The following is a 72,089-nucleotide window of genomic DNA, read 5'->3' on the forward strand; positions in this document are numbered from 1 at the left end:
CCCAGAAATCATTAAGGACAGTTTGGGGGTTAAAGACAAGATGGGGGTTGGTTAGATCAGATCTCTTTCACTGACATAAATTTCTCACTGCCTAAGTTTTGCAAAGGCAGTTTCAAAACTACTCAGCAATACAATAAATTAACTAATGATTCATGCCGCAACATTCTAAACTCTGTTTTTAATTATTTTTTGTGTGTGTGAGACGGAGCTTTGCTCTTGTCGCCCAGGCTATAGTGCAATGGCAGCATCTCAGCTCACTGCAACCTCTGCCTCCCGGGTTCAAGCAATTCTCCTGCCTCAGCCTCCCAAGTAGCTGAGATTACAGGCATGTGCCACCACACCTGGCTAATTTTGTATTTTTAGTAGAGACGTTGTTTCTCCATGTTGGTCAGGCTGGCCTCAAACTCCCAACCTTAGGTTATCCGCCCACCTTGGCCTCCCAAAGTGCTGGGATTACAGGCATGAGCCACGGTGGCAGGCAACATCCTACAATCTTAAAAACATTATGCTAAGCAAAAAGGACAGACACAAAAAAACACAACGTGTGATTCCATTTACAGAAAAAGAAACTGGATCAATGCATCAGGGCCTGGGGAAAGGGACAAAATACAAAGGAACAGAGAGAACTTTCTGGAGTGATGAGAATATTCTATATATCTTGATTACGGTAGTGGTTACGGGTCTATATATATTGGTCAAAACTTTTAAAAAAGCAAATTAACCTAAAATGTATAAATTTATACCTCAGCGAAACCAGCTTCAAAACTTTTAAACAAAAGGTAGGAGGGAAATAGCATTAACACATTCTCAGATTCTACTGTTGTAGGAGGTCAAGGTTTTTATTAAGATTTTAAGTCTAGTAAGCATTAGATATTTAAAGACAACTAGCATATGATTAGAAATATAATGTATCGCTTCCAAAACCATAGAGGGGAAAGAAGGAATACAGAAAATATAATTAATCTAATAGAAAGCAAGAAAGGAGAAAAAAGAAAGCATAAACAAGGATTGTGATATTGTAATTTATAGTAAGAAATATATATTTGGGGCTGGGCACAGTGACTCACACTCCCAGCACTTTGGGAGGCTGAGGCGGCTGGATCACGAGGTCAGGAGATTGAGACCATCCTGGCCAACATGGTGAAACCCTGCCTCTAAAATACAAAAAATTAGCTGGGCATGGTGGCACGTGCCTGTAGTCCCAGCTACTCGGGAGGCTGAGGCAGGGAAACTGCTTGAACCCAGGAGGCAGAAGTTGCGGTGAGCTGAGATTGTGCCACTACACTCCAGCCTGATGACAGAGCAAGTCTCCACCTCAAAAAAAAAAAAAAAAAGAATGAATGAAAAGAAGTATGTATTTGGTTTTCACCCCATCCTGTTTCTTGACACACAGCTCCAAAAACCCTTGGAATCTCTGAAGTAGTATTTTTCTATGGTAAGGCTGATGAATTGGGGTGCTGGTTGCCAGGGGAAGCCAACTATGTGATTAGAGAGTTGGGACTTTCAGCCTCAACTTCCCAACCTCCAGGGAGACGAGAAGGAATGAGGGTTGAGTTCATAACCAATGGCCAAATGACATAATTAATCATGCCTACTTAATAAGCCCTTAATAAAAACCCAAAAGGATGGTGTTTGCAGAGCTTCCAAATTGTTGACCAAGTGGAGGTTCCTGAGTGTGGTGCGCCTGGAGAGGGCATGGAAGCTCTCTACCCCTTCCCACATACCATTGCCTATTCATCTCTTCCATCTGGCTGTTCATTTGTATCTTTTAAAATACCCTTTGTAGTAAATGGGTAAATATAAGTAAAGTGTTACCCTCTGTTCCAGGAGCAACTCTAGCAAATTAAACCCAGAAAGAGGGTCATAAAAACCCCAGTTTGTAGCCAGTTGGTCACTGATTGGCATCTGCAATGGCAGTGTGTGGAACGAAGACTTTAACCTGAGGCTATCTCCTGGTAGATGATATCAGAACTGAATTATAGGACACTCAGCTGGTGTCTGCTGAAGAGCTGCTTGGTGTGGGGAGAAGCCACTCTCCCACATTTTGCTCACAGAACTGTTCTGTGTTGTGTGTGTAGTAGCAGAAAAACTTGTTTATTCTTTTCCTACATCAAACAAGGATTGGCTGCGCACAGTGGCTCACTCCTGTAATCCTAGCACTTTGGGAGGCCAAGGCGGGCATATCACCTGAGGTCAGGAATTCAAGACCAGCCTGGATAACATGGCGACACACCGTCTCTACTAAAAATACAAAAATTGGCCGGGAGTGGCGGCTCACGCCTGTAATCCCAGCACGTTGGGAGGCCGAGGCGGGCGGATCCTCACCTGAGGTCAGGAGATCGAGACCATCTTGGACAACATGGTAAAACCCCGTCTCTATAAAAAATACACATATACATACATACAAACAAAAATTAGCCGGGAGTGGTGGCGGGCGTCTATAATCCCAGCTCCTCGGAAAGCTGAGGCAGGAGAATCACTTGAACCTGAGGGGTGAAGGTTGCAGTAAGCCGAGATCGGGCCACTTCACTCCATCGTGGGCAAAATAGCAAGACTCTGTCTCAGAAAAAAAAAAAAAAAAAACAAGGATAAAGAGCACAAATTAAGTAAATGAAAACATCAGTAATCACGATAAAGGCAAATAGATTAAACTCACCTTAAAAGAAAAAGAGTCTCAGATTGGAGAAATTAAAAACATCTAAACATAGGTTGTTGACACATCTAAAACATACGGGTGTAAAAAACTTCAAAGAAAAAGGATGGGAAAAAAATAACAAGCAAATATTAACTAAAAGAAATTACACATGTATTTTGAGACAGTATATTGGTATTCTGAGATAATTATTTTAGTATCAGACAAAATATATTTTTAAGAAAAAAATTCTTATTATGGACAAAGAAAGGTACAACATGAAGATGAAAATAATTCATTAGACAGATAAAACAATCTTTACATAATTTTTTCTTTTTACATTTTATAAAACTTACGAATATGTAAAAGTAGAAAAAAAAACAGTACAGTAAACACCTAAAAATCAACAGCTTTGGTAGAATACACCTTTTTCCAGATGTGTGAAGTATTTTGGTGTGAAATGTCGTAATGTGTAAAACTTACTTTGAAACAGTTCAACCACAATTATAAAAAACAAAATATAGATGGATAAATCATGAAGCTATTATGACAAACTGTTAACAATGGATGACTTGAATTATCACTTCAACACATAAAAATAGCTCCATAATTTGATCTCACGGTCATTCTATAAATTTCCCCATTGTCCCCAAAAATGTCATTTGTAGCACACCTTTTTTCATAGCACTATCCAATCAATGATCATCTGTTGCATTCCATTGTTTTATCTTTTATAAAGAAGATCATTTTTTCTCATTAATATACATGTAGATTTTTAAATTTCCTACAACAAAATAATAGCAAATTGACCCTAGTAAAATATAAAAGGAATAATACAAACATTTTCTACCAAGTTCAGTTTTTTCCAGGAAGGCAAAATTGGCTTAATATCAATCAATGCAATTCACCATATTAAGAGAATAAAGAAAAACAATGCAAACGGACAGTAACATGGACTAGGAATCAAAAGCCCATTATAACCAGATGCCTGAGAGTAAAATAAATCTACAATACAAGCAAAAACAAAAACAAGACAAAAGCCACATCATTATTGACAGAGAAATAGGTAGCAATTGGTTTTGAATTTTCCCAAGAGATGAGTCATCTCTGGGCTAGATCTTTCTTTTTTTGAGACGGAGTTTCGCTCTTGTTGCCCATGCTGGAGTGCAATGGTTCGATTTCAGCTCACTACAACCTCCACCTCCCAGGTTCAAGTGGTTCTCCTGCCTCAGTCTCCCAAGTAGCTGGGATTACAGGCATACACCACCATGCCCGGCTAATTTTTTTTGTATTTTTAGTAGAGATGGGGTTTCACCACATTGGTCAGGCTGGTCAAGAACTTCTAACCTCAGCTGATCCACCCACCTCAGCCTCCCAAAGTGCTGGGATTACAGGCATAAGCCACCTCGACTGGCCACTTTCTTTATAATACAATTAACAAACAAGTTTTGGGACACCAAAAGACAGTGACTGATCAAAAAGTCATTCTACTAGTCCCTTTATTCTCTGTTTTAAAAACAATATTTTGCATTTCTCTGATGGAAGGAGGTATTATGACCCTTCTATTACCTTTTACTTAGCCCGGGAATGGGGGAATATGGAGACATCCAATCAATGGGAACGTAAAATGGCACAAACACTTTTGGGAAAGATCATTTGGAAAAAAGCACAATTCTTTTCTTTTTTTTTTTTTTTGAGACTGAGTCTCCCTCTGCTGTTCAGGCCAGAGTGCAGTGCTGCATCCCAGTATTTGGAATTACAGGTGGCCGCCACCACGCCAGGCTAATTTTTGTATTCTTTTAAGAGACGGGGTTTCACCATGTTGGCCAGGATGGTCTCCACCTCCTGACCTGGTGGATCCACCTGCCTCAGCCTCCCAAAGTGCTGGGATTTTACAGGCATGAGCTACGGCGCCCGGCCAAAAAAAGTGTATTTTTTAATGCAATTATCCTATGATCCAGTAACTTCACTCCTACATATTTATCCAAAAGAGATGAAAGCTTAAATTCACAAGACTTCTTTTAGAATGTTCATAGCAGCTTTATTTATGATAGCCAAACACTAGAAATAGCCCAGGTGTTCATCAATAGGAGAATGGATATGTAAACTATGTCAGATTCATACAACAAAATACAACTCAGCAATACATAAATTACTGATGCAACAACGTGAATGAATACCAAAAACTGATGAATGAAAGCTGCTAGACGTAAGAATACATGTTTTTATGACAGCATTTATGTGAAATTCTAAAATAGGCAAAACAAATCTATGGTGGAAAATTTTGCCTTGTGCGTAGAGAGGTGAGAATTGAGTAGGAAGAGTATGAGGGGCCTTTTCGGTGTGACGGTAATGTTCTTTATCTATAGGAGTTTGAGTAGCAGGTAAATGCATTTGTCAAAATTCAGGTAGTGCATACTTAAAATTTGTGCATTTTATTGTATGTAACTTTTACATCAAAAGAAGAAAACCCTAAACAAATACCAAATTTGCTAATGATTTACATGCTAAAGTATTTATGGGGAAGTGTACTGATGTCTATAATTTGTTTTGAAAAGCATTAAAAAATAAAATGGATTAATAGCTATGGTGGAGTATAATTTAAAAATTAGCACTTTGGGAGGCTGAGGCAGGCAGATCACATAAAGGTCAGGAGTTTGAGACCAACCTGGCCAATACGGTGAAACTCCGTCTCTACTAAAAATCCAAAAAATTAGCTGGGTGTCGTGGCGAGCACCTATAATCTCAGCTACTAGGGAGGCTGAGGCAGGAGAATCTCTTGAACCTGGGAGGCGGAGGTTGCGGTGAGTTGAAATCGCACCATTGCACTCCAGCCTGGGCAACAAGAGCAAAACTCTGCCTCAAAAAAAAAAAAATACAAAAATTAACCTACTTTTCCCCATTGTGCTTCTCTATATTCTCATTGTTTCTCCTGGTTTGTTGTTGTTGTTATTGTTTTGAGGCTGTTGTTCTGTTGCCCAGGCTGGAGTGCAGTGGTGCGATCATGGCTGACTGCAGCCTCTACTTTACAGGGTCAAGCAGTCCTCCTGCCTCAGCCCCTGAGTAACTGAGACTACATGAGCAATACCAGTCCCCTAAACAAAAGTTCTTAAGAATCATTCGGGGCTTTCAATTATGGGAGAAAAATGTTTCAATTAACTACATTTTTTTTTTTTTTGGTCTGTTTCATTACGTCATGCTCCCTTTTCAGGTAGATACTTCTAAAAGAGAAGGGGAAAAAATGGTAACTATATTAATAGCTACTCAGCTCAAAAGTGTTTGGTTAAAAACAGAACACTGTTTACATTTAAACCAAAACCGTGAGAGGTTCCTATGAATGCTGCTAACACTGTAGGCTTCCAAGGCATAACTAAATGAGATGAGACAGATTTCTATAAATTCAAAAGAATATGGTCACTAAAAAGGCAAACTTGAGTCTTTACAGTCTATATAACTCCAGAGTCAAAATCATGTTTCTTGAACACTAATGAGACCCAAGTATCATTAACTACATGAAATAATGTTTAAATTGCTTTTTAATTCATATATTTGCTTAAAGTAAACCCAAAGACACTCTGATACACGTTTGCAAGTTTTTAGTACCTTTAGTGATGCCCTCTGTGCTAATGTCCAAATTAACTAAGATTAACTGTGAAGTCTTAGTATTTATACCTTCAGTTAATCTTAGTTAATTTGGACATTAGCACAGAGGGCATCACTTGAAAATCAACAGTGATTTTTAAGAAGTCAAGCCTCAGTTCTTCACTCTATCTCTGCATCAGACTCTCCTACCCTAGGTATCAAATAAGAGGTACTATAGGGTAACCTTCAATTTTTCTCTTTTGAAAAAGTTATCAGGAATTCAAACAAACGAAAATTTTCTTAAGACTCCTTTTAACCATTTATCATTTATTAAATGCACAACCAACATGAAAGAAAAAAGCCTGTAATGTTTTTTAATTAGAAATAATATATTTTATTTCATCCCTGAAAAAAAAACAAAAACAAAAATGTCCACATCTAATAGGAGAGACTAAACAATTATTCCAAACTCCTACCTGGCAATGGTATATAATTAATTTCTTCACATAAACGTAGAGAGTACAGAGAAGAGAACAGAGATCTGGAAATCTTTCATGAAACAATATTTTCACGTATTTATTTTAATAAAATATTATAATTATTGCTACATGTGGTAGCATATCGTAATAATGAACAATACAATATCTAAAACTAAATTCTATACAGTCTAAATCAAGAAGCTAGCTGCACTTTTAAGCAGTTATTATAGAGAATAAATACTATGAAATATAGGGCACCATATGGCAATTAGATTTGCTACAAGGGAAATTTAAATAAAAGTATAATTTGTTTTATACTAGAATTACCAAGATTAGGATTTCCTGTGCTATATACAGTAGCTTTTTTCCTGAAAAGACAGTCAACCTTCATAGTTTATATTTTAAACGTTCTTAATTATTTTAAGTGTCCATTATATAAAATGAATATATAATGTATCTGTTATACAAATTCAAAATTTCTTAAAGCAGGATACTCTTATACAATATAATGTTAACATTTTCCAAGCAATTTAATGCAGCACTAAAGTACTTTTAATATATACATCTGGCTAAAGTCCTCAAGAGTTCCAGTCTCCCAAGTCCCTTCCTCCCGGACCAATATAATAAAAGCAAAATTAACCCAAATATGGAAATAATGTGCTTTCCTGATAGCATAGACACGCAAAGCGTTAAACTTTTAAATGAACATTCATGTATGTGAAAAATCATTAATACTTTAGTTACTGTTAATCTCACCATAAAAATATTTCATTCTTCAGAATATATATATGAGACAAATTTAAGTATGAGATTAGAGTTTACAACTATTTTAATGCTGTTATTAAATTGCCCCAATGTTAACGAAAGGTAATGGACAGTGGCTGCTACCCATTTCAAAATTATGCTCTTATAAATGTAATTTTAAAAAATATACAGTAATTAACCTTCGGTTATTTCAAAGGATAGTGCAAATGAATACATTCTTTGGGTCATGATTTCAAAACATTATTTTCAACATTATATTTCCTTTCTCTGCTCATAATTGGAATAACAAAATATAGTACTAGAAGGAAGGACATTTTCAAATAGCCTTAGTTTAACAGTTACATCTATTGAGAACAAATGACAGAATGATTAAATATTCTCCACTTGTCCAAAAAACGTTATATACTTAAATAAATATGTTATAGAAATGAATCCATGTCTTTCAGTGTTTTTGTTTTAGCTTGATTTCAAACACAAAAGATTTTTCTATACAAAACTCACCTACCTGCTTACTACATCAACCAAGGTACCAAATTCCCTTTAAGGACATAGTACAGCATTGAAGAGACTTGCCTGAAAACAAACAAATAACTTTAAAATTTTTATGTACAGAATTAGAGTTCCATGAATCCAGCATACTCCTTGAAAATGTGTAGAGATTTTATTGTAAAATATTACTCTGTCCTAGCCAGCGATTATAAAGCTTTTCTGCCATAGGATATAATCCACAGTGGATGGAGCAGCACAAGGTGATCTTCAACTGCTATCTGATGCTGCCTGAGGCATTCGTTCTTTTATTTGTGGTTACTGGCACCAAATTCCCACTAGTACCATTGGTGGTGTTGGTTGCTGAGCCGTTCACAACAATATAGTCAACTTTGTTCTCCAGCTTCACCAATCGTTGCAAAATGTCATCCAGAAGGACAGCAATTGTTCTTTTCAGATCCGCTAGGGGAAAAAAATCAGAATAAAATAAACATAAAGAGAGCTCTTAATTATGGTGCTTTTATAGTTTGAAGGGAAAAAGTGAACAACCACTGAGTCATTGGAGAGAAAATGTACTAGAGAGAACACACTCACACTACGAATAGGAAAAGCCTAAATTTTTTTTTTTTTTTGAGAGGGAGTCTTCCTCTGTGTCCCAAGCAGGAGGGCAGTGGCATGATCTCAGTTCACTGCAGCCTCTGCCTCCTGGGTTCCAGCGATTCTCCTGCCTCAGCCTCCTGGGGAGCTGGGATTACAGGCATGCACCACCATGCCCGGCTAATTTTTGTATTTTTAGTGGAGACAGGGATTCACCATGTTGGTCAGGCTGGTCTCGAACTCCTGACCTCAGGTGATCTGCCCTCCTGGGCCTCCCTCTCAAAGTGCCAGGATTACAGGTGGAACCACCACTCCCAGCCATAATTTTTAAATCAACAGCATCATTTACAGAGCTTCTAAAACGAAGTTGTTCAGAGTTGTAAATGTGGGGGAAACTCTCACTTTTCTAGTGCGATATAATGGATTTTAAAGTCTGATTCAAAATGTTAGTCCCACTGTGAGTAACTCGTTTGCCTTGAGTTTCTTAAGAAGTTTATAAAAAATACTACGGACTAAACAGATAAAGTAAAAAGCTAGCTAAGTAAGAAAGAGTCCATGAAATGCAGAAATCGGGAACCTCCACAGGGTGGAACTGTGGGGGAGCCTAGGGTCCAGCGCAAATGCCTGGAACCTGTTGAGTGCAGTAGGACACTAGCAGCAGTTCTGACTTAAATTTCCTCCAGAAAATGGTGGGAAGACAGTATCTTCCAACCTCTTTGTAACGTTATTGAGTTTTAGTAAACTTTACTTGACAAGAATAGAATTATGAGGCTTTTCTGCCTTAGAATTCTCTTTCTCAGGTTTCCCAAAATCATCTAGCATATATTAGGTACTCCATTAGTGACAACAAACACTGTTATTTTTGTTGATCCTGGACCAAAAAATCAGCTCAAGTCCTAATCTGGATCACCAGGGGAGAAATAATCTAACAACTGATAAATGTGCTGATGGTTCTATCAGAAAAGCACAAGCAACAAAAGAGAAAATAGATAAACTGGACTTCGCTGACATTTAAAACTTTTTGTGCATAAAAGGACATTAATCAAGAAAATGAAAAGACAACCTATAGAATGACAGAAAACATCTGTAAAGCATATATGTGATAAAGATTTATTATCCAGAATATATAAAGATCTCTTATAATTCATGAACAAAAAGATAAATCAATTTTTTAAATGGGCGAAGGACTCGAATAGACTCTTCTCTAAAGAAGATATGCAGCCTGGCATGGTGGCTCATGCCTGTACTCCCAGGACTTTGGGAGGCTGAGGTGGGTGGATCACCTGAAGTTAGGAGTTCAAGACCATCCTGACCAACATGAAGAAACCTCATCTTTACTAAAACTACAAAATTAGCCAAGCATGGTGGTGCATGCCTGCAATCCCATCTACTAGGGAGACTGAGGCAGGAGAATCACTTGAACCTGGGAGGCAGAAGTTGCAGTGAGCTGAGATCGTGCCATTGCACTCCAGCCTGGGCAAGAAGAGCAAAACTCTGTCTCAAAAAAAAAAATATATATATATATATATATATGCAAATGTCCAATAAGTGCATGAAAAAAATGTTCAGTATCACTGCCACTACAGAAATACAAGCCAAAACACAATAAAATACCACTTCACACCTACTAGGATAGCTATCATCAAAGAAATAGAAAATAAGTGTTGGCGAGGATGCGGAGAAATGGAAACTCTCACACCTTAGTGGTGGGAATATAAAATGGTGCAGATACTGTGGAAAAGAGTTTGTCAGTTTCTAGAAAACTTAAACATAAAATTGCCATATGACCCAGGAATTCCACTCCTAGGCATATTCCAAAAAAAAATCAAAAGCAAGGACACAGAGCTCAGAGGGATACTTACACCAATGTTCATTTCTGCTTTATTCACAATAGCCAAAAGGTGGAAACAACCCAAGTGTTCTTATGTAAACACAACAGAATATTATTCAGCCAGAAAAAGAAATGACCTTCTGATACATGCTACAACACAATAAACCCTGAAAATGTTATGCTAAGTGAAATAAGCCAGAAACAAAATATCAATTATTGTACAATTCCACTTATATAGAATAGGCATATGTATACAGACAGAAAGTAGACTAGAGGTCATATCAAGGACCAGGGGAAGGAGGGAAGAAAGATTTGTTGCTCAAATATTGCAGCTTTTTTTTTTTTTTTGAGACAAGTCTCACTCTGTTGCCCAGGCTGGAGAACAGTGGTGCGATCTCGGCTCACTACAACCTCTGCCTCCTGGGTTCAAGTGACTCTCCTGCCTAAGCCTCCAGAGTAGCTGGGACTACAGGCACATGCCACCATGCACAGCCAATTTTTGTATTTTTAGTAGAGACAGGGTTTCACTATGTTGGCCAGGCTGGTCTCGAACTCCCGACCTCATAATCAGCAGGCCTCAGCCTCTCAAAGTGCTGGGATTACAGGCATAAGCCACCATGCCCAGTAATGTTAAAGATTTCTTGTTTGGAGTGGTACAAGCTTTGGAAAGATACAGTAGTGATGGTTGCACAACACTGTTAATATAATGAATACCAATGAACTGCATATTTAAAAAAAAATTTTTTTTTTGAGACGGACTCTCACTCTGTCACCAGGCTGGAGTGCACTGGCGTAATTTTGGCTCACTGCAACTTCCACCTCCCAGGTTCAAGGGATTTTCCTGCCTCAGCCTCCTAAGTAGCTAGGGTTACAGGCATGTGCCACCACACACAGCTAATTTTTTGTATTTTTAGTAGAGACAGGGTTTCACCATGTTCGCCAGGCTGGTCTCTGGTCTCACACTCCTAACTTCAGGTGATCCACCCACCTCAGCCTCCCAAAGTGCTGGGTTACAGGCGTGAGCCCCTACCCCCAGCCTTAAAAGTTATTTTAACGGCAAATTTTACATTATAGATATTTTACAATTGTTTAGAAGTGGGGAAAAAAAGTATCAGAAAGGGGTAGTATTACAGTAGTGGTTGTGATAGACACTGAACAAAAAATACTTATCAAAAAATAGAAATGTAATATAAAGTGAGGGGAAAACCATTTGGAGGAAGTCTTATTGAAAAATGAGATTTTCTAAGCAGTGCATCTCAGGCATCAAACATTCTAGTTTAGTGGAATATACAAGAAAAAAATGTACAAAAAAGTCCTTCAGCAAGAAGTACCCAGGAATGAAATATAATGACACATACTTCTTTCAGATGGTTCCGAAAAGATATAAACATAGATATTTGTATCTATAAAAAGAGCTGAGCATGGTGGCTCACATCTGTAATCCCAGCACTTTGGGAGGCCGAGGCAGGGTGGATCACTTGAGGTCAGGTGTTCGAGACCAGCCTGGCCAATATGGTGAAACCCCATCTCTACTAAAAACACAAAAAAATTAGCTAGGCATGTTGGCACATGTCTGCAGTCTCAGCTCCTTGGGAGGCTGAGGCAAAAGAACTGCTTGAACCTGGGAGGTGAAGGTTGCAGTGAGCTGAGATCACGCCACTGCACTCCAGCCTGGGAGACAGAGCAAGACTCCGAATCAAAAAAAAGAAAAAGCAGACATAAAAAAATGTTAGCCAACTGTGAATTTAGATGAAAGTTTATGGTGTTTATAAGTTTATGATGTTTACCATATGATTTTTTAAAAATTTCCTGTAGAGTTGAAAATTTTCAAAATAAAACATTGGAAGAGGGGACATTTATTTATTAATACCTTTCAATCAAGAGTTGCAATAGTATTTGGTAAATAGGAGATAATCATAATTTTTAAAACCCTTCAGCAGCAAGACTAAATGATAAAAACTGGATCTCCTTTTCCATGGCAGTCACCTCCTTTATGATATTAAAAGCAGCAGCAACCTAAAATGGGCAGGCAGGGGACAGTCTTAATACAACACATTAACAAAATGAAGCTAAAGCCCTAGGAGGCCTCAACTAAACAAGTGTGAGAATTGTAAAGGTGCAGTCTAATCACTTATCTGAGTCAGGGTTAGGAAATGGCAATTAAAGAAAAAGTCAGAATGAATGAAAAACAACTATATGATAATTTTATAATGCTCTAAAGTATTATTAAATATAGAGCTTTTAAATTTTCTAAAATCAACTGTTTTAATATTACAAAAAAAGAGACTAAGAGAGTGTATCTACCTTGCTCCATGATATAAAATCATTTTGTTGAATATCAGAACAAAACTCTTATTTCTCAGAGTTCTTTCAAATACACCAAATATCCTCCTTTCTCTATATTCACAATACAATTTTGTTTACATGTCATGAGAAAACATCTTTAAGGGAATTATATGCTTGTATTAATATTATATGTGCATCCATCACACTTTCCCCGTAAAGCTCTGTCGCTGAAGGTGCTAGCAGTAAGAACTCCCTCCCTATCTTAGGCCTTGAACCCCTAAAAGCAACTTGAAAATAGAAATCCTGTCATATCTATCCCTTTACTCTCAGCTCACCCAGCTTGGTGCTTCACCACACAGTAGACACTCGACAAATGTTTGAAATGAACATTTGCTGAATGTCTACTTCACATGTTTGTTAGGTGGCATCATCATCACTGAGATCAAAATGAAGGTTTCAATTTAGAAAATTAAACCCTTTAAGGTTGCTCTGTTTCTACTTTAACTTCTTTATTCTGGGAGAAGATCAAGTTTAAGAAGAAAAAAAGCACATAAAAACATAGACCTAACCTGATGATTTCATACCACACAAAAAGCAAAAGAAGGGTACATAATGCTATTAAATATGCTAAAGATATTGGGTATAAAAAGATCCTAACTATGATAAACATAATCAGTGATTGTAAGGCACAGCAGGAAGCCACTATCATCCCTTGAACTATGGAACAGAGGGAGAATGAGGTGATTTACCAGAGGCCAAGTCTAAGGTCACCTTGTGGAAAAACAGAACCAAGGCAGGCTGTCTGGCAGAGGGTGGCACTATAAAACAGTCATGGGCATTGCCAGAGACCTCACCTGAAGCAGAGACGGAGGGCAAAAAAATACCTTCCCTTCCTCCTGTTTTCCAAATTCCTCCCAATACTTCCCACTGGCTGAACCCAGGCAGAAGCCAGCTGATTTGGGAACTTGGAAAATGCTACCCACTGGAATCACTCTTCCTTGAGAAATAAAACAGAACAGAAAAATGCTAAGGAATAAATCTGAGGGCAACCAGCCATAGGACTGGCATAAACATAAGCACACATGCTCTTGCAGATCCCCTACTTATGTCATACGTCTCTTAATTTATTCTTTTTTTTTTTTTTTTTTGGAGACAGGGTCTTGCTCTATTGCCCAGGCTAGAGTGCAATGGCACAATCATGGCTGACTGCAGCAGCCTTGAGGCCCTGGATTCAAGTGATTTCCTCCCACCTCAGCACCCCCTCCCCACCTACTGCCAAGTAGCTGGGACAACAGGCACGCACCACTATGCTGGGCTAATTTTTGTAGAGATGGGGTTTTGCCATGTTATCTGGGCTATTCTCAAACTCCTGGGCTCAAGCAATCCACCTACCTCAGCCTCCCAGCATGAGACACCAGGCCTGGCTGTATTTTATCTTTTTATACCTAAATATTGTTTTCTGATTTGTACTCTTAATGTCAGCTGCCTCAAATCTATTTTGTAGAGAAGCAAATCTAAATAAAGATAAACCTCTTATGTACATACAAAAGGAATAAAACTGTAGTAAAATGCAAAATCACACAGAAGTGTTTAATATACACTGTACAACTCAAAAACTTTTCCTTACTAGTATTTTTCAAATTCAAGTCAATACTTTACCACAACTAAACATCAGCTTAATGGTACAAACAAGAAAATTTAGAAATCACTTCGTCTTTTTCTTTTATTTTGGATATAGGGTCTCACTTTGTCATTGCCCAGGCTGGAGTGCAGTGGTGCAATCTTGGCTCATTGCAGCCTCAAACTCTGGGGTGAGGTGATCCTCCCACCTCAGCCGACCAAGTAGCTGGGATTATAGGTGCCTGCCACTACACCCACTAATTTCTGTAGAGACAGGGTTTTGCCATGTTACCAGGCTGGTATTGAACTCCTGAGCTCAAGTGATCCCACCTCGGCCTCCCAAAGCGCTGGGATTACAGGCATGAGTCACTGCATCTGGCCAGAAGTTGCTTCTTGGTTATTGAAGTGAGTTACCCAGTATAAAATTTTATTATGAAGCTCCTAACAGTAAAGAAAGAATGCCTTGAAAGAAATATAAACTAAATATCACAGCAAAGAGAACGCTGTTAGGTAAAAGTGCTTTCAAAGACTTCATCAACTATATGATTAAATGTGCATTCATTGTTTAATCTTTTGCATTATATATATATATGTATATACATATATATATATGTATATACATATATATATATATAATATGTATATACATATATATATATATGTATATATACACATAGCTACCTTCTCCCACTGGGTGCTTAATAAATTATGTCACTCAACAATTACTTTATTACTTCTCAAGATTGCAAGGCAGTTTAAATCACGAGTGAACTAAGATATATTCTCATCAAACATTAAATACAAACTAAATACCTCCGTACCTAAAATAAGCCTAATTTTTCCTAAGAAATGCTACATAATGCTTTTGCCTAAATGATACAAATCACCATAAATAGGCTAAGTTTTAAATAGCTACATCAATATCATATCTAATAGGAATTCTGAGATTGACTTTCCTTTAACACATCTGGAATACAAGGACCACCCATTTTACAGGTTTGGCTTCACGTTTTTTCCTTAATTATTAAATTAACTTTTTGTCTTGAGATGACTGGATTTACAAAGAGTTGTAAGAAATAATAAATACAAAAATTTTAATACCCTTTGCTCAGTTTCCCTACAACGGTAACATCTTGCAAAACTGTATACAATATCATAACCAGAATGCTGACATTGTTAAGAGTTAAGATGCAGAATATTTCTATCACCACTAGGGTCCCCATGTTGCCCTTTTACAGTAAAACTCACTTCCCTCCCACTGATCTGTTTATTTGGTGTATGGTATTACATTGATTGATCTTCAAATACTGAACAGCTTTGCATCTTTGGAATAAATACCACTTTGTGGTCAGGCGTGACGGCTCATAACTGTAATCCCAGCACTTTGGAAGGCCAACGCGGGTGGATCACTTGAGGTCAGGAGTTCGAGACCAGCCTGGCCAACATGGTGAAACCCTGTCTTTACTAAAAATGCAGAAATTAGCTTGGCATGGTGGCAGGAACCTGTAATCCCAGGTACTTGGAAGGCTGAGGTGGGAGAATTGCTTGAGCCTGGGAGGAGAGGTTGCAGTGAGCTGAGATCATATCACCGCAGTCCAGCCTGTGCAACAGAGTGAAACACCGTCTCAAAAAAAAAAAAAAAAGAAAAAACTACTTGATGTTTAATTCTTTGTATATGCTGCTGAACTGTTAACTAATATTTTCTTAAGAATGTTCACATCTATATTTGGGGGAATATTGATCTGTAGTTTTCATTTTTTATACTGTATTTGCCTAGTTGGGTGTATGAATAAAACTAGCTTTATAAAATGAATTAGGAATTGTTCCTTCCTATTTTATTTTCTGGAAAAGATTGCATAAAATTATACTAATTCTTTTTTAAACTGCAGAGATAATTCTCTAGCAAAACCATCTGGGCCAAAGATTTTTTGGGGGTAAAATTTTAAAATTATAAATTAAATTACATTAATAGTTATAGGACTATTCACATTAATTATTTCATATTGGGTGGATTGCGGCAATTTGTTTTTTGAGAAACTGACCCATTTCATCCAAGTTACCAAATTTATGCACATAGAGCTGTTCAGTGTTCCTGTATATCCTTTTGATATCTACAGGGTCTGCTGTGATACTCATTTTTCCATTCCTGATGTTGGTAATTTGTGTCTTTTTTCTTTTCAGTCTTAGAAGTTTGTCCTTTTTTTTTTTACCCTATTAAAGAATGAGCTCTTTGTTTCATTGATTTTCTCTGTTTTTCTGTTTTCAACTTCACTGATTTCTGCTCTTCATTTCCTTTTTTTCTGCTTGCTTTGGGTTTAGTTTGCTTTTCTTTTTCTAGGTTCTCTACATAGCTTAGATTATGCATTTGAGACTTTTCCTCTTTTCTGCTTTATGCACTTAGGGCATAAATCTAAATTTCCCTCTCAGCACTGTTTTAGCTGTGTCCCACAATTTTTATGTTGCATTATTTGTATTTATTTCCCTTGAGATTTCTTCTTTGATTCATTATTTAGAAGTATGTTGTCCAGTTTCCAACTATTAGAGATTTTCCTATTATCTTTCCATTATTGATTTCTACATGATGGTCAGAGAATATACTCGGTATGATTTTAATTCTTTTAAGTTTCTGAGGTTTGTTTTATGGCCCAGAAAAAGGTCTACTTTGGTAAGTATTCTATGGACTTTTTTTTTCTTTTTTGGACATAGGGTCTTGCTCTGTCACCTGGGCTGGAGTGCAGCAGCATGCTCATGGCCCATTGCAGCCTCAACCTCCTGCTCTCAACAGACCCTCCCAACTCAGCCTCCCCAGTTGCTGGGACTACAGGCATACACCACTATGCCCAACTAATTTTTATATTTTTTGTAGAGATGAAGTTTCACCATGTTACCCAAGCTAGTCTGAAACTCCTGTTCTCAAACAATCTGGCTGCCTTGGCCTCCCAAAGGGCTAGGATTACAGGTGTAAGCCACCACACCCAGCCTCCATGGACTATTTATTTATTGAAACAGGGTCTCACTCTGTCACCCAGGCTGGAGTGCAGTGCCACAATCTCAGCTCACTGCAACCTCTGCCTCCAGTTCAAGCAATTCTCATACCTCAGCTTCCTGAGTAGCTGGGACTACAGGCATGCACAACCCACATCCAGCTAATTTTTGTATTTTTAGTAGAGCTGAGGTTTCACTTTTTTAGCCAGGCTGGTCTTGAACTCCTGACCTCAAACGATCTGGATGCCTCAGCCTCCCAAAGTGCTGGGATTACAGGCATGAGCCACCGCACCCCGCCTCCATAGACTCTTGAAAAATGTGTATTCCACTCTTGTTGGAATGTCATATATATGTAAATTAGATACACAGAGCATTCTACACCATTGTACTCTAGCCTGGGTGACAGAGGAAGACCCTATCAAAAATTATTCTCCTAAAATATTTGTGGAGTCTTTTTTTGTTTTGAGACAGAGTCTCACTCTGTTGCCTAGGCTGCAGTGCAGTGATGCAATCTCAGCTCGCTGTAAACCTCCTGAGTTCAAGCAATTCTTGTGTTTCAGCCTCCCAAGTAGCTGGGACTACAGGCACCTACCACCTACCTCAAATGATCCACCCACCTGGGCCTCCTAAAATGCTGGGACTACAGATGTGAGCCACTGAGACCAGTCTTTTTTTTTTTTTTTTTTTTTTTGAGACAGAGTCTTACTCTGAAACCAGGCTGGAGTTAAGTGGTGCGATCTGCAACCTCCACATCCTGGGTTCAAGCAATTATCCTGCCTCAGCCTCCTGAGTAGCTGGGACTACAGGTGCTCACCACCACACCCAGCTAATTTTTGTATTTTTAGTAGAGGTGGGGTTTCACCACATTGGCCAGGATGGTCTCAATCTCTTGACCTCGTGATCCACACACCTCAGCTTCCTAAAGTGCTAGGATTACAGGCATGAGCCACTGTACCCAGACTCTTTTTTTTTTTTTGGTAGAGCCAGGGTCTCCTTATGTTACCCAAGTTGGTCTCAAACTCCTGGACTCAAGTGATCCTCCTGCCTCAGTCTCCCAAAGTGCTAGGATTATAGGTGTGAACCACTGCACCTGGCTGGCATCTATTTTTTATTTAAAGTGTTTAGCTACACTGATAAAGAGAAAAGCCAAAACCCTTAAAAGAAAGCAGGGTCATTGCCCAAAGTAATCTATAGATTCAATGCTATCCCCATCAAGCTACCAATGACCTTCACAGAACTGGAAAAAACCACTTTAAACTTCATATGGAATCACAAGAGAGCCCACATAGCCAAGAAAATCCTAAGCAAAAAGAACAAAGTCGGAGGCATCACACTGCCGGACTTCAAACTATACTACAAAGCTACAGTAATCAAAACAGCATGATACTGGTACCAAAACAGAGACATAGACCAATGGAACAGAACAGAGGCCCCAGAAGAAACACCACACATCTACAACCATCTGATCTTTGACAAACCTGGCAAAAACAAGCAATGGGGAAAGGACTCCATGTTTCATAAATGGTGTTGGGAAAACTGGCTAGCAATGTGCAGAAAGCAGAAACTCGACCCCTACCTGTCACCTTACACTAAAATTAACTCCAGATGGACTAAAGATTTAAACATAAAACCTAACACCATAAAAACACTAGAAGAAAACATAGGCAAAACCATCCAGGAACTAGGCATAGGCAAGGACTTCATGACTAAAACACCAAAAGCAATGGCAATAAAAGCCAAGATAGACAAATGGGATCTAATTAAAATTCAGAGCTTCCATACAGCAAAAGAAACCATCATTAGAGTGAATCAGCAACCAACAGAATGGGAAAAAATTTTTGCAATCTACCCATCTGACAAAGGGCTAATAACCAGAATCTACAAATAACTAAAACAGATTTACAAGAAAAAAACCAAACAACCCCATTCAAAAGTGGGCGAAGGTTATGAACAGACACTTTTCAAAAGAAGACACATATGAGGCCAACAAACATATGAAAAAATGCTCATCATCACTGGTCATTAGAGAAACGCAAATCAAAACCACATTGAGATATCATCTCACGCCAGTTAGAATGGCGATCATTAAAAAATCTGGAGACAACAGATGCTGGAGAGGATGTGGAGAAATAGGAACACTCTTACACAGTTGGTAGGAGTGTAAATTAGTTCAATCACTGTGGAAGACAGTGTGGCAATTTCTCAAGGATCTAGAAATAGAAATTCCATTTGACCCAGCAATCCCATTACTGGGCATATACCCAAAGAACTATAAATCATTCTACTATAAAGACACATGCACATGTATGTTCACTGCAGCCCTGTGTACAACAGCAAAGACCTGGAACCAACCCAAATGCCCAACAATGATAGACTAGACAAAGAAAATGTGGTACATATACACCATGGATACTATGCAGCCATAAAAAATAATGAGTTTGTGTCCCTTGTAGGGACTTGGATGAATCTGAAAACCATCATTCTCAGCAAACTGACACAAGAACAGAATGCCAAACACTGCATGTTCTCACTCATTGGTGGATGCCGAACAATGAGAAACGTGGACTCAGGGAGAGGAGCATCACACACTGGGGATAGGCTGGAGGGTAGGGGAGAGACAGCGGGGGGTGGGGAGGGAGGGGAAGGTGGGGAGGGATAACATGGGGAGAAATGCCAGATATAGTATGCACCTAAAGTTAAATAAATAAATTTTTAAAGAAAGAAAATAAAGAAAGATATATAGTAGTCTTTTACAATAGACAATGTATCCTTTAAAACAATGAATAAAAATATACTTAGCAGGGGAAAAAAAAAAAAAAGAAAGCAGTGTCAGTCTTTGAATAGGAAAGCCTGATGTGGTCAAGGACTGGTGTTAATGGAGATTCTGAACCAGGTGTAGGAAACCATGCACCAACTGCAAAATGTTCCTGAACAGTCCGTGTGAAGCCAGAGCAAGTATTCCCAATTCATTGTTCTAGGCAAATCACAGAATACAAGAGAGAGAATATTACATAGGAAGAAACAAAATTCCATCACAGAGGACTAAGAATGTGGAGGAAAATATATAAGGCAGATGGAAATAATTACAGATTAAAGAGAAAGCACACATTACTGTTCAAAATGTACAGGTCATTATAAAGTTGAATTAATCTGTCCATAGCCTTTGAAATAGTAAAAATTTATTGTAAACTAGTATTTTTTAAAAAAAATTAGCTAACACAGAAACAGAAAACCAAATACTGCATGTTCTCCCTTATAAATGGGAGCTAAATGATAAGAACCTATGAACACAAAGAAGGAAACAACAGACACTGAGTCTCCTTGAGGGTGGAGGATGGGAGGAGGGAGAGGAGCAGAAAAGATAACTAAACTATTGGGTACTGAGCTTAAAACCTGGGTGATGTAATAATATGTACAACAAACCGCCATGACACGTGTTTATCTATGTAACAAACCTTCACATGTATCCCCAAACCTAAAATAAATTTTTTAAATTTCCATTAAAAAATATATTAGTTTATGTTTATTTTACCAACTGGAAAAAAAAACAGGATAAACAGCTCAAAAGAGGTCCATTCAATAAATATTTTTTATTGGCTTTTTTGTATAGTAATGAAAGGCTATGGATAAATGGTTTCTATGGATAGCTAAAAGTTTAAGTTACTGTAAAATTCTAATCTGATTGTAACTTGTACTGCCATTTCAAATTAATAGAGCCAAGGAATAAATTCAAATAATGAAACTAAAATAACTGGCTAACTCATTTGGAGAAAAGAACCTGCATCTTACTGTTTACAACAGAAACCCCAACTGTATTACAAATATAAATGTAAAATGAACAAAAAACAACTAAAAGCATAATACAGTAGAATATAAGTTGTGGAGAGAAAAATTTTCAGCACAAAACTAAATCATAAAAAAGATATTTTACTACATAAAATTTAAAAACAGTATACCCAGTTATTAGGCAGCTGAAAAATCAAAAGAAAAACATTTGTAACACATGACAGCATTAACATCTTTATAAAGAATCAAATAAGAAATAAACATTTCCCAGGAGAAAAACTGTCAAATGACTCAAATAATTCATATCCTCATATGTACAAGAAATACCAATAGCCAACAAACATTTTAAAAAATATTTTAACCTCCCCTGAAAGCAAATAAATGCAAAAGCAAACAATTAAATGCCATTTAAAATTAAACAGAATTGGTAAAGTGTGCATATAATGGTCACCTTCCCACTGATGGGAAAGTGGTATAGTAAGAATGTAAATTGGTAGATCCATTCTGGAGGGCAATCTGACAAATGTCTATTTAACGTGTGCATATCTGTGACCCCAAAATTCCACAATTAGGTAATCTATTCTTAAACATTCACACAAATGTGAAATACATACACACACTCATACATATTTCATACACACACACACACACACACACAAATTAATACATCGCAGCACTAAAGAAAACACACAAAAAAGGTTAGTACCAAATTATTCACCACTAGAGAAGTGAAAGAAAGACATTTACAATATGAAATAATAGGCTAGGCATGGTGGCTCACATCTGTAATCGCAGCACTTTGGGAAACCAAGGTGGGAGGATCGCTTGATTCCAGAAGTTTGAGACTACCCTGGGCAACATAGTGAGACCCCGACTCAACAACAACAAAAAAAATTAGCCTGGCAGGGTGGCGCATACCTGTAGTCTCAGCTACTTGGGTGGCTTAGGTGGGAGGATTACTTGAGCCCAGGAGTTTGAGGTTATGGCGAGCTATGATCAGACCTGTCTGGGCAACAGCGTAAGATCCTGTCTCAAAAAATAAAATAATATTTAAGTAATTAAAAAGGATAAAACAGACCTATATGTATAAAATGGAAGTATATTTATGGTAACTTAGTGAAGATAAGTAAGTTGCAAACCCAGCATGCATGGTACAATGCCATTTTTGCTCAAAATAAAGCAGTGTGTTTAAATATGCATACATATGTACCACAGGTTGGCAAACTACAGCTGAATGGCCACCTATCTTTGAAAATAAAGTTTTATTAGGACATAGGCACGCTCATTTATTATAACAGACACCATATACAACCCAGAAAGCTGAAAATATTTATGATATATCCCTTTCAGAAAATATATAGCCAAATGCTGATATATATCAAATTAACTGAAATTACCTCTGCTCTACTTTTGCTTATTTATGTTATCTATTTCTGCAATATCTGGCTGGGCATCGTGGCTCATGCCTATAATGCCAGCACTTTGAGAGGCCAAGGTGGGAGGATGGCTTGAGACCAGGAGTTTGAGACCAGACTAACCCTCGCTACTCCATGAAAATCATCATAAAGGGAAGAAGAAAAAATATGTGTCCAGGGCATTCCCAGGTAAAGATGGTAAAGTGAACACAGGCATTTAGCCTAAGCTGATTCTAGATATCCCACAAAACCAGTAAAGTGTTTTTCTCTTTTTGTTTTTAAATCCACAAGGCTAAAGATAAGAAACAAGCAAGGAGACCATAGTAACAAAACTACAAAGCTGTATGGTAACTGACTTAGCAGACCTGAAAAGGCTAAATGTATAATGAGACGTAAAAAAAGCCAAGAAGCAATCCTGTTTTCTCCATAGCATCCTACCCCAAAAGGTCCCAGAAATTTTACCCCATGTACTAGTGAAAACAGAGGTAAAGAAAGGACTAAAAACCTAGAAGGACTAGGCGCAAATCTGTCTAAGTTAAGTTCCAGGGCATATGTGCAGGATGTGTAGTGGGTTTTTTTGTTTTTTTTTTCCTAAAAATATGTGACAAAAATTTTTTATTGTAAATTAACAATTTATAATTGCATAAATTTTTGGATTACAAAGTTATTTCATAAATTGTGGATACAATGTGGAATAATTAAATCAAGCTAGTTAACATATCCAATACTTCAAATACATTTGTGATGAGAACATCAATTTTGAAATGTATAATACTCCACTGTTAAGTACATGCACCACACTGTACAACAGAACTCAAAAAAAGTATAAAACATATTCTTCCCATCTGAGATTTTGTACCCTTTGATCATCATTAAATTTTTTTTTTTTTTTTGAGACGGTCTCACTCTGTTGCCCAGCCTGGAACGCAACAGTGCAACCATGGCCCACTGTAACCTCCGCCTCCCAGGTTCAAGCAACTCTCCTGCCTCAGTCTCCCCAGCAGCTGGGACCATAGGCATGTGACACCACCCCTCGCTAACTTTCTTTGTATTCTTACTAGAGATGGTGTTTCGCCATGTTGTCCAGACTGGTCTCAAACTCCTGATCTCAGGTGATCCATTCCACCTTAGCCTCCCAAAGTGCTGGGACCAAAGGCGTGAGTCACTGTGCCTGGCCTAAAATTTTTATGAGATAAAATATCAATTTCAAAGCAGCATCAAAAAGTGAGCAGGCCAAGCACGGTGGCTCACACCTGCAATCCCAGCACCCTGGGAGGTCAAAGCGTATTTTTCCATAATAAAAATACAAAAGTATTTGTCTCTACTAAAAATACCAAAAAAATAAAATAAAATAAATACATTTATCAGCTGGGCAAGGTGGCACGTGCCTGCAATTCCAGCCACTCAGGAGGCTGAGGCAGGAGAACCACTCAAACCTGGGAGGCAAAGGCTGCAGTGAGCCAAGATCACGCCACTGCACTCCAGCCTGGGGAACAAGAGGGAAACTTTCTCAAAAACGGAGTGAGCATATTTAACCATCCTCAGCTCATAATGGAGCAAACAGGTCAACAGAATAATAATTCATGCTACTGCATGTGTAATGAACTGGCAAAAAGAAAAAGCTGGTTAAAGAAAGGCAGAGGAACTGTCTTGTAAGAATTATAATTGAGGGTCTCCATAATCATCTGGCATTTGTTCAATATTGTATCTATGGATAGAAATGTCCACAATAGGAACTCCAAAAATCTTAGGGATTCTTCTTTTAAAGTCCCAGTCAACTGTGGCCACAATGTAACACTTATGCTGAGTTACTCTCTGTACTAAGCAGTTATCTGCATAGGTTCCTTTGTTCCTTTGTGTGTACATGGTAATTGTTCAAATCTCGGATCCTTGGAGGTCCTTAGAGCCAATCATTACTTCTGCCTCAATTTGTCAATTTCAGCCATTACACAATCAGTTATACAAGGGATACATTTGGCATACAGACAGTCCATTATTGACTATACTAAGTCCAGTTTGGCTTTTATGGAAAAGGTTGGTATCAATGAAGATGTGGTAAGGTGGGCCCAGCTGTGTATTACATTGGAAAAATAAGCAGGAAGGGTGTTGGGGAATTTCTCTTTAACATGCTGGGATCCTTCTTTCCTTTCTTTTTAGATTTTAATCTATCTTTTTCTTTAAGCCTCTGATCCCTGAGACTAAGCATTCGCTTCGTGGTCGCACACTTCCTTGTTTTCTTTTGCTTCCCTATGGTCACGCCACACTCCTGTTTCTTCAGATGGGCAGATTTGTTACATGGGTAAACGTGCACCATTGTGATTTGGTGCACCTATCAACCTGTCACCTAGGTAAATATTAAGCCCAGCATGCATTAGCTATCTTCTATATAGAAATTACATCCTTATTCTATACACCACTCCAAACCCCCCACCCCCCACTGGAGAAGATCTGAGATGTATTTTCTTAAGGCAATGGAGCAGTTGAGGGCCTGGGTTTACACTGGAAACTAAAAGAGTAAATGAAAGTTTTTTGTATTTTGAGACAGAGTCGTGCTCTTGTTGCCCAGGCTGGAGTGTAATGTCACGATCTCGGCTCACTGCAATCTCCCCCTCCCGGGTTCAAGCGATTCTCCTGCCTCAGCCTCCCAGGTAGCTAGGATTACAGGTGCCCACCACCACACCCAGCTAATTTTGTATTTTTAGTAGAGATGGGGTTCTCCATGTTGGTCAGGTTGGTCTCGAATTCCCAACCTCAGGTGATCCACCCACTTCAGCCTCCCAAACTGTTGGGATTACAGGCGTGAGCCACTGTGCCAGCTAAATGAAAGTTCAGATAGTGAGTGCTGAGATCACTCTTCCTTGCCCAGCCTTTTTCTCTCACTCAGATCCCAGAACACTTATAGGCCTATACTCTCCAGCAACAGACAGGAAGTGATTCTCCAGGGTATATGACCAGCTCAAGAGGAAAGACTTAAATATACTGATACTAGAGATCATCTCAAATGAATAAAATACATTGATACTATGTAATAAAAAATTTAGGCCGGGCACAGTGGCTCACACCTATAATCCTAACATTCTGGGAGGCAGAGGCAGGTGGATCACCTGAGGTCAGGAGTTCAAGACAACCTGGCCAACAAGGTAAAACCTCATCTCTACTAAAAAATATAAAAATTAGCCAGCGTGGTGGTGCATGCCTGTAGTCCCAGCTACTCGGGAGGCTGAGACAGGAGAGTCGCTTGAACCTGGGAGGCGGATGTTGCAGTGAGCCGAGATCACACCACCGCACTCCAGCCTGGGCAACAGAGCGAGACTCTGTCTCAAAGAAAAAAAAATTAGCTGGTCTTTTTCTCCAGTTCTTTGGAGGCAGCCACTAAATGCCTGGAATTTCCTGGCTGACGAAATGTCTTTGTTAGTCATGGTGGGCCCCTGGGACCACATCTGTTAGTTTACCTTAAGGAGGCAACGCAGAGTGGGGCCCTAGATATTTTGTGCTAATTGGATGACTCAGTATGAGGGGTCGGGGAGCTGGCCATGCCAGAAAGGACAACCATGTGATTAGAGAGTTGAGGATTTTCAGCTGACTTTCAGGGGATTTTCAGGGAGGAGGACTGGAGATTAAGTTCAACCATGTGGCAATGATTCAATCAATCATGCCTACATAATGAGACCCCAATAAAACTATACATTGAAGTTCAGGTGAGCTTCCCTAGTTGGCAATATTCTGCATGGTATCACACATTGATGTGCATTGGATATGCCAGGAGGGTAATGTGTCCTGGTACCGTGAATAGAGGATAACGGAAACTACATCTTGTATCCTCCCGGACCTTGTCCTATGCGTATCTTCCTTTGGCTGGCTCTAACTTCTATCCTTCTTCTATACTAAAACTGTAATAGAAAGTATGCTTGGCTCTCTGTATCTGTAGGGAATTGCTTCTAGCACCCACCATGGATACCAAAATCCACAGATGTTCATGTCCATTAGTTAGACGTCTGTATCTGTGGGTTCTGCATCCACAAATTCAATCAATCACAGATTGACAATGAACTATTTATAACAAAAGTAATGCATAGTACTTTCAGTGGTTTTTATGGGTCAGTCTACTGAATTGTCAAACATGAGGAGGTAATGGAAACCCATAAATTTGTAACCACCTGGTCAGACGTGAAAGTGGCCTGGAAATACCCTAACTAGTGGCTGGTATCTGTAAGTGAGGGCAGTTTTGTGGGGCACTGTGCCATTAACCTGTGAAGTTTGGCCCAACTGCAGGTAGTTGGTAGGAGAAATCATGGTAAATATCAAGGATATACCCAAGGAAATGTCCCATCATCCCATAGTGAACACCACACAAAAGCTCAGCATTTGCCATCAACCTTTTAGCGTCCCATTCCTCAAATACAGACAAACGATAAGGATTACCAGGTATATTTGGAAGAAACATAAAAACACTGCAGGAAACCTACCATTGATAACCATTAAAAAAGACAGCTTTTTTTTTTTTTTTTTTGAGACGGAGTCTCACTTTGTTGTCCAGACTGGATGTCCTGATCTTGGCTCACTGCAACCTCCACCTCCTGGGTTTCAGTGATTCTCCTGCCTCAGCCTCCCAAGTAACTGAGATTACAGGCATGTGCTACCATGCCCAGCTAATTTTTGCATTTTCAGTAGAGACAAGGTTTCACCATGTTGGCCAGGCTGGTCTCGAACTCTTAATCTCAAGTGATCCACCCACCTAGGACTCCCAAAGTGCTGAGATTATAGGCATAAGCCACCACACTCAGCCCAATAGACAGCTCTTCGAAATTAAAAATATTAGATGAAATGAAAAACTCTATAAAGATCTGGAAAATAAAGCTAAGGAAATCTTCTCTATAAACGATGTAAAAAGACAGAAATTGAAAATAAAGTAAATGAGGGAAAACTATATGAAAACAATTCAGAAAGCCCAAATGCTGAATAACAGAATGCCAGAAAGTTAATGAAAAAACATAGAAAGAAATTCAATTAATAAATTAAGAAAATATCCCAGCATTGAATGACATAAATTGCAGGATGTTCCACTGAGGGCCCAACACGTGTATGAAAGAGACCCATACCCAGTCCACATCATTGAGAAATTTCAGAATGGACAAAGATGTCTAAAAAACTTCTAAAAATTAGGTCACATAAAAAGGATAAAGAACAGCATCAGCTTCCCAAAAAGAACACTGGGACCTCGGTGGATGAGGAGTAGAACACAGCAGAGCCTTTAAAATCTCAAGGGAAATTATTTCCTTTCCTACACCCAGCCAAACCTACAATGGAGTATGAAGGTTGAGGGGGAAAAGATCTTTTCAGATATACAAGAACTCCAAACTTTTTCCTGTCTGCATCTTTCTCAGGAAACTACCAGAAGATCTGTTCTCCTAAAATCAGGGGATAACTAATAAACAGGAAGCTTAAAAAATTCTAGAAAACAGGAGATCCAATATGAGAGAGAAATAAATGTACAAGATAATGACAAATTGTGATTCTAAAACAATTACTGCTGCAATCCTAGAAAGCAAACAGTCCAGGCCAGAGTCAATTGGAAGGCATCAGGAAAGATTTCTTCAATATAAAGAATGTGCTAAGATACCTAATGTGTCTGAATATGCTAGGAGAATATTTAAGCAACTGTAGGCAGATGCAGTAGAAAACTAGGCAAAGAAACAAAAATTGATACTTATTAGCTCTAGGGTGAAAAAGTTTATAGGAAAGGAAAGTAACCGTAATGTAATAGAGGAATACATTGTTTTATTGCACTTCACTTTGCAGATACTGCATTTTTACAAATGAATGTTTACAGCAACTCTGCATGTAGCGCATCTATTGGTCCTGCCTAACAATATGTGCTCACTTTGGGTCTCTGTCACATTTTGGTAACTCTCATCATATTTCACTTTTTCATTATTCTTGTATCTGCTATGGTGATCTGATCAGCAATTGTTGATGCTACTACTGGAACTATTCTGGGGCACCTTGAATGGTATAATTCTTATGTGGGTATACACATAAGACAGCAGACTTAATTGATAAATGTTACTTGTGTTCTGACCACTGCACCAACTGGCCTTTCCCCTGTCTCTCTCCCTCTCTTCAGGCCTCCCTATTCCCTTAAACACGACAATATTGAAATTAGGCCAATTAATAACCCTACGATGGCCTCTAAGTGTTCAAGTGTAAGGAAGACTCCCTTGTCTTTCACTTTAAACTAAAAGCTATAAATGATTACATTTAGTGAGGAAGGCATGTTGAAAGCTGAGACAGGCAGAAAGCTAGGCCTCATGCCAAACAGCAAAGTTGTGACTGCAAAGGAAAAGTTCTTGAAGAGAATTAAAAGTGCCACTCCAGGGAACACATGAATAAAAAAGGAAAACACCTTTATTGCTGAAATGCAGAAAGTTTGAGTGGTCTGGATAAAACATCAAACCAGCCACATTCTCTTAAGCCAAAGCCTAATCCAGAGCAAGACCCTAACTCTCTTCAATTCTATGAAGACTAAGAGAAGTTAAGAACCTGCAGAAGAAAATTGGAAGCTAACACAGGTTGCTTTTGAGGTTTATGAAAAAAGGCCATCAAGGTTCCGATTCAAGATGGCCAATTAGGAGTAGCTCAGGATTGCAGCTCCCAGTGAAAGCGCACAGAGGATGAGTGGACGCGGCATTTCCAGACGGATTTTTATTGCCCACAGACCAGGAGATTCTCAGGCAGAGGAGCCCCACGGGTCGCCAGAGCGGCTGTTTTGGCCGGTGCAGTGGTTCTCTGTACAAAATACATGGGTCTGGGCACCATTTTAGCTGGTGATCGGAGCTCCAGGAAGGCAGAGTCACCCATTCATCTGATTAAAAAGAGGACTGAAACAGGGAGCCAGGCCAGGAGATTCCCGGGCAAAAAAGTGCCACAAATCTCAGCATGGCTGTTTCAGTCGGCGCAGTGGGTTGCTGCACGGGAAATCACACAGACCCTGGTGCCTTTTCAACAGGCGACTGGAACACCTGGGAGAGAGCTGACCATTCAACTAAAAAAAAGGCTCTGAGGCAGGAAGCCAGGTAATCAGGCTCGGCTGGCCCCACCCCCACAAAAAAACAGCAATTGAAAACACTCTGGGTTGAGAGTTTCACAGCAAGCACACCTGAACCCAGGAAGGTCCAGCTCTGTGCGGGAGGGGCGTCTGCCATTACCGAGGCACTCCGCCACTACAGAGGTAGTCCACCATTGCTGAGGCAGCCAGCCGTTGCCGAGGCAACCTGCCATTACAGAGAGAGTCTGCCATTACAGAGGTGGGCCACCATTGCTGAGGCAGTTCTAACTACACCCATATAAACAGGACTGCAGGGAAGTTCACACAGCAGCTGGGCGGAGCCCACAGCAGCTCAGCAAAGAATCTGCAGGCAGACAGTGACTAGGCTGCCTCCTTGCCGGGCAGGGCAGTCCTGAAAAAAAGGCAGCAGCACAACGGAAACTCATAAATAAAGCCCTAACTCCCCAGGACAGAGCACCTGGGAAAAAAAAGGGGTTTATGAGTTCTGCTGTAGCAGACTTAAACGTACCTGCCTAGCAGCTCTGAATGAACAACAGAGCTCAAAGCTCAGCATGCGAGCTCCTATAAAGGACAGACTGTCTCCTCAAGCAGCTCCCTGACCCCCATATATCCAAAGAGTCACCTCATAAAGGAGAGCTCAGACTGACATTTGGTGGGTATCCTTCTGGGACAGAGATAGCAGAAGAAGAAACTGGCAGCAACCCTTACTGTTCTGCAGCCGCTGCACGTGATCCCCAGGCAAGCAGGGCCTGGAGTGGACCTCAGCAGTCCTACAGCAGAGGGGCCTGACTGTTAGAAGGAAAACTAAGAAACAGAAGGAAATAACTTCATCATCAACAAACTGGACGTCCACTCAGAGACCCCATCTGAAAGTCACCAACCACTAAGACAACAGGTGGATAAATCCACAAAGATGGGAAGAAACCAGCGCAAAAAGGATGAAAACACCCGAAACCAGAACGCCAATCCTCCTACAAGGGATCACAACTCCTCACCAGCAAGGGAACAAGGCTGGATGGAGAATGAGTGTGATGAATTGACAGAATCAGGCTTCAGAAGGTGGGTAATAAGAAACTTCTGTGAGCTAAAACAACATGTTCTAACCCAATGCAAAGAAACTAAGAACCTTGAAAAAAGATTTGACGAAATGCTAATGAGAATAGACAACTTAGAGAGGAATATAAGTGAACTGATGGAGCTGAAAAACACAACACGAGAACTTCGCGATGCATGCACAAGTTTCAACAGCCGAATTGACCAAGCAGAAGAAAGGCTATCAGAGGTCGAAGACAACTCAATGAAATAAAACAAGAAGGCAAGATTAGAAAGAAAAAAGGGTAAAATAAAAAAGAATAAACAAAGTCTCCAAGAAATATGCGACTATGTGAAAAGACCTAATCTACGTTTGATAGGTGTACCTGAATGTGAGAGAGAATGAATCCAAGCTGGAAAATACTCTTCAGGATATTATCCAGGAAAACTTCCCCAACCTAGTAAGGCAGGCCAATTTTCAAGTCCAGGAAATACAGAGAACACCACAAAGATATTCCTCAAGAAGACCAACCCCAAGGCACATAATCGTCAGATTCACCAGAGTTGAAATGAAGGAGAAAATGCTAAGGGCAGCCAGAGAGAAAGGTCGGGTTACCCACAAAGGGAAGCCCATCACACTCACAGCAGATCTCTCAACAGAAACCCTACAAGCCAGAAGAGAGTGGGGGCCAATATTCAACATCCTTAAAGAAAAGAACTTTCAACCCAGAATTTCATATCCAGCCAAACTAAGCTTCATAAGTAAAGGAAAAATAAAATCCTTTATGAACAAGCAAGTACTCAGAGATTTCATCACCACCAGGCCTGCTTTACAAGAGCTCCTGAAGAGGCACTAAACATAGAAAGGAACAACCAGTACCAGCCACTCCAAAAATATACCAAACGGTAAAGAGCATCAACACAATGAAGAAACTGCATCAACTAATGGGCAAAACAGCCAGCCAGCATCAAAATGGCAGGATCAACTTCACACATAACAATATTAACCCTAAATGTTAATGGGCTCAATGCCCCAATCAAAAGACACAGACTGGCAAATTGGATAAAAACCCAAAACCCATCAGTGTGCTGTATCCAGGAAACCCATGTTACATGCAAGGATACACAAAGTTTCAAAATAAAGGGATGGGGGAAGATTTACCAAGCAAATGAAGAGCAAAAAAAAGCAGGAGTTGCAATTCTCATCTCTGCTAAAACAGACTTCAAAGCAACACAGATCAAAAGAGACAAAGAAGGACATTACATAATGGTAAAAGGATCAATGCAACAAGAAGAGCTAACCATCCTAAATATATACGCACCCAATACAGGAGCACCCAGATACATAAAGCAAGTTCTTAATGACTTACAAAGAGACTTAGACTCCCACACAATAATAGTGGGAGACGTTAACACCCCATTGTCAATATTAGACAGATCAACGAGACAGAAAATTAACAAGAATATCCAGGACTTGAACTCAGACATGGAACAAGCAACGCTAATTGGCATTTACAGAACTCCCCACCCCAAATCCACAGAATATACATTCTTCTCAGCACCACATCACACCTACTTTAAAACTGACCACATAACTGGAAGTAAATCACTCCTCAGCAAATGCAAAAGAACGGAAATCATAACAAACAGTCTCTCAGACCACAGTGCAATGAAGTTAGAACTCAGAATTCAGAAACTAACTCAGAACTGTACACCTTCATGGAAACCAAACAACTGGCTCTTGAATGTTGACTGGATAAACAATGAAATGAAGGCGGAAATAAAGATGTTCTTCGAAACCAACGAGAACAAAGACACAACATACCAGAATCTCTGGGACACATATAAAGCAGTCTCTAGAGGAAAATATATGGCAATAAATGCCCACGTGAGAAGCAAGGAGAGATCTAAAATTGACACCCCATCGTCAAAATTGAAAGAGCTTAGAGGAGCAAGATCAAAAAACTCAAAACCTAGCAGAAGACAAGAAATAACTAAGATCAGAGCAGAACTGAAGGAGATAGAGACACACAAAACCCTTCAAAAAATCAATAAATCCAGGAGCTGGTTTTTCGAAAAGACCAACAAAAAAGACCACTAGCCAGATTAATAAAAAAGAAAAGAGAAAATAATCAAATTGATGCAATAAAAAACGATAAAGGGGATATCACCACAGACTCCACAGAAACTCAAACCATCATCAGAGATTATTACAAACAACTCTATGCACATAAACTAGTAAACCTGGAAGAAATGGATAAATTCCTGGACACTTGCATCCTCCCAAGCCTAAACCAGGAAGAAGTCAAAACCCTGAATGGACCAATAACAAGGTCTGAAGTTGAGGCAGCAATTAACAGCCTACCACCCAAAAAAAGCCCAGGTCCAGATCGGTTCACAGCCGAATTCTACCAGACATACAAAGAGAAGCTGGTACCATTCCTTCTGAAACTATTCCAAATAATCCAAAAAGAGGGAATCCTTCCCAAATCATATTATGAGACCAACATCATGCTGATACCAAACCCGGCAGAGACTCAGCAAGAAAAGAAAACTTCAGGCCAATATCCATGATGAACATAGATGCAAAAATCTTCAATAAAATATTGGCAAGCCGACTGCAACAGCACATCAAAAAGCTTATCCACCATGATCAAGTAGGATTCATCCCAGAGATGCAAGGCTGGTTCAACATACACAAGTCTATAAATGTAATTCACCACATAAACAGAATCAAAGACAAAAACCACATGATTATCTCAATTGATGCAGAGAAGGCCTTTGACAAAACTCAACAGCCCTTTATGCTAAAAACCCTCAATAAACTAGGTATTGACAGAACGTATCTCAAAATAATAAAAGCTATTTATGACAAACCAACAGCCAATATCATACTGAATGGGCAAAAACTGGAAGCATTCCCTTTGAAATCTGGCACTAGACAAGGATGCCCTCTCTCACCACTCCTATTCAATATAGTACTGGAAGTTCTAGCCAGAGCAATCAGGCAAGAAAAAGAAATAAAGGGTATTCAAATAGGAAAGGAGGAAGTCAAATTATCTCTATTTGCAGATGACATGATTGTATATCTAGAAGACCCCATCATCTCAGCCCAAAATCTCCTGAAACTGATAAGCAACTTCAGCAAAGTCTCAGGATACAAAATCAATGTGCAAAAATCACAAGCATTCCTATACACCAATAACAGACTTAAAGACAGCCAAATCAAGAACGAATTGCTACAAAGAGAATAAAATACCTAGGAATACAACTAACAAAGAACGTAAAGGACCTCTTCAAGGAGAACTACAAACCACTGCTTGACGAAATAAAAGAGGACACAAACAGATGGAGAAACATTCCATGTTCATGGTTAGGAAAAATCAATATCGTGAAAATGGCCATACTGCCCAAAGTAATTTACAGATTCAATGCTATCCCCATCAAGCTACCAATGACCTTCTTCACAGAACTGGAAAAAAACACCTTAAACTTCATATGGAACCAAGAGAGAGCCTGCATAGCCAAGTCAATTCTAAGCAAAAAGAACAAAGCGGGAGGCATCACACTACTGGACTTCAAACTATACTACAAGGCTACAGTAATCAAAACAGCATGATACTGGTACCAAAACAGAGATATAGACCAATGAAACAGAACAGAGGCCTCAAAGGCAAGATAACATATCTACAACCATCCAATCTTTGACAAACCTGACAAAAACAAGCAATGGGAAAAGGATTCCCTGTTTAATAAATGGTGTTGGGAAAACTGGCTAGCCATGTGCAGAAAGCAGAAACTGGACCCCTTCCTGACACATTACACTAAAATTAACTCCAGATGGATTAAAGACTTAAACATAAGACCTAACATCATAAAAACCCTAGAAGAAAATCGAGGCAAAACCATTCAAGACATAGGCTAGGCAAGGACTTCATGACCAAAACACCAAAAGCATTGGCAACAAAAGCCAAAATAGACAAATGGGACCTAATCAAACTCCACAGCTTCTGCACGGCAAAGGAAACAGTCATTAGAGTGAATCGGCAACCAACAGAATGAGAAAAAATTTTTGCAGTCTACCAATCTGACAAAGGGCCGATATCCAGAATCTACAAAGAACAAAAACAGATTTACAAGAAAAAAACAAACAACCCCATTCAAAAGCGGGCGAGGGATATGAACAGACATTTTACAAAAGAAGACATACATGAGGCCAACAAACATATGAAAAAAATGCTCATCATCACTGGTCATTACAGAAATGCAAATCAAAACTACATTGAGATACCATCTCACGCCAGTTAGAATGGCGATCATTAAAAAATCTGGAGACAACAGATGCTGGAGAGGATGTGGAGAAATAGGAACACTTTTACACTGTTGGTGGGAGTGTAAATTAGTTCAACCATTGTGGAAAACAGTGTGGCGATTCCTCAAGGACCTAGAAATAGAAATTCCATTTGACCCAGCAATCCCATTACTGAGTATATATCCAAAGGATTATAAATTGTGCTACTATTAGGACACATGCACACGAATGCTCACTGCAGCACCGTTTACAATAGCAAAGACCTGGAACCAACCCAAATGCCCATCGATGATAGACTGGACAGGGAATATGTGGCACATATACACCATGGAATATTATGCAGCCATCAAAAATGATGAGTTCGTGTCCTTTGTAGGGACATGGATGAACCTGGTGTAAGGCCGGCTGCCTCACCGGGAACTAAAGGGACACAATTATCTCTCCCTGTGCCGGCCTCTCCATGCTGACACACTTATCTCTCCCCATGCCGGCCTCTCCATGCTGACACACTTATCTCTCCCCATGCCGGCCTCTCTATGCAGGGTCCGCACACCCACTCCTGCATTCCTCACTCGACCCCTTCAAAATTTAAAAAGCTCACCAAAGATTTGTCCAACAGCAGTTTAACATTGACCTCCCCAGCCGGTCAACCCACCAGTAGTCCTGCCTGGCAACCAATGGTAGCTCGCCCCATCAGCACCTTAACTTCCCCTCACCAATGAAACTGTCTGCTCTTTGTTTCCCTAATAATCAATCAACCCTCCTCACCAATGAAACTGTCTGCTCTTTGTTTCCCTAAAAACCAATCAATTACCTCCACTCCCTATAAAACCCCACACCCTGAGAAGCCCAGTGCGACTTCTCTGGCCCCTTCCCGGACCACAGAACCTCGCCCGGGAGCTGAATAAATTGGATTCTCATTTTCTCACACTGGCCTCAGTTTCCTCATTTTGACTCGGCAATATACCTTACACCTGGAAACCATCATTCTTAGCAAACTGATACAAGAACAGAAAATCAAATACTGCATGTTCTCACTCATAGGCGGGTGTTGAACAAAGAGAACACATGGACACAGGGAGGGGCGCATCACACACTGGGGTCTGTTGGGGGGAAACAGGGGAGGGACAGCAGGGGGTGGGGAGTTGGAGAGAGATAGCATGGGGAGAAATGCCAGATATAGGTGAAGAGGAGGAAGGCAGCAAATCACGCTGCCATGTGTGTCCCTATGCAACAATCTTGCATGTTCTTCACATGTATCCCAAAACCTAAAATGAAAAAAAAAAAAAAAAGAGAGAGAGGGAAAAAAGGCCATCTCCATAAGATTCAAGTACGAGGTGAAGCAGCAAGAGTTAATGGAGAAGTTGCAGCAAATTACCTAGAAGACCTAGCTAAGATAATTGTTGAAGGTAGCTGCACTAAATAACAAATGTTCAGTGTAGACAATACCGTCTTCTATAGGAAGATGCCATCTAGGATTTTCATAGTTAGTGAGGAGAAGTCAATGCCTGGCTTCAAAGCTTCAAAGGACAGGCCAACTTTCTTGTTAGAGGGTAATGCAGTTGGTGACTTAAAGTTGAAGCCAATGTTCATTTACCATGTTGAAAATCCTAGAACCCTTATGAATTATGCCAAATCTACTCTGCCTGTGCTCTATAAATGGAACAACAAAGCCTGGATGATAACAGGTTTAAAGAATGAGTTACTAAACATTTTAAGCCCACTGAGACCTACTGTTCAGACCCACTGTTCAGAAGAAAGGACTCCTTACAAAATGTTACTGCTCAATGACAGTGTGCCCAGTCACCCAAAGGCTCTGAAGACGATGTACAAAGAGATACACGTTTTCATGGCTGCTAACACAACATCCATTCTCCTGCCATGGATAAAAGAGTCATTTGAACTTTCAGGTCTTATTATTTAAGAAATACATTTCATAAGGCCAGAGCTGACAGGTCTGGACAAAGTAAACTGAGAGCCTTCTGGAAAGGATTCACCATTCTAGATACCATTAATAACATGCATGATTCACAAAAGGAGGTAAAAATGTCGACATTCACTGGAATGAATGAATGAATTAGAAGGTGATTCCAACCCTCATGGATGACTTTGAGGAATTCAAGACTTCAGTGGAGGAAGGAGGAATTAACCACAGAATTAGAAGTGGAGCCTGAAAATGAGACTGAATTGCTGCATTCTCATGATAAGACTTGAACAGATGAGGAGCTGCCTCTTAAGGAAGAGCAAAGAAAGTAGTTTTTTGAGGGAATCTCCTGAAGATGCTGTGGACACTGTTGAAATGACAACAAAGGATTTAGAATATTTATATAAACTTTATTGATAAAGCAGCAGTAGCGTCTATGTGGATTGACTCCAATTTTGAAAGAAGTTCTACTGCAGGTAAAACGCTATAAAATAATCCATGCTACATAAAAAGTTGTGAAAAAAAGAGTCCATCAATGTGGCAAACTTCATTGTTGTCTCATTTTATGAGATTGCCACAGCCACCCCAACCTTCAGCAACTACCACCCTGATCAGTCAGCAACCTTTGACATCAAGGAAAGATCCTCCACCAGCAAAAGGATTATAACTTGCTGAAGGCTCAGATGATTGTTGGCATATTTTAGCAATAAAGTATTTTTAATTAATGTATGTACATTGCTTAAGACATAATGGTACTGCACACTTACCAGATTACTATACGGTGTAAAGTTAATTTTTATATGCACTGGGAAACTAAACGATCTGTATGACCTGCTTATTGTGATACTCACTTCATTGCGTGGTTTGGAACAGAATCCACAGTATCTCTGAGGTATGCATTTATATGGCTCAATAAAGAATACTATCAACATGGTCATAATAGTATGTATACTATTATTCTAAACAAAATTATGATGGAAAAATGGACAGACAAGAAGTATATGGATGTGACAACAGCCTGGGGGGTGGATGGAATGCATGTTTAGGTGAAAAAGAAAGCTAAACTCTCACCTTGCATAGTTAGAAGTTGATAGGTAACACCTAAAACTGAAAAATCGAAAAGTACTTCACAGAGCATATTATTTAGATATAGAAATAATCACCCAAAAAATGAGATGAAAATTTTAAATGGATGGCTCTAAAGAACAGGAGATTTGAGGACTTTTGAGAGTGGGAAAAGCTGCCCTTTTTCATTACAGGAATCGTAACACACTTTTTATTTAAATACATGCATGTATAACTTTTTTTTTTCAGACAGGGTCTCACTCTGTCACCCAGGCTTAAGTGCAGTGGCATAGGATCACACCTCACTGCAGCCTCAACCTCCCAGGCTCAAACAGTTGTCCCACCTGAACCTCCCAAGTAGCTGCGAGTACAAGTGCACACCACCACACCCAGCTAAGTTTTTTATTTTCTGTAGAGAAATAGTTTCACCATGTTTCCCAGGCTGGTCTCAAACTCCTGGATTCAAGCAATTTACCTACCTCAGCCTCCCAAAATGCTGGGATTACAGGTGTGAGCCACCATGCCCAGCCATAACTTTTAATTAAACAAACAAAACTGAAAGAGAGAAAATGTCTACACATTCATGTATATACATTGTTCCAGAAAGAACCATACTATCTGTTCTCTCTCATTTTAAGTATTAAAGGAAAGAAAGAACACAGCATAAGAAACTTAAAACACAGCAGGACCTAGTAATGTGAAAGGGAGAATAGCAATAAACAATACTGGAGATGTAGGCAAATCCTGCTTCTTAGGAATTAATAAATGCTATACAATTGATGGCGTACAATGGGATAATCAGGCAAATTTAAATGTATCTAGGTATGATAATGGTATTGTATTATGTCCAAGAAGGTCTTTTTTTTTTTTTTCTTTTTGAGATGGATTCTCACTCTTGTTGCCCAGGCTGGAATGCAATGGCGCAATCTTGGCTCACCGCAACCTCTGTCTCCTGGGTTCAAGTGATTCTTCTGCCCCAGCCTCCTGAGTAGCTGGGATTACAGGCATGCAAAACCATGCCCAGGCAATTTTTGTATTTTCAGTAGAGATGGTGTTTCTCCATGTTGGTCAGGTTGGTCTCAAACTCTTGATCTCAGGTGATGCCCCTGCCTCAGCCTCCCAAAGTGCTGGGATTACAGGCGTGAGCCACCACACCTGGCCTTAGAAGGTCATTTTTTAAGACATATATTTTTAAGAGATGGGGTCTCACTCTCTTGCCTAGGCTGGAGTACAGTGGTGCAAACATGGTTCACTATATCCTTGACTTCCTGGGCTCAAGTCATCCTCCCTCCTAAGCCTTCCAACTAGCTAAGACTACAGGTGTATATCACCATGCCTGGCTAATTTATTTATTTATTTTTTTTGAGATGAAGTCTTGCTCTGTAGCCCAAGTTGGAGTACAGTGGCATGATCTCAGCTCATTGCAACCTCTGCCTCCCAAGTTCAAGCAATTCTCCTGCCTTGGCCTCCAGAGTAGTTGGGATTACAAGTGCCCACCACCACACCTGGCTGATTTTTTTGTATTTTTAGTAGAGGTCTCACTACATTGCCTAGGTTAGTCTCAAACTCCTGGGCTCAAGCAATCCTCCCACCTCAGCCCCACAAAGTACTGAGATTATAGGCATGAGCCGTCAATACCAGGCCAAGATACATGTTTTTTAAAAATTTTTAAGACCGAGACTCGCTCTGTCACCCAGGCTGGAGTGCAGTGGCACAATCTTGGCTCACTGCAACCTCCGCCTCCCAGGTTCTAGCAATTCGCCTGCCTCAGCCTCCCAAGTAGCTGGGACTACAGACATGTGCCACCCCACCCAGCTATTTTTTTTTTTTATTTTCAGTAGAAACAGGGTTTCACCATGTTAGCCAGGATGGTCTCAATCTCCTGACCTCCTGAACTGCCCACCTCGGCCTCCCAAAGTGCTGGGATTAAGGCATGAGCCACTGCACCTGGCCTCCAAGATACATTTTTTTAAGTGATATATATCTAGCAGTGAAACGCCACAATTTCTATAATTTAAATATTCTTCAACAATTAAATTAAAACAAATGTTGCCTTAATGGAAAGAAAGAGCACAGCATAAGAAACTTAAAACACAGCAGGACCCAGTAATGTAAAAGGAAGAATAGCAATTAGCAATAACCAACACTGGAGATATAGGCAAATCCTGCTTTTTAGGAATTAATAAATGCTAAACAATTAATGGCTTGCATTGGGATAATTAGGAAAATTTAAACATAAACTAGGTATGATAATGCTATTGTATTATGTCCAAGAAGGTCTTTTTTGTTGTTGTTGTTAAGTCTGGATGATGAATATGTAAGTATTTATCATAGTATCTCTATTTTTTAGTACATTTGAAATTTTCATCATAAAAAGTCAAGAAAAAAATCACTTTGCAAAGACCTATGCATGAAGTCGTAAGTTCAATTTCCACAATCATCTTTAAATGGGGATAGGAGGAGACTAGAAATATTCTCCGGTTATCTTACCATATCCTGCCATAGAAGCACCATTCTCGACATCCACTGTGTTCTTATTTTCCTCTGCTAGAGCTTTAACATATCTTTTGCTTAAGTCTAGTATTTGCTCACGTAACTTGACACTGCTTTGATGTCTTGGTTGTTGAAAAGTATAGTGCAGTAACATCAATCCCCAAATGAGTCCAAATACAAGCAACAGTAAACTCAATTTCTGGGACATATTTTTTCTTGAGATTGTAAAAAACATTTCTAAAGAAGCAAACAGACTTGACTGAAAAGTGGTAACTTGAGGCAAGCCACAAAACAATCAGGATTTGAAAGAAAAAAGAAAAAAATCTCCTCAATATTGTATATTCTTCATCTTCAACAAGGCTGTATCCACTCTATTAACTCTGTAAAATTAAGAAGAAAAACAGTATTAGTCTTAATCTGTACCAGTAACAGAGCAGACAACAATAAAGCAAATATTCTATAATTTTGATTTGGAACTGTATCATATATTTGACAACTTTCTCCACCACTAAGTAAGATTTCTAGTCTTTTACCTGTCTCATTTATGTATCTTTTCAAAGTTTAAACTAGAAATAAATGTCAATTCATTGAAAATACCTGAAAAAAATGTGACCATGGTCATAAAACTCTTCAAATGGTTTCTCATTTGTAACTAAAACCATGGACATTAATAATGAGATATATAGGAGATCTCAGTCTATTCAAATACATGTCACTAACCTAAATGCCTAAAAGCTATTCTTCAAAAGAAAAGAAAAGAAAAAAGAAAAAAACATCAAAATGAAAGTTAGAAAGAAGGAAAGAAGATTAGATGCATTGGCTCATGCCTGTAATCTCAGCACTTTGGGAGGCTGATGCGGGTGGATCACCTGAAATCAGGAGTTCAAGACCAGCCTGGACAACATGATGGAATGCCATCTCTACTAAAAATGCAAAAATTAGCCGGGCATGGTGGCAAACACCTGTAATCCCAGCTACTCAGGAGGCTGAGGCAGGAGAATCACTTGAACCCAGGAGGCGGAGTTGCAGTGAGCCAAGACTATGCCACTGCACTGCAGCCTGGGTGACAAACCGAGACTCCACCTCAAAAAAAAAAAAAAAAAAAAAAAAGCTCAACCTCATTAATCACAGGGAAATATAAATTAAAACCACTATGAAATACCACTTCACATCCATCAGGATAGTTATTAAAAAAAAAAAACAGAAAACAACAAGTGTTGGCAAGGATGTGAACAAACTGAAACTCTTCTGCTCTGCTGGTGGGCACATAAAATAGTGTGGCTGCTGGGGAAGACAGTATGACATTTCCTCAAAAACTTAACATAGGATTATTGTATAATCCGGAATTGAACTTCTGGATATATATACAAAAGAAACAAAAGCAGGAACCCAAAGGGATATGTATATGCCAAAGGTCACTGCAGCATTATTCATAATAGCCAAAAGGTGGAAATAACCCAAGTGTCCCTCAATAGATAAACAGATAAATAAAATGTGGTATCTACATACAATGGAGTATTATTCAGCCCTAAGGAAGAAAGATGTTCTGATATATGCTACAACATGGAAGAAGAGAATGGAAAGTTATGATCTAATGAGTATAGAATTTCAGTTGGGGATGATGAAAAAGTTCTGGAGATGGATGGTAGTGATGGTTGCACAATGATGTGAATGTACTTAATGTCACTGAACTGTAAACTTAATGCTAAAATGATAAATTTTAGATTATGTATTTTTTACCACACAAACACACATATAAGCACATCATTCTCCTGCTTAAAACCTTTCAACAGTTTCACACTGCACTCAGAATCTAACATGCAAACTCCGTACCAACCTTTATGACATGCACAAGCCCTACATAACCTGACTTCTACCCATTTCTCTCTGTCCTAATCTCATACCACTTCCCTCTTGCTCACCGTGCTGTAGCCACACTAGAGAAAATATATCAAATTCTTTCTGACCTCAGGGTTTACACAATTGCTACTCCCTAGCTTGGAGTACTTTCCCTACAACCTGCTCCTTTTCATCCTTTAGTACTTAGCTCAAATATCAACTCTTCAAAATGTTGTACTCCCATTCCTATCCTACCTCCAGCCACAAGGTACTCTCTATCATTTTCTATATGAAATTATATATTCTATCTTTAAAACCTCGAAAAAATTATTTTTTCTCCCTAAGCCTGATATCTTTGTTTATATGATGGGGACAACAATACCTATTTAATAATGGTAAAGAATAACTGACATCTCACATTACTCAATAAATATTAATCTTTATTATTAGTGTCAGGCACTTATGCAACAATGCTACTAATTCTTGATAATCTGAGTAACGTTAGGTAATATAAGAAATGTCTTCACAGATGCAAATAAAACTCCTGATTAGCTCTCATGGGCCTCCACAACCAAGTCTCCAAAGACCAAATTTATTTCTCATTAGTCGCAAAAATATCTCCTCTAATCCAGCCAGTCTTCTCTCTGATTCATACGATAGTAATAATTATATCTTACATTTACATGATATTTTTATTTACCCAGCATGTTTCTTTACATATTTTCTGACAACCTCTCATTCACTTAGATACAGTCAGCTCTCAGAAAGGCTACAGGCTTGAAAAAGTTTCTACTCAGAATTTGTGGACAACACGAAAATTTCATTGGATTAAGTTACTGAAGCATTACCCAGTCCTAAAAGATGACATAATAGCATGATGCTGATGAGAACAGTTAATCTTCCAAGTAGCCTGAAAAGAGACTAGGAAAATATCTTTTTAAATGCTACCTCGGATAGAAGGATTTCAAAACCTCCTTACCCTATTCTACACCACACTGATCTTCTAATGCTCACACAGCATGTTACTTTATACCAATTATTTTCATACATCACATCATCCAAGCATCTGTATAAGCCATGTCTCCTTGATTAAGTCCCAGGTCCTTATGGGCAAGAATGACATGCCTTATACTGCTGCCACATCCCCCACAAAGCCTGGTGAACAATCAACAATCACTGAGAAATGCCTTATATTTACTTTAAAACAAATCCCTGAACGTAACCCCACCTTCTCCCATGCAGCAATGTGACCTCCCTGCAATGATTTTTGGGGTAAAGTGGCAGAGGATAGAAATTTGGGGGTAAATTAAAGTATCTTCAATTATCCTTTTCTGGGCTGGAAGAACCTAAGAAGAAAACTAATCTATTTCCCTCGCATTTCAGATGAAGAAACTGAAGCTCAGAGATGTTAAGTGTCTGCCTAAAAATTAAACAACCAGTTAACAGGAGAAATCCTACCGGTCCAGAATACAGGTCCTGACTCACTGTCTAGGGTTTTCTCTACACCACACTACCTCCCTTACTTCCACTAGAAAGACTGTGTTTGTAAATACGGAATAAATTATATTAAATAAGCTTTGTTCTTTTTTGCTTTAAAAGGATGTAACCAGAAAATAGAAATGGCAGTTTAGGACAATCATCCTGAAGATGCCTAATTTGAACTATTCACTAAATTATTAGGTTGCCTCTTAAAGTTTCAAATAAACTGTATTCACATAAATCAAAGTATTACAAAGTTGCTACGAGAAGGATTTCAGAAGTCTTATATGTTAGTTTTTACACAGGCAAAAAAACTAGAAGATAAAAATATATGTAGCAGGCTGGGCACGGTAGCTCATGCCTATAATCCCAGCACTTTGGGAGGCTGAGGCAAGCGGATCACCTGAGGTCGGCAGTTCGAAAGCAGCCTGACCAACATGGAGCTGACCAACCCCATCTCTACTAAAAATACAAAAAATTAACTGGGCATAGGATGGTGGCACATGCCTATAATCCCAGCTACTCGGGAGACTGAAGCAGGAGAATCACTTGAACCTGGGAGGCGGAGGTTGCGATGAGCCAAGATGGCAGGCGCCATTGCACTCCAGCCTGGGCCACAACAGTGAAACACCATCTCAAAAAAAAAAAGAAGTAAAACAAAGATAAAAGATAAATACAAGGTCGTCTAAAGGTAGGGACCTTTACCGTGATCAGCAAACACAATGATAAGACATTTCCAGAAAAAATAATTGGGGGCAGGGGGTGAGCGGGGGCAATGCATAAAGATCCAGGTTCAAACACAACCTTTACTACTGGAGTTCCGTTTAATGCATGAAAGAACTTGGTTTACTCATTCATTTGTTCACTAATTCATTCATAATATCAAAGCACCCCCCCATGTGCCAGGAACCAGAGATATGAAAGGTAAAGCAAGATATGAAAAACTAACAGGATTCCTGTTTTTCTGGATACTACTTTAATAGAAATAGAACAATAAATAAGCAAATAAAGAAACATACTTATATCAGCTTGTGATAAATTGCTATGAAGGAAAAAAGGGTGATGTGTCTTGGTACATCTACATGAGGTGTGGGGTCAAGGAATAATGAGAGAGTAATATCTGATTTGAGAAAGAGGAGGAAGTACAAAGTCTGGTTCTAATTTCCTACCAAATAAAACCTTTAGAATCCTTTTCTGATCAGAATTTTGGGAGCAGGCAACAAATTCCTTATTTCTATTTTCCTCAACACAAACAAATGAGAATGAGAGGGCTCCCAAAGCACAGTATGAAATGGCCTGGTCTGAAGAAATCATACAAAGTAAAGAGAAGGAAACCCACAAGCAAAGAAAGCTGTGTGTTCCCCTGTGTTATGAAAATGGCAGTTCCACTGTTTGGTGATATATAGGAACAGTAATGATCTGATATGGTGGTATTTACAAAGAAAAATATATTCTTATTGGTGTTCTCTAAACTGAAAGGGGCAGTGGCAAGATCAGGTATGAAACAAGGTCTAGGTAGCCATCTGTCAGTGTATTTACTTAAAACTGGTATTAAGCATTTTAAACACAATTGTTCAAACTCCAAGATATTCCCTGTTATGAAATACAAAAACAGAAAAACAAACATGGATAATTTTTTTTCTAAGGCGGAGTCTTGCTCTGTCATCCAGGCTGGAGTGCAGTGGCACGATCCTGGCTCACTGCAACCTCTGCCTCCTGGGTTCAAGCGATTCTTCTGCCTCAGCCTCCCAAGTAGCTGGAACTACAGGCACGCGCCACCACGCCCAGCTAATTTTTGTACTTTTTTTTTAGTAGAGATGGCGTTTCACTATATTGGCCAAGCTGGTCTCGAACGCCTGACCTCATGATCCACCTGCCTTGGCCTCCCAAAGTGCGGGGATTAAAGGCTTGAGCCAGCCCATCTAGCCAACTCCACTGTTTTTCAAAAGCAGGGAACAAAATCAACAGTTTGCAATGAGTACTTTTTCAAAACACAAGAAAAAACCATCAGAGTAGACTGTACACACTACCAATTTTGTGAAATTTCCAATTGATTTTTACATATATAGACGCATGCATGCAGTTTTTGGTTGTTGCTGTTTGAAACAAGGTCTGGCTCTGTTGCCCAGGCTAGAATGCGGTGGCCATAGCTCACTAAAGCCTTGATCTCCCAGACTCAAGAGATACCCCATCCTCTGCCCCTACCTTAGCCTCCTAAGCAGCTGGGACCACAGGCATGTGCCGCCACACTTGACAAATTTTATTTTTAGCAGTGACAAGGTCTCACTGTGTTGCCCAGGCTGGTCTCAAACTCCTGAGCTCAGGTGATCTTCCTGTCTCAGCTTCTCAAAGAGCTGGGATTACAAGCATAAGTCAGTGAGCCCAGCCTATGCAAAACCTGTTAAACAACTATGGAGTCTTCTTTTTTTTTCGTATTGAGACAAGATCTAACTACGTTGCCCAGGACAGTCTCAAACTCCTGGTCCCACCTCAACCTCCCTAATAACTAGGACCGACTACAGGCGCACACCATCATGCCCAGCCATCTATGGAGTCTTGATATAAAAAGATCTCTTACTATGGATTGTTATCAAAAAGTTTTTAAAATACTGCATTTCACACTGGCTGTCATGAAGTACTTCCTTGTATTTTATGCAAACATAGCAACGGCAACATTAAAAACGCAAGTAGATGGCTAATACTACCTTAAAATCTTTCATTTAAATCTCATTTTTGCATTTATTCGGTGCTCTACATTTTGTGCCATTTTAACTATAGCTAAAGTAACAGCAATAATGGCAACTAGCAGGAAGACCAGCTTTCACTCAGCCAAACGTACTAAAAGAACTACTGCCTATTAGTCTCCAAAGGAATTTCAGCTAGACAGGCATAGATTTACTACAAAAAGACACAGTATGTTCACCACAGCTCAGAGGTTCAAATAGTTCTCTTCAAAAACAAACCAAAAAAAAGGGCCATTCCTAAAATATTTTTTCTATGTAATACTGCCTGAGGCTAATGTGGGGGGATTAACACAGAACACAGCCCATTCACTCCACAATAAGGTCTAAGATTTAAAATGCAAAAACTACACTAAAATTCCAGCTAAGATATGGAAATACGAGTGTCAAGCTATCAGTTCATTTTTAGATGGCACATTTGGGAGAGGGAAGAGAAGACAACATTTTGTAATGTGAATATTACAAAAACAGATAAAAGAAAAATAGTAAAATGAGGCAGGGACAAAAATAGAAAATGTTATGGCAAAAGGAAAACTAACCATTATGCTACAGTAAAAGTTTAATCTAAAATATGGCCAGGCCATATTTTAGATTACAGTGGCTCACACCTGTAATCCCAGGACCTTGGGAGGCTGAGGCAGGCAGATCACTTTAGGCCAGGCGTTCAAGACCAGCCTGATCAACATGGTGAAACCCTGTCTCTATCAAAAATATGAAAATTAGCCAGATGTGGTGGCGCATGCCTGTAAACCTAGTTACTTGGGTGGCTGAGGCACAAGAATCGCTTGAACCTGGGAGGCGGAGATTGCAGAGAGCTGAGATCGCACCACTGCACTCAAGACTGGTGACAGAGTGAGACTCTGTCTCAAAATAAAATAAAATAAAATATACTATGCAGGCCAGGCTCCATGGCTCATGCCTGTAATCCCAGCATTTGGGAGGCTGACATAGGCAGATCACTTGAGGTCAGGAGTTCAAGACCAGCCTGGCCAATATGGTGAGAACCTGTCTCTACTAAAACTACAAAAATTAGCTGGGCATGAGGTACAACAACTCCTTGAACCCAACAGGTAGAGGATTCAGTGAGCCAGCACCACTGCACTCCAGCCTGGGAAACAGAGCAAGACTCTGTCTCAAAAAAAAAAAAAACTTACATATATACACACACACTACGGAGCCCTAGATACTTTAATCACAGAGCATGTACTGTCACGGCCTTGGCCAATCATGTTTTGTGCCACATGACCCCACCTCCCCTTCCACAGCCAACTAGGCTAGCATCTCTGGCCTCAAAGAGGCCCCAGGGAAAAACCAGACAGTTGGCAGAAGGAGCTGAAGGAGAAGGCATGAAAATAAATCATAAAGTTGGGTTAGGGGATTGACAAGATAAAGTTATGAAGAATCAGACACAGTAGGTACACAGGCTATGTGCAAAAGATACAGAGTAGGGAGAAAAAGAATAAAGCATGTCAAAAATGCAGAGTAAACATGTGCAGCTCCTGAGAGAGTGAAAACTGGCCAGTAGAGATTCTGATTTCTGGCAGCTTTCTTGTTTTCTTATATATATTCCTTCCTTCAAGGTAGTTTGAAAGAATTTTATTTGAAGCAGGAAGAAACACTAAGAACACAAATGACTAAAAGGGTTTACACCGATTTTGTTTCCACATTAAAAAGAATCTCTAAAAAGGTTTATCATTGAAAGTCTGAGCTAGCAGAGTCCTTGGAATCAGACCAATTCACTATTTTAGAGATGAGGAAATTGGGGACCACAAAGTAATCTAAGGTTACACAGATAGTGACAGAGCAAGGACAAAACTAAGGACTCCTATTTCCGTAGTCATTACTCTCTGTCCTACGCTGCACGAAATAACACCAACATAGAAAGAGTTTCCTCAAAAAAAGTATTTTTGCAACACATTTTAGAGTGAATCAGAAATTTTATGTGCATATGCCTCTTTCCACAGTTTAAATAAGTTTTCCATTTATTTATTCTCTGGCTCTGTTATGCTTATAAAATACATTCATTAGATTTCTCCTTTTCTTCCTCACATATATTTAAAAAATTAATCTGTCACTAAAGAAGTAACACCAGCAATGCATCAGGCCCCCTGGCTTTTTCCCCCTACAACTTCATATTTTAAAACAGTATTTACTCAGGACGTGTTATTGCACATATTGCATAACAGTGTTTGAACTCAAAGCAGTACAGAGAAGATATTTTAAGTGAAAAATAAACTTCAACTACGGATCATAGAGATTTCCTTGAAGAAAAACTCATAACCAACATCAGTAAAATTCAGGAGAAAATAGTGCAAGAACAACGGAAAGTGAAAAGGGACTCGTGAAATGTATCAAGTCATTCCTGATGAAATTTAACGCATTCATTCAGGTTGTCTTGTGAACAAAAACTACAACTTGTAAACACAAATCCCAAACTGGGGAAATTATTAATCAGTGAGAAGGTGCAGACAGAAGTAGGAAAAAGTTGACACAGGGTAAACATGGTGAAGCCCAGAGATAGGACTGCAGAACACCTGGATGCCTACTCTGATGAAACACTTAAGCGCCTCTAAGGATCCCCAAAAGACTGAGGGACATACACACACACACACACACACACACACACACACACACACACCCCTGAGGGGGAGGGGAGAGGTGAATAAATTCTTGTATTTCTAAAGCTGATCCACAGAAAAGCAGAGTCATCAATTTCCTAAGAACATTCTCAGCCATCTTAAAACAGCAGAAATTAGGAAGATGACATATTTTAACGAATCCTTTGCTTAGGTTTAGGGTAACAAAGTACAAAGTGAAGAACACATAACCAAAGATGCTAATGATTAAACAAAGAAAAGCACAAAATTCAAGTCCAAAGTCCACTTCGTTCACTTCAGTCATAGCTAAGTATCACATTCAAAGGATCTTTTCATCAAATGAAGAACTAATGACGTTATAGGTCTGTTATTTTTTTAATTCTAACAACTTAAAGCGGTGTGTTTTGATGGACGAGAAAACTCAGGCTGAGAGCCTTAAGTAACCAAGATTACCAAGGCAGGCAGTGAGACAAACCCAGGCAGGATTCGAACCCTGGCTGACTGAGCCATTCTCATTACCGCCACAGTCAACAACACAGTAGTTTAAGTTCATCCTTACCAGTCACCCAGGAGATGAGTTTTGAAGACGGAGTTTAAAAGGGGCATCTGACTTTCTCGCTCTCCCAAAGTAGAACAGAACTTGGCTGTCAAAACAGAAAAAGAAGTGAATGCTGTGCCGCCCGGGCTCTCCAACCCACAGCCCCGGACCGAGCCCGCCCCTCTCGGCTCGCGCAGCCTCCGCCACGCTCCGTTCTCCGCCCGGGTCGAGGGGCCGCAGCTGTCAGACGCCAAGGGACAGAGACGCGGCCCAAAGGAAGGGACAAAGAGCCTTCCCGGCCGCGGCCGGAGGCTGCCGGCCCGTTCCCGAGCCGAGTTTCCGCAGCTGCGGCCCCGGCGTGGCGGGGACCGGAGCCGGGGGCGCGGCGGTGGAGGAGCAGCCGCAGGGGCCGAGGGGCTCCGTAAGAGGCGCGGGTCCGGCCGGCGGACTCGCCCACTCCTCATTACCTTGCCTTGGGCTTCCCGTCACGGTCGCCGCCGTCACGGAGCTTCTGAGCCGAGGCGACGCAGCGAGAGCTGATTAGCGGGCGTCAGCTGCGTCCCGCACTGGCGAAGCAGCTCCAGGTCGGGATGGAGAAAGGCCGGGGTGGTGGGAATCGAGAGGCGGTTGGTTCTCAGCTTGTGGAGATTTTACTCCGCTAGTCCCTAGCACTCGGCTTCCGCTCCGCCTCCCGGCCGGTCCTTCCCACACTCGGGGACCAGCCGCCCGCGGCGCGAGGCATTGTGGGAGATGTAGTATCAGAATGAGGAAGCGGCGGCACGTGCATCCAGCCGCTCCCCACCTACCCCGGATCAGAACGACGCCGTTGCGCCGCAACCAGAGAGGGGCGGCGGGCTCTTCTGTATTGGAAGATGAGCCCGCCAGAGGCATACCCTCTGCCTTAACTCGCTGCAGGCGGTTGAAGAAGGGCTACCTCCAGTGAGAAACCAACCTCCCAGTACAGTTGACCTGAGGCTGGAAAAGCTTAGTGGTGATTAAGTGTGCTACGGATACGAATACCAATTATTGCAGCCGAAGGTCCTTAGCCAGTGGAGTGAGGCAAGAAAAATAAAAGGATTGAAGATTAAATAGGAGGAAACAAAATTATTTTTTTATAGATGATATAATTATGTATGTGGAGCCCAGGCGCCGTTGGCTCATGCCTATAATACCAACACTTTGTGAGGCCAAGGCGGGCAGATCACCTGAGGTCGGCAGTTCGAGACCAGCCTGGCCAAAATGGTGAAACCTCATCTCTACTACAAATACGCACTTAGCCGGGCGAAGTGGCGGGCGCCTGTAATTCCAGCTGCTCGGGAGGCTATGGCAAGAGAATTGCTTGAACCCTGAAGGCAGAGGTTGCAGTGAGCTGATGTTGTGCCACTGCACTCCAGCCGGGGCAACAAGAGCGGAACTTTGTCTCAAAAAAAAAAAAAATTACTTATGTGGCACATCCAAAACAATCTACAGATAAACTGTTAACAATAAAAGAGTTTAACAAGGTTAATAGATACAAAAATCATGTTTTTAAAAAAATCAATATTTATTTATATATGCGAGTAAAAAAAGATAATTTTTTAAAAGATACCATTTAAGCAGCTCCAAACAAATATCAAGTACCTAGGAATAAATCAATCAAAAAAATGCAAAACCTGTCTGAAGAAAACATTGAAAGACACACTGAAGAAGACCTAAATAGAGATATAACATGTTCATAGATTGGAAGAGTCAATCAATATTGAAAAATGCCAAGTCTCTCCAAACCTATCCACAGAGCCAGGGCAATTCCCAGCAAAATCTCAGTAAATTTCTGTGTATGTGTGAGAAACTTGACAAGCTAATTTAAAATTGTATGGAAGAGCAAAGACAAGCATTCACGAAGAAGAGGAGGAAGGAAAGAAAAGAGAAGGAGAAGGAGTGGGAGGAGGAAAACTTGTGCTACCAGATTAACAAGCTTTATTATAGACTGGGCACTGTGGCCCATGCCTATAATCTCAGCACTTTGGGAGGCTGAGACAAGTGGATTGCTTTAGCAAAGTTCAAGACCATGGCAAAACCCCATCTCTACCAAAAAAAAAGTAAGCCAGTTGTGGTGGCGTGCACCTATAGTCCCAGCTACTTAGGAGGCTGGGGCAGAAGGATCGCTTTTAACCCAGGAGGTGGAGGCTGCAGTGAACCATAATTGAGCCACTGCACTCCAGCCTAGGCGACAGAGCAAGACCCTTCCTCAAAAACAAAACAAAACAAACTTTATTTTAAAGCTGTCAATCTAAATAATAGGACCTCTAAAAGAAAAAGACATTCATTTGAGAGTAGGGCGTTGAAACTGGAATGCACATGCCACAGTAAACTCTGTGTGTATTCAGGGAGGGAAATGAAGACAAAGGTTTTTAAAGAAAACATGAGGATTAAATATGTGCTCTGAAATTATTATGCTTTGCTACAAGGATCAATAATAACAAGGAGTTCTAGGTTGAACAGGCAGTTGCTGGGCAGATGTTTTCACACAGGTACTTGTTAGGTAAGGTTGCAATGGTCTTTGCGTAAGGTTGTGGTTTTTGCAGTCTTTTGCAATAGTTTAGTTATGAGGCACACAAATGTGAGAGCCTTCCCTTCTTAGCCTTCCCCAGTTCTGTCAGGGAGTTTTGTTTCTTAACACAAGTGACTTCATTTTGATTCAAATAATTTTCACATTTCCCTTTTTTGAACAAGGCCTTTCTCAGAATGCATCACTGATCAGTCATTTTGTAGTTACATTCTGATGTCCCTGGATGCCAGGATAAACCTGCCATGCTTGCTGGTTTCATCCCATGTTGTGGGGAGTGATTGGTGACGAGGAGTCAGTGTCAAAAACCTTTTAGCCACATTTGAGCAATAAGGAAAGTTTGAAGAAAATGGCTCTCAGACTAAGTCTATCTGGAGTTTATTATTAAGATCTACAGTCTTTTGCTTTTATCTCAAAGTGCTGGCCCAGGCATTATTTTGTTAAGACCTACACTTCTGCAAAAATTTAACAAGTAACAGTACAAAGTTTAAAAAGGAAAACTATAAAGTAAAATGATAATCTCAGTTTGCCTATATAGTTTTGAGCCATGAACCTAGGCTTAACCAACTGAATAAATGAAATGACCCATAGAGGATTAGGTGAGACCTGTTGTAACATGTGGTCTGATTTTTTATTTTGTCATAGGTTTTGACTTCTCAAGATGAATTTATCTAGGTACACCATGTAGTATTAGCAATAGCACAGACATTTCCTAATTTTTTTTTTTTTTTTTTGAGATGGAGTCTCGCTCTGTAGCCCTGGTTGGAGTGCAGGGCCACCATCTCTGTTCACTGCAAACTCCATCTCCCAGGTTCAAGAGATTCTCTTGCCTCAGCCTCCCAAGTAGCTGGGATTACAGACGTGAGCCACCACGCCCAGCTCATTTTCGTATTTTTAGTAGAGACAGGTTTCACCATGTTGGCCAAGCTGGTCTCGAACTCCTGACCTCAGGTGATCCACCTGCCTCGGCCTCCCAAAGTGCTGGGATTACAGACGTGAGCTGCTGCACACCACCCTACCGCCCTGACATTTCCTTATTTAACCAATGGATACTAAAGAATCTCTTAGGTCAGGTTCTGTCGAGTTTCTAGCAAAAACTACTGATTGTGAAATTTCCATTACACCATTACCCTGCCAAGTGAAAAGTAGCATTAAGGGGGAAAGAGTCTCATGATATGGAGTCTTGTTCCAATGTCTTGGGAAAAGCTGTCTACAATGTGAAAACAGAACTTCTTGTCCTGGTTTGCAATTTGGATGTTTCTAGTCATGACATTGGGCAGTTTGGTAAACTTTTTGTGTGACCTGTACATCAGGCGCAAGCTTGTTCCTTAAAATTTATCTAGTTTTAGCTTTTAGGGTTTTAGGAACAAAGCAGTTTCCATTTTTAGTAATTCTATAGAAGAAGGGTATATTTGAAGACTCTAGGAGAATTCAGGATTTAATGTAGTCTTCAGGTAGATAACAAGAACTTGAAAATAATGCACAGGGTTATAATCTAATGGATGTATTACAGCTTTTCTTTAGCAGATTGTTGTAAACTATAGATAGTTCAAGAGAGAAAATTTTTGGCTAGGCGCAGTGGCCTGTAATCCCAGGCTGAGGCAGGCAGATCACTTGAAGTCAGGAGTTCGAGACCAGCTTGACCTACGTGGTGAAACCCCCGTCTCTACTAAAAATACAAAAATTAGCCAGTGGTGGTGCATGCCTGTAATCCCAGCAACTTGAGAGGCTGAAGCAAGAGAAATGCTTGACCCCAGAAGGCAGAAGTTGCAGCGAGCGGGGAGATCACACCAATGCACTTGAGTCAGGGTGACAGTGAGACTCCATCTCTCCGTCTCAAAAAAAAAGAAAGAAAATTTTCTTACATCTGGAAAACAAAACATTTAAATTAAAAAAAAAAAAGTTCAAATAAGTGTCATAAATGCCAAGAAAGGGAAATGGAAAAATAAAGAAATAATTTAAAAATTGCTGGGCAAAGTAGCTCACGCCTATAATCCCAGCACTTTGGGAGGTCAAGGCGGACAGATCACTTAAGGCCAGGAGTTTGATATCAGTCTGAGCAACATAGTGAAACCCTGTCTCTACCAAAAAATACAAAAAATTAGCTGGGCGTGGTGGTGCATGCTTGTAGTCCCAGCTACTCGGGAGGCTAAGGCGGAAGAATCAATTGAACCAGGAGGCAGAGGTTACAATGAGCTGAGATTGTGCCACTGCACTCCAGCCTGGTGTCAAATCAAGACTCCGTCTCAAAAATAAATAAATAAGTATATAAATAAATGAATAAACAAACAATAAAAAATAAGTGACATAAAAATACCTTTATCGGTTTTTCAAATTCATGTAATTGATTTTTGTTTTGTTTGATCTTGATTAGCAGTTTCATGAACCCATCAGTTTTTTAAATGTGCGTGAGAATTGGCCATCAAATATAGCTGATTGGAGTCCCAGAAAACTTGGCATGCCTTAATGTTTGAAAATCCCAAGCCGGACGCAGTGGCTCACGCCTGTAATCCCAGCACTTTGGGAGACTGAAACGGGTGTATTACCTGAGGTCAGGAGTTCAAGACCAGCCTGACCAACATGGTGAAACCCTGTCTCTACTAAAAATACAAAAATTAGCCAGGCATTGTGGCACATGCCTGTGATCCCAGCTACTACAGAGGCTGAGGCAGGAGAATTGCTTGACCCTGGGAGCCCGAGGTTGCAGTGAGCCGAGATTGCGCATTGCACTCCAGCCTGAACAACAAGAGTGAAACTCTGTCTCAAAAAAAAAAAAAAAAAGAAAGAAAATCCCAGATTACAGTGGCTCTCACCTGTAATCTCAACACTTTGGGAGGATAAGGCAGGAGGATCTCTTGAGGCCAGGAATTTAAGACAGCCTGAGCAACATGAAGAGACACCTTCTCTACAAAACAAAAAAAGTAGCTGGGCATGGTGGTGTGCACAATAGTCCTAGCTACTTGAGCCTAGGGGTTCAAAGCTGCAATGATCTATGATTGCATCACAGAACTCCAGCCAGGGAGCCAGAGTGAGGTTCTGTTTCTAAATAATAATAATAATAATAATAATAATAATAATGAAAAACTAAGAAAACTCCATTACATTACTTATCAATCTCTTTTTTTTAGTATATATGCTGCTGAAGCGAGCACTACTTATCAATCTCTCAAGAGCAAAGAACATCTTATCAATCTTCTCAGACTGTCAGAAGTTTGGACCAGTGTATTTGATGGTAGCAACCTCCCTAGTGGCTTTTAATTAGCCATCCTGTGTTCATCACTTAGAATGTTTATTTCTGCTCTCAGAAGGTTTTCAGAAAGAAGCAAGGGAAAAGAGCTAAGTCAGTCATATGTAACCAAAATAAGACCAAGAGTGTTTATAAATTTTAACCCATGAATGCAGATCAGACAAATATTAAAGTAGGCATACAGACCAAAAGCAAATTCATCAGAAAAGACATACCTCACAGGCAGAATGGAAATTCTATAGAAATCAGAAAGGACTTACCAGAAGAGACAAGAAGTCTTTGTTTAATCCCAGGAGGGATGTAAAAGTCCTTTATTTACAGCCTCCTTATTCAAATCAGACCCCAAATAAAGTCAAGAGCTTCTACCATAAAGAAGGAGGCATGGTCTTAGAGAAGACTCATCAGGGCAGAAAAAGTGAGCCATGGAAGCAGAGAACTGAAATGGCTTAAACGAGTACTTCTCCAGATTCGAGGATTGCCAATTCCTTGTGATAGTGATCTTTTTTCAGGTCTTGTTTCTGGCACCATTTCTGTCAATCTAAATAACAGAGAGAGGCTCTAAAAGAAAAATATGTTTATTTGGGAATAGGGCATTGCAACGGGAGTACACAATGTGTATTCAAGGAAGTAAAGGAAGACAAAGGATTTTACAGGAAAAATTAGGGGGGTTACATAATTGTTTTGAAATTATCATCCTTGGCTACAAGAATCTATAATAACAAGGGTACTCCAGTCTGAGATTAGACAGACAGTTGCTAGGCAGATATCCTCACAGAAGTACATTTTGTGTAAGGTTACAATGACCATTGTTAATGTTGTGATTTTGCAGTCTTTTGTGATAATTTTGTTATCAGGCATACAAGTGTGAGAACCCTCTCTTCTCAGCTTTCCTGGCTGTATTTGTCAGTGTGTTTGGGGGTTTTTTCATACAAGTGATTCCATTTTGATACTGTCAACTTTCCTAGTAATTAAGGCAGTGTGGAAGGAGATCAAGAATAGGCAAATCTACCAGTAGGACAGAATAGAGAACCCAGGGACCTGGGTGTGGTGATGCACACCTGTAACCCCAGCTATTTGGGAGGCTGAGGCAGAAGGATCACTTGGGCCTAGGAGTTTGAGACTAACCTGACAATGCAAAGCAATGCCTAAAGAACAATTTTCAATAATCAAATGGTGCTGGAACAAATAGTGTTCTATTTGGAAAAGAAATGAAATTGGTCTCTTCATATTAATACACAAAAGGCAATTTCAGGTGGCTAACAGACACTTTATTTTTAAGAGACAGGGTCTTGCTCTGTTACTCAGACTGAAGTGCAGTGCTGCGATCATTACTTACTGAAGCATCAAACTCCTGGGCTCAAGCAACCCTTCTGTCTCAGCCTCCCAAGTAGCTAGGACTATAAGCGTGTACCACCAAGCCCAAGCAATTTTTAACTTTTTTTTAGAGAAAGGATCTTGCTGTGTTGTCCAGGCTGGTCTCAAACTCCTGCCTCAGCCTCCCAAAGTGCTAGATTGGAGGCATAAGTCATGATGCCCAGCTGAGCCATAAATTTTAAAGGCAGAAGAATGAAGCTTTCTAGAAGCAGATCTTAAGGTGAGAAAGAAAAAAAAAGAATAATGCTTTTATTGTTTTTAAGGATAATATAACAGTATATTGACCTCAAGGGTAAGGGGACAGACTTTTTAAACTAATCCAAAAGCACTACCCATCGTAGAAAAATAGATAAATTTGACTACATTACTATTAAGACAGCCAGGCATGGTGGCTCATGCCTGTAATCCCAGCACTTTGGGAAGTCAAGGCAAGTAGATCACCTGAGGTTAGGAGTTCAAGACCAGCCTGGCCAACATGGTGAAACCCCATCTCTGCAAAAAATACAAAAATTAGCCAGGCATGATGATAAGTGCCTATAATCCCAGCTACTCAGGAGGCTGAGGCAAGAGAATTGCCTGAACCTGGGAGGCCAAGGTTTCAATGAGCCGAGATCACGCCATTACACTCCAGCCTGGGCATCTGAGCAGGACTCTGTCTCAAAAAAATATAAAAATAAAAATAATACTTGGTTTCATCAAATTACACCATTAAAAGAGTTAAAAGGCAAGCTTCAGAGATGAGTAAGAAATTTACAACATGGACTGAACACAGTGGCTCAATCCTATAATCCCAGCACTTTGGGAGGCTGAGGCGGATGGATCACCTGAGACCAGGAGTTTGAGACCAGCCTGGCCAACGTAGTGAAACCCTGACTCTACTAAAAAAATACAGAAATTAGCCAGGTGTGGTGGCAGGTACCTGTAATCCCAGCTACTCAGGAAGCTAAGGCAGGAGAATTGTTTTAACCCAGGAGGTGGAGGTTGCAGTGAGCTGAGATTATACCATTGCACTTGAGCCTGGGCGACAAGAGCAACACTCCATCTCAAAAAAAAAAAAAAAAAGAAAAGAAAGAAATTTACAACATGTATAGCCAAGAAGAAAGGTCTTGTATCTAGAATATATAAGAACTATAATCATAAGAAAAAGAGTTGAGGCCAAGCATGGTGGCTCACACCTATAGTCCCAGCACTTTGGGAGGCCAAGACAGGTGGATCGTTTGAGGACAGGAGTTTGAGAACAGCCTGGGCAACATGGCGAAACCCTATCTCTACTAAAAATGCAAAAACTAGCCCAATGTGCTGATGCATGCCTGAAGTGGAGGTTGCAGTGAGCTGAGATCATGCCATTGCATTCCAGCCTGGACAACAGAGCAAGACTCAGTTTCAGAAAAAAAAAAGAAAGAAAAAGAGCTGAACAGTCTCTTAACTAAGGAAGAAATCCAAATAAACAATAAACATGTGAAAAAGTGTCCACCTTATATGAAGACAAGAAAATTTAAATCACATTGAGAGAGTAACATACCACCCTCCAGAATGGCTAAAACAAAACAAGATTGACATTACAAATGTTGACCAAGAGTAGAGCAATGGTAATTCTCATACTTTGTCATAGGGAAAGTAAACTAATACAGCAGCTTGGAGAAAGGAACAAGCTACATTTGACAAAATAGATGAATCCTAAAAACGTAATACTAAGAAAAGGAAACTACTCACAAAATAATATATACTGTGTTATTTCATTTTTGTAAGGTTCAGAAACAGGAAAAAATGTATACTTAGGTATTAAAACTACAAAGAAAAGTAAGGAATTGATCATCATAAAAGAGAGGTTAGAGGCTACCTGTGAGACAGAAGGAGCCCTATGAGGAGGGATTTGAGATTGCAAAGAGGCAATTGGGTTGGAATTCTACAAATCTTCTATTCCTTGGTATGGGGGTAATTACACTGTTGTGGGCTTTGTAATAACTCGTTAGAGTATGCATTTATTGTTTATGCATTTTTCCACATGTGTGTTATGTTTCCATTTTAAAAGACAAGAGTAGAGGTCTGGAGTCAGATTGCCTTCATTCGATTCCAAGCCCTACAACTGTGCAACCTTGGGCAAGCTCCATAACCTCTCTAAGCCTCTGTTTCCCATCTGCAAAGTGTCAGTAATAAGAGTACATCAAAGGATACTGTGAAGATTAAAATGAGAATGTGAGTTATGTGTATAAAGTAGTTTTCACGGTACTGCTGTCCCTTGGTATCCATGGGGAATTGATTCCAGGATTCCATAGCATAACAGAATCTGCGGATGCTCAAGTCCTGCAGTTAGCTTTCCATATCCACAGGTTCTACATCCGCTGTTATCATTGTAAGCACATTAAAGCATTAAAGAAAGATACCAAAGCAAGTAACTTATGAAATGGTCCTTTATGCTAAAGTATGTATGTTAAACCAATGGCCTATATTTGATCTAAACATCTCACTATTCACTGTTTCCAAACACTGGTAGTATCACTCAATAAAACACTGTGAATGGCCGGGCACAATGGCTCATGCCTGTAATCCCAGCACTTTGGGAGGCTGAGGTGGGTGGATCACCTGAGGCCAGGAGTTCGAGACCAGCCTTGTCAACATGGCGAAACCCGGTCTCTACTAAAATACAAAAATTAGCTGGCCATGGTGGCAGTGCCTGTAATCCCAACTATTAGCAGGAGAATCACTTGAACCCCGGAGGCAGAGTTGCAGTGAGCAGAGATTTCGCCACTGCACTCCAGCCTGGGCGATAGGACAAAAAAAAAAAACCATTGTGAATGAATGAATTTTTCTGCAAACTCCTGTACACAAATCTCTAGACATTGTGTGCATTTAATAGATGCTGTTTGGCTCTCTGACAGAGGTTTTCCTGACCTCCGTCTAACGATTCATCTAATACTATTTTCAAGATTTTCTGTCACTTCCATTCTATTCCACACCTTGGTAGAGAAAGAGTGTATTAATTTGAAAGGTTCACCAGATTAAAATAATAATAATAAAAATAATTGTTATTCTCTTTTATAGCACTTTTCAATTTAGAAACCATTTTCTTAGAAGTAATGGGATGTATTACCAAACTCCACCCACTCATCTGTCAAAGAGAGGCCTAGAATCAGAAGAACATAATTAGCTGCTCAAATGAATTCAATCAGAGTTGAAGCCATTCCTTTCTGGAATCAAGGAGAAAAACCACAGCCAACTCATATCAGGCCCCAGATAGGAAAGTGCCACCTTCCTCAATGCCATAATAGGGGAGCGGGTAGTCTATTCCTAAAAGGCAAGTTCAGAATATCATGGTAACAAGAAAAAAAAGCTTTTCCAGAGGTTAATGGTTGTCTCTGAGGAAAAGAGTTCGAAACTAAACTGGGAGAAAAAAATGGAATTGGAGTCCCTACTTCCATAAATATATACATATGTGTGTGTGTGTGTGTGTGTGTGTGTGTGTATTTTGTTTTGTTTTGTTTTTTTGAGACAGGGTCTCACTCAGTCACCCAGGCTGGAGTGCAGTGGCACGATCTTGGCTCACTGTAGCCTCAACTTGCCAAGCTCAAGCCATCCTCCTACCGAAGCCTCCTGATTAGCTGGGACCGCAAGTGCACATCACCATGCTCAGCTAATTTTTCTTTTTTCTTTTTTTTTTTTTTAAGTAAAGACAGGGTTTCACCATGTTGCCCAGGCTGGTCTTGAACTCCTGGTTTCAAGTGATCCACCTGCCTCGGTCTCCCAAAATTCTGGGATTACACTCCTGAGCCACCACACTCAGCCTACATTCTTATTTATGAGGCAGTATATGACAAAGCTCAGGTCTGAAGTATTGCTCATATTTGCTGAGTCCATGAAAGGAACTCTGGACTAAACTTGTGGGGAAACAGTCGCTCTTTCCTGAAGGCAGAGGTGGCTCTTTTCTGAGAATTTGAGGTGGAAAGCAGAATAATAGGAGAGAGAGACAAGTAAGAAGTTAAGTAAGGGAGGCGGGTGGATCACCTGAGGTCAGGAGTTCAGAACCAACCTGGCCAACATGGTGAAACCCCATCTCTACTAAAAATACAAAAATTAGCCGGGTGTGGTGGCACACACCTGTAGTCCCAGCTACTCAGGAGGCTGAGGCAGGAGAACTGCTTGAACCTGGGAGGCAGAGGTTGCAGTGAGCCAAGATCGTGCCAGTGCACTCCAGACTCGGTGAAAGACTGAGACTCAGTCTCAAAAAAATAAATCAATAAACAAGTAAGGACTGGGCATGGTGACTCATGCCTTTAATCTCACCCTTTAGGAGACCAAGACGGGTGGATCACTTGAGACCAGGAGTTCGAGATCCACCTGGACAACATAGCAAAATCCCATCTCTTCTAAAAATACAAAAATCAGTTGGGCATAGTGGTGCACACCTGTGGTTCCAGTTACTCAGGAGGCTTACGCAGGAGGATTGCTTGAGCCTGGGAGGCGGAGGTTGCAGTAAGCCAAGATTATGCCACTGCACTCCAGCCTGGGTGACAGAGTGAGACCCTGTCTCAAAAATTAAAAAAAAGAGAGAGAGATCCAAGATGGCTGATGATTAGCAGCTCGGGCACGTACCTCCCAGTGAAAGCGCAAAGAACGAGAGGACGCCACACTTTCAGATGAATATTAGTTGCTCACGGACCACGAGATTCCCAGTGGAGGAGCTCCACGGGTCGCCAGGGCGACTCTTGTGGCCGGCGTGGCGGTTTTGCTGGTGACTTAGCACGCCAGTTCTTGGTGCAGAGTCTGGAGATTCCCAGGCAGAAAAGCACCATCAATCTTAACACCGCTGTTGTGGCCGGCTCAGTGGATTGCTCAGATTTCGGCGCAGGGAATCAACAAGTTGGACGTCAGAGACCCAGTTAGAAAGTCGGTAATTATAAAGACGACAGACGGACAAATATATAATGAAGGGAAGAAACCAGCGTAAAAAGGTAGAGAATACTCAAAATCAGAATGCCTCTCCCTCTACAGGGGATTGCAATTCCTCATCAGTAACGGAACAAGGCTTAATAGATTACACGTGTGTTCCAATAACAGAAGCAGGCTTCAAAACGTGGGTGATAAGAAACTTCTGTGAATTAAAAGAACTTGTTCTAACCCAATGCAAAGAAACTAAGAACCTTGAAAAAAGGTTTGACGAAATGTTAACGAGAATGGACAATTTAGAGAAGAATATAAGTGAATTGATGGAGCTGAAAAACACAACACGAGAACTTCGCGAAGCATGCACAAGTTTAAACAGTCGAATTGATCAAGCAGAAGGAAGGATATCAGAAGTCGAGGACCAGCTCAGTGAAATGAAATGAGAAGACAAGAATGCAGAAAAAAGGATGAAAAGGAATGAGCAAAGTCTCCAGGAAATATGGGACTATGTGAAAAGACCTAATTTACGTTTGATAGGTGTACCTGAATGTGATGAAGAGAATGAATCCAAGTTGGAAAATACTCTTCAGGATATCATTCAGGAAAATTTTCCCAACCTGGCAAGGCAGGGTAATATTCAACTCCAGGTAATACAGAGAACACCACAAAGATATTCTTCAAGAAGACCAACCCCAAGGCACATAATCGCCAGATTTATTAGGGTTGAAATGAAGGAGAAAATACTAAGGGCAGCTAGAGAGAAAGTTCAGGTTACCCATAAAGGGAAACCTATCAGACTTACAGCAGATCTCTCAGCAGAAACCCTACAAGCCAGAAAAGAGTGGGGACCAATATTTAACATCCTTAAAGAAAAGAACTTTCAACCCAGAATTTCCTATCCAGCCAAACTAAGCTTTATGTGCGAAGGAAAAATTAAATCTTTTGCGAACAAACAAGTACTTAGAGAGTTCACCACCACCAGGCCTGCTTTACAAGAGCTTCTGAAAGAAGCACTATACATATAAAGGAACAACCAATATCAACCTTTCCAAAAATATATCAAAAAGCAAAGAACTTTAACACAATAAAAAATTTACATCAACTAATGGGCAAAACAGCCAGCTAGCATCAAATGCCGGTATTAAACTAATATATATTTTAATTGGATAAAAAGCCAAAACCCATCGGTATGCTGCATCCGGGCCCATCTTACATCCAACAATACACAAAGACTCAGAGAGAAGGAGGAAGATTTACCAATTGAACAGAGAGTAAGAATAAACTAATAAACAAAAAGCAGGAGATGCAATTCTCGCCTCTGATAAAGTAGACTTTAAAGCAACAAAGATCAAAAGAGGCGAGGAATGACATTACATAATGGCAAAAGGATCAATGCAACAAGAAGAGCTAACGATTCTATAGATCAACGAGATAGAAAATTAACAAGGATATTCAGAACTTGAACTCAGACCCGGAACAAGTAAACTTAATAAATATTTATAGAACTCTCCACTTCAAATACACAAAACATACATTACCACCTCACACCTATTCCAAAGGTGACTATATAATTGGAAGTAAATCACTCCTCAGTAATCGCATAGCATTTCATAGGTTTAAATTAAATATTGGTTGGCTGTTTGTTTATCTTCTTCCCTTATTCCTTCCTGACTACATCATTAAGTATAATTATCAGTATAAAAGAGGTTTTCAATACCCATTACTAAATTGCATTCTAGCCTGGGCAAGAAAGCAATACTCCCATTCTCTCTCCCTCTTTCTTTTCCTTCTCCCTCTTCCCCATTCTCTCTCTCTCTTTCTCTTCCTTTTTTCTCCTTCCTATTCTCTCTCTCTCTTTCTCTTTAAAAAAAAAAAAAAAAATTAAAAAAAAGAAAAAACAGTGAAGTGAGCCTCCCTAAAGGGCACCATTGTTGGGAAGGCCTAAATCTGGAAGTGCCTTCCAATGGGCTGTGAGGAGTGCCTGACCCTTCATGGAAGTTCTCTTTTTCCACATAGTAACAGTCCAAAGGGTTTGGTGTGGAGGAGTCCTGACAGGCCAGGGGAGGGAGAGGCCTAACCTGCCTCTCTTCTTTAGTGTTTGGGAATGTGAGAGAGGCCTGTTAACCACGAGAAAAACTCCTAATCCCAAGTATAATAAAGAAAAGAAGTTTGGGTCAAGACAAATATTTTAATTCTCTATTCCTTCTGGTGGGAACTCATCTTGCCCCGATTCAAACATAAGCCTTCCTTGTAGAAAGTAAATCTTAATCTTTAAAATTCCCAGATATAAAGTGTAAAAAGGCAAAGGTAAACATTCAAATAATCAAAATCATAATGAATATTATTTTTCCTAGTAGACTCAAGGTCATGTTCACGCACATTCAGTGAGATGGATTTTAACCAAACAGAAGGTACAAATATTTATCTTTTCTCACTAAATTTGCCTGACTGCAAAAATAACCTACATTGTGTTCATTATTAGAAAATTCAGAATAATTACCCTATGTAAAGTAAATGAAATGATGAATGCTATTTTACTTAAAACTCATTACTATAACTTTTTTCCATTTAAGTAGCTAGTTTTAGAAATTAAAGTCTCCAAGTAGGCTGGGCAGGGTGGTTCATGCCTGTAATCCCAACACTTTGGTAGACCATGGCAGAAGGATGGCTTTTGGCCAGGAGTTCAAAGCTGTGCAACAGAATGAGACCCTGTCTCTTAAAATACATATATATACAGCTGGGCATGGTGGCTCATGCCTAGAATCCCCGCACTTTGGGTGGCTGAGGCAGTTGGATCACCCAAGGTCAGGAGTTTGAGAACAGCCTGGCCAACATGGTGAAACCCAGTCTCTACCAAAAATACTAAAGATTAGCCGGGTGTGGTGGTGGGCATCTGTAATCCCAGCTACTCAGGAGGCTGAGGCAGGAGATTTGCCTGAACCCGGGAGGTGGAGGTTGCAGTGAGCTGAGGTTGTACCATTGGACTCCAGCCTGGGTAACAAGAGCGAAATTCAGTATCAAAAAAAAAGCATATATATATACACACATACACATGTATATGTGCATATATATAAAGTCTCCAAGTGTTTTAAGTTAGATACAATGGATTCAATTTTTAATCGTTGTGTTTGATAAATCCCAAGGATTAAGTCATTTTATTTGGCTATGTCTTAGTTTACCCATTCACTAAAAAGTTATAGGTGCTGCTCTACTTACTCTTCTCAAAGAAATTATGAGATCTAATCAATCAAGACTTATGACACTGAAAATTTAGAGAAAAGATGCTATATAGAGCAGGATTGTATTAATATTTTGGTCTAAGCATTACCTAATTTCATTATATTGAATTCTTACAATCCCAAGAGCTTTGTCTGTCATACATTCCACTTTAAAAATGTTCCATACAATTCACACATTCCAATACACTTTCCATTACACACTACTCAATCCTTTAGCAGAACTGAGAGTCCTTTAGCAAAACAGGTAAATGCAGCCTTGAAACTCCAGTCCCTGTCAGATCCATCCATTCCCACCCACATCCTGTCAGCCATCTCTCTCAGATTCCACAAAAAGTGAGAAGGAGGGAAAGAAGAAAAAAATTGGTAGGCGTTAACTACACTCTCCTCATTTGGCTGATGACAACAAACAGGGCATACACTCTCAGTTATCATACAAATAAACTTTATCTATTCAATCACTCCATCAACATCAAAGTATTTTTGAGCACCAACTGCCCAGGTTATGCCTGGTGCCTTGGAGAACACATGGCAAGCGCAAAACGGGCCCACACGAGATGATTTTATAGAGGTTAGGAAAACAAGACCAACAAGAAAAGCAATTAAAGAGCAATACAAGAGATTACTAAATGATATGCCAGTGTATTATAAAAATTCAAGGTTATACAATGTTTATAATGTACTTAAGTAAGACCAGGTGGTGGAGAGGTAAAGTCCAATCATAAAAGGACATGGTTAACTATAGGACACTATTCTGTTAATATGACTGTTGGGAACTCACAATCAAAATATTCTCTAAAACCTGCAGAAACTATCGGATCTATAGAAACAACATCGCTGACTTTGTATAATTTTCAAGGCATTTTTGCATTATCCCATCTAATGTTAATACACCCTGAGAAATACACAGGAAAAATATTATCTCAGTATTTTGTTGAGGAAACTAAGGCTCAGAATAGTGAAGTGACTTGTCCAAGAAGACAGCATGCAGGTGGCAAAGGCAAGCTTAGAAAACTAGATCTTTTGGCATCTTATGTAGCCTTCTTTTTTTTGAGACGGAGTCTTGCTCTGTCTCCCAGGCTGGAGTGCAGTGGTACAATCTTGCTTCACTATAACCTCCACCTCCCGAGTTCAAGTGACTTTTCAGCCTCAGCCTCTCGAGTAGCCGGGATTATGGCTGTGCGCCACCACACCCAGCTAATTTTTTGTATTTTTGATAAAGACGGGGTTTCAGCATGTTGGCCAGGCTAGTCTCGAACTCCTGACCTCAGGTGATCCACCCACCTTGGCCTCCCAGAGTGCTGGGATTACAGGCATGAGCCACTGTGCCTGGCCTCATCTAATCTTTCCTCTCTCAAGTATGGTACCAATGGGTTTTCTGGACACTTGTGAAATAGGATGGATGAAAAAGAGAGCATTTTCTTCCCTTTTCTTGTATACGAAATAAACCACTGCATGAGATCAGGGCCTGGACATCTCTTCCCTACAGTCTCCTAGCACCTGCACCAGGGTCTGGCTCATGATAGGTAAACATTTGTTGAAGAAGTCAATCCTACATTATATTAGGAAAAGTTTTATTTACTTAGAGCAGAGGTTCTTGAGACCCACCTACAATTCACTGCCTAGCTGACTAAATATGGAATTTTATACTATAGATTCCAGAGCTGTGGCCATAGACATTTTGATTTGGGGTCTTGAGTGAGGCCCAGGAACTAATTTTTTCTTTTCTTTTTAAATTTTTAAAATTTTTAATTTTTGTGGGTACAAAGTAGGTACATACATTTATGAGATGCCTGAGATATTTTGACACAGATATATAATTCGTAGTAATCACATCAGGGTAAACAGGGTTTCCTTCACCCCAAGCACTTATCCTTTCTGTTTCACCCAATTATCCTCTTTTAGTTAGTTTTTAATTGTACAGTTAAATTATTTTTTTACTGTCATTGCCCTGTTGTGCTAGCAAATATTAGTCCTTATTCATTCTTCCTATTTTTTGTACCCATTAATCATCCCTCCTCTCCCCACCACCCCCCACCTCACCTCTCCACAGCTACTCTTCCCAGTCTCTGGTAACCATCCTTCTGCTCTGTATGGCCATGAGTTCAATTGTTATGATTTTTAGCACTCACAGATAAGTGAGAACATGCAATATTTGTCTTTCTGTGCCTGCCTTATTTGGAACCAATGTTTTTTAAATGATTCGGCAGTGATCCTAAAGAGCCACCAGGTTTGGAAGCCTCTGGCTTAAAGCATTTTATTTATCTGTATTCTTTCTCATGTCATCCTAGGTTGTACTGTACAGAGAAGCAAAAAAAAAAAAAAAAAAAAAAAAAAACAGGAAGAGAAAAGTAAAGAAGAACCAATACGTGGTCCTAGATTGAGGCCCCTGGGAGAGAACCTGCCTCAGGTCCTGATGGTTTTCCTGCTAGCTTCTGTTCTATTTCTACCTTTATAAGCATTTATTTAAGTATTCATTCACCAATGCATTGGGTGCTAGAAAAAATGCAGTAAGCCATCAAAGTCCCTGCTCTTGTGGAGCTGACATCCTGTGAAGGGTGACCGGCAATAAGCAAATGGATGCTATGTCAAGAGATGATAAATGATATGAGGAAAAGTAAAGCAAGGTAAAAGGCTAGAGAATGGTGGCGGGGGGGTTGGTACAAAACTACTTTATAGAGAATGGTGAGGAAAGGCCTATTAATATGAGTTTTATAAGACACCTCTGTATTCCTATAATAAATTTGCCTTGCCAGAAGCCACCTTGATTAAAGGGGTTCAGGAGGAGTCTGATTGCAAGCAACAGAAACTGACTCTAATTATCTTAAGAAAAAAAAGGAAACATGTCAGGGATCCAATAAATGGATAAGAGGCTATAAAACCAAACTGAGAAGACAGGAATTGAGGCATCACTGAGTCTAGTAGCTCAACTGTCTTTTAACAAGGATAGCCTGGCCAGAGCACTACCACCACTGCTATGCTATGCTGCCAGCCTCTACAGATCTATTTAATAAATCTTATATATCTCCTCCTCACCTTTGCATCATTTGTTCCAGACTTAAAGCCCCAAGGGAGAAAGGCTGGAGGGTCAAGCCTAGACCACCTGCCATTTTCTGGCTGCAAAGAGTAGGAGAGGAGGGAACTCCCTTCTGGGGCAACCAAGAAGGAGAGCACAGCACAGTCTCCCCAAAACCTGTCATCTAATGAGGAATTCCCCAGGTAGAAAAGGCTTGGATATTGGACTAGCAAAAAAGAACAAAATTCTAGACCAGCCATGGTGACTCATGCCTGCAATTGAAGCACTTTGGGAGTCTGAAGTGGGTGGATTGCCTGAGGTCAGGAGTTTGAGACTGGCTTGGCCAACATGGTGAAACCTCATCTCTACTAAAAATTAGCTGGGCATGGTGGGGGTGCCAGTAGTCCCAGCTACTCGGGAGGCTGAGGCATGAGAATCACTTGAAACCAGGAGGCAGAGGTTACAGTGAGCCAAGATCATGCCACTGCACTCCAGCCTGGGGAACAGAGTGAAACTCTGTCTCCAAAAAATAAAAAATAAAAATAAAGGACAAAATTATACTAGTTCTTATTTTTTGCAACTAAATGAGCCTTGAGGAAGACTAGATATCCTCTAGAGAACGACTATAACTGAAGGGCAAGTCAGAGCACAGAATGTAAGAACACAGAATGTGAATATCTGTCTCAAGATACTTACTATGCACCATCCAGGCACAATGCCAGGATATTAAAGACCCAAATGTGAAATGACAACAAAACAAAACAAAATATAATTCTCGCCTTAATGATCCTTGGGTCTAGATGGGAAGATAAAACATACTTTTAAAAAAGGAAAGAAAAATTCAAAACAAGATCGCATATGCCATGAGCCAAATAAGTGTTTCTGCTAATGAGGATCAGTTCAGTGTGGTGCTTAAAAACGCTTGCTCTAGGCTGGGCGCGGTGGCTCATGCCTGTAATCACAACACTTTGGGAGGCCAAGGCAAGTGGATCACTTGAGCCCAGGAGTTTAAGACCAGCCTGAGTGACATAGCAAAACCCCATCTCTACTGAAAATAGAAAAATTAGCCGGTGTGGTGGTGGTGTGCCTGTAGTCCCAGCTACTTGGGAGGCTAAGGTGGGAGGATCTCCTGAGCTCAGGAGGCAGAGGTTGCAGTGAGCCAAGATCATCATGCCACTGCATCCCAGCCTGGGCAACAGAGTGAGACCTTGTCTCAAAAAAAATAAAAAAAATTGCTCTAGAAACAGATCGCCTGAGTTTGAATCCTGCCTTCATCCCTTACTGGGGGTACAATCCCAGAAACATTAATTTCTCTGGGCCTCAATTTCCTCATTTGTAAAAAATGGATAATAAAAGTACCTACTAGGTAGAGTTCTGGTGAAGATTAAACAGATAATCTAGGTAACACCCTTCATACTATCTCTAGCCAACACATACTAAGCACTAATACAGATGAACTAAATTAATAGCTACTGTAGTTCATCAATATCAAACAATGTCACGAATAATATCATTGATTGTAAAATGTGTCATTATTTTATAGATTACAATACAAGAAAATCACTTCAAATTAAACTACAACATAATGTCTTTCTGTAAGTTACATTTTTCTATACAATCTCATCCTCCACGCCATCAAAAGTATTGGAGACGCAGTGTTTCTTAAAAGAGTGCTTCCAATTAGGCTGCAGTGAGCCGAGATTGTGCCACTGCACTCCAGCCTGGCATCAGAGCAAGACTCTGTCTCAAAAAAAAAAAAAAAAAGAGTGCTTCCAATTATCTCTGGGATTCTCTACTAAGCTATTGGCATCCATTCTGTAAGTCATTCTGAATAGCAATTATACCTAACACATGTGATACCAATAATGCATTTCACTCCATTGAAGTGATGTCACTTTGAAGAGCTATGACCATGTGTGCAGACAATTGGATCTGTCATAACTGCCATCTGGCTAACCATGACTATAGACATATCGGATATATGTAGATTTTAGATATATTAACATGCAAAGAAAAATGAGTCTTAGAATTTATACAAGTCTAATGGACTCAGAAAACAGGAATTTGTTCAAGAGTTCAAACTGCAATTTTATAAACTAAAAGGACAAAAAGCAATAGCTTTGACAGACATTTGTAATGAAGCATCTTTATTGCAGTAAACTTGTAGAAAACTGTTAAAATTGTTACTATAGTGAATAATAAAAGGAAAGTATTTTTGGAACTTTCAGGCCAAATTGATATGCAGAGTTTTCTTAGATTCCAGAAACTGTAAGAGTAAAGGGACCCATACACAACTTGAATTCATTCATTCTACACCATCCCTGACAATTAAAGGTCATCCAGCTGAAAACAAAACATAAAACTCAAGTGATAGTAAACTCACTACTTTCAAAGGAAGTTTATTTAATCTTCAGGAAACTTCATTCTTAAAGTTCTTCTGTATATTGAAAAGAAATATTTCTTCCATCTACCTTTTGGACTGAGTCCTATCCTTCAGGACCATATCCTCAAGAACAATCACTCTTCATGCTCCCTCTGCAGAATCTGTTCTTTTGTTCTTTCCCAAGGTCTATCAGGTTCTTTTTTTGTTGTTGTTTTTTTTAAGAGATAGGGTCTCTGTTTGTTTCCCAGGCTGGTCTTGAACACCTGGGCTCAAGGGATCCTCCTACCTCAGCCTCCCAAAGTGCTAGGATTATAGGCATGAGCCACTACGCCTGACCTCCAAGGTCTTTCAGCTCTGAGGATCAATGATTTGGGTTGAGTTCGCCCGTGTGGTTCTCCTGCCACTCTTACTTGGAATCACTCATGCAGCTGCAATCATCAGGCAGTCTGACTGAGGCTAGATGCTCTAAGATGACCTCATTCCTTGTATCAAACACTGTGCTTAGCATTTTACTTGCTTTATCTTTGTTACTTTCTCAACAATCTAGGAGATAAATCCTAGGAATATGTTCATATTAGAAATGAATATAGGTGAAAAACAAATTTAAAAAAACAAAAAAGAAATGAACATAGGTGATACACTGAACAGGTGGGACTCATATTTACGTTTGGAAAAACAACTGGCATTCTTTTCTCCACTTGTCATTCAAACCTGTTCTAGAGGGATGACTTGCTTTAGAAGCAAGCCCTGTGACTTAATCTGGTCACTCTTAGATAATAAAAAATCTTATTTTTGCTGGGCACAGTGGCACACACTTGTAGTCCCAACTACTCAGGAAGCTGAGACAGGAGGATCATTTGAGCCCAAGAGTTCAGTTCAGCATCCATCCTGGGCAACATCATGAGACCTCCTCTCTCTTCTTTTTTTGTTTTTTTGTTTTTGTTTTTGTTTTTAAGAGGCAGAATCTCACTCTGTCATCCAGGCTGGAATGCAGTGATGTGATCACAGCTCATTGCAGCCTCAATCTCCCAAGTTCAAGTGATCCTCCCACTTCAGCCTTCCTAGTAGCTGGGACTATAGGCACATACTACCATGCCAGGCTAATTTTTTTAAACTTTTTTGTAGAGATGGGGCTCTTGCTATCTTGCCCAGGTGGGTCTTGAATTCCTTGACTCAAGTAATCCTCCCACCTTGGCCTCCCAAAGTGTTGGGATTACAGGCATGAGCCCCTGCACCTGGGTTTTTCCATCTTGAGACAGGCTCTAGACAGGCATGGTGGCTCATGCCTGTAATCCTAGCACTTTGGGAGGCCAAAGTGGAAGGATAGCTTGAGCTTAGGAGTTCGAGACCAGGCTGGGCAACATAGTGAGACTACATCTCAAAATAAATAAATAAATAGAGAGAGAGAGAGAGAGAGAGAGAGAGAGAGAGAGAGAGACAGGGTCTCACTCTGTCACCCAGGCCACAGGCCCACACCACAATGCTCAACTAATTTTTTAATTTTTTGTAGACAGATTTTCTTCATATTGCCCAAGCTGGTCATGAACTCCTGGGCTCAGGCAATCCTCCTCCCTTGACCTTCAAAAGTGTTGGGAATACAGGCATGGGCCACCACACCCAGCCATGGTTATATATTTTTTTTCTTAAATGTTTTCACATACCCAGGAAAGATCTGAGAAAAGAGTCCCATTTTAAAATTCCATTACATGAGAAAAGTAAGGTATTAAATTTTTTAATAACTTCTTCCAGGTCACAGATATAAAAAGAAAAACTGAATTAAAAAATGAATGTCATAGGTACTATGTTCAGTACCTGGGTGATGGGATCAATCATACCCCAAACCTCAGAATCATGCAA

The 72,089-nt window shown here is 40.0% G+C and overlaps 1 protein-coding gene and 2 pseudogenes across 1 annotated transcript; all 3 read right to left on the reverse strand.

Moving 5' to 3' along the window:
- LOC105713980 (SEC14-like protein 1) overlaps positions 1-68 on the reverse strand; it is a 15,353-nt pseudogene extending 15,285 nt beyond the window's left edge.
- Positions 69-6,521: 6,453 nt separating this feature from the next.
- Positions 6,522-50,241, reverse strand: CCDC126 (coiled-coil domain containing 126). The gene is made up of 4 exons (XM_012447821.2): positions 50,018-50,241; positions 49,572-49,656; positions 40,354-40,736; positions 6,522-8,406 (listed from the first exon to the last, which is right to left on the reverse strand). The coding sequence occupies exons 3-4, from the start codon at positions 40,589-40,591 to the stop codon at positions 8,222-8,224; spliced, it is 423 nt and encodes a 140-aa protein (XP_012303244.1). The 5' UTR covers positions 40,592-40,736; positions 49,572-49,656; positions 50,018-50,241; the 3' UTR covers positions 6,522-8,221.
- LOC105713982 (rRNA-processing protein FCF1 homolog) lies at positions 23,870-24,920 on the reverse strand (annotated as a pseudogene).
- Positions 50,242-72,089: the final 21,848 nt, after the last annotated feature.

The sequence above is a fragment of the Aotus nancymaae genome, unplaced genomic scaffold (assembly GCF_030222135.1).
Source record: "Aotus nancymaae isolate 86718 unplaced genomic scaffold, 86718_ANA_hifiasm-v0.15.2.pri h1tg000025l, whole genome shotgun sequence".
NCBI classification, from domain to species: domain Eukaryota; kingdom Metazoa; phylum Chordata; class Mammalia; order Primates; family Aotidae; genus Aotus; species Aotus nancymaae.

Coding starts and splice junctions, on each gene's coding strand:
- CCDC126 (XM_012447821.2), bottom strand. CDS start 40,591: ATGTTTTTTACAATCTCAAGAAAAAATATGTCCCAGAAATTGAGTTTA. Junction 8,407..40,353: donor TGCTTCTATGGCAGGATATG/GTAAGATAACCG, acceptor TTTTTCCCCTAG/CGGATCTGAAAAGAACAATT.